We start from the raw sequence: 72,089 nt of genomic DNA, 5'->3' as shown, positions 1-72,089 counted from the left end.
GACATCACAGATATATTCAGAATATTTCATCCCAAAGCAACAGAATACACATTCTTCTCTAGTGCACATGGAACATTCTCCAGAATAGATCACATCCTCGGTCCTAAATCAGGACTCAACTGGTATCAAAAGATTGGGATCATTCCCTGCATATTTTCAGACCACAATGCTCTAAAGCTAGAACTCAACCACAAAAGGAAGTTTGGAAAGAACCCAAATACATGGAGACTAAACAGCATCCTTCTAAAGAATGAATGGGTCAACCAGGAAATTAAAGAAGAATTGAAAAAAATCATGGAAACAAATGATAATGAAAATACAACGGTTCAAAATCTGTGGGACACAACAAAGGCAGTCCTGAGAGGAAAATATATAGTGATACAAGCCTTTCTCAAGAAACAAGAAAGGTCTCAGGTACACAACCTAACCCTACACCTAAAGGAGCTGGAGAAAGAACAAGAAAGAAACCCTAAGCCCAGCAGGAGAAGAGAAATCATAAAGATCAGAGCAGAAATCAATGAAATAGAAACCAAAAAAACAATAGAACAAATCAACGAAACTAGGAGCTGGTTCTTTGAAAGAATTAATAAAATTGATAAACCCCTGGCCCAACTTATCAAAAAGGAAAGAGAAAGGACCCAAATAAATAAAAGCATGAATGAAAGAGGAGAGATCACAACTAACACCAAAGAAATACAAACTATTATAAGAACATACTATGAGCAACTCTACGCCAACAAATTTGACAATCTGGAAGAAATGGATGCATTCCTAGAAACATATAAACTACCACAACTGAACCAGGAAGAAATAGAAAGCCTGAACAGACCCATAACCAGTAAGGAGATTGAAACAGTCATTAAAAATCTCCAAGCAAACAAAAGCCCAGGGCCAGACGGCTTCCCGGGGGAATTCTACCAAACATTTAAAGAAGAACTAGTTCCTATTCTCCTGAAACTGTTCCAAAAAATAGAAATGGAAGGAAAACTTCCAAACTCATTTTATGAGGCCAGCATCACCTTGATCCCAAAACCAGACAAGGATCCCATCAAAAAAGAGAGCTATAGACCTATATCCTTGATGAACACAGATGCGAAAATACTCAACAAAATACTAGCCAATAGGATTCAACAGTACATTAAAAGGATTATTCACCACGACCAAGTGGGATTTATTCCAGGGCTGCAAGGTTGGTTCAACATCCGCAAATCAGTCAATGTGATACAACACATCAATAAAAGAAAGAACAAGAACCATATGATACTCTCAATAGATGCTGAAAAAGCATTTGACAAAGTACAGCATCCCTTCCTGATCAAAACTCTTCAAAGTGTAGGGATAGAGGGCACATACCTCAATATCATCAAAGCCATCTATGAAAAACCCACCGCAAATATCATTCTCAATGGAGAAAAACTGAAAGCTTTTCCGCTAAGGTCAGGAACACGGCAGGGATGTCCATTATCACCACTGCTATTCAACATAGTACTAGAGGTCCTAGCCTCAGCAATCAGACAACAAAAGGAAATTAAAGGCATCCAAATCGGCAAAGAAGAAGTCAAATTATCACTCTTTGCAGATGATATGATACTATATGTGGAAAACCCAAAAGACTCCACTCCAAAACTGCTAGAACTTATACAGGAATTCAGTAAAGTGTCAGGATATAAAATCAATGCACAGAAATCAGTTGCATTTCTCTACACCAACAGCAAGACAGAAGAAAGAGAAATTAAGGAGTCAATCCCATTTACAATTGCACCCAAAACCATAAGATACTTAGGAATAAACCTAACCAAAGAGGCACAGAATCTATACTCAGAAAACTATCATGTACTCATGAAAGAAATTGAGGAAGACACAAAGAAATGGAAAAATGTTCCATGCTCCTGGATTGGAAGAATAAATATTGTGAAAATGTCTATGCTACCTAAAGCAATCTACACATTTAATGCAATTCCTATCAAAGTACCATCCATCTTTTTCAAAGAAATGGAACAAATAATGCTAAAATTTATATGGAACCAGAAAAGACCTCGAATAGCCAAAGGGATATTGAAAAAGAAAGCCAACGTTGGTGGCATCACAATTCCGGACTTCAAGTTCTATTACAAAGCTGTCATCATCAAGACAGCATGGTACTGGCACAAAAACAGACACATAGATCAATGGAACAGAATAGAGAGCCCAGAAATAGACCCTCAACTCTACAGTCAACTAATCTTTGACAAAGCAGGAAAGAATGTCCAATGGAAAAAAGACAGCCTCTTCAATAAATGGTGCTGGGAAAACTGGACAGCCACATGCAGAAAAATGAAATTGGACCATTTCCTTACACCACACACAAAAATAGACTCAAAATGGATGAAGGACCTCAATGTATGAAATTAATCCATCAAAATCCTTGAGGAGAACACAGGCAGCAACCTCTTCGACCTCAGCCACAGCAACATCTTCTTAGGAACAACACCAAAGGCAAGGGAAGCAAGGGCAAAAATGAACTCTTGGGAGTTCATCAAGATCAAAAGCTTTTGCACAGCAAAGGAAACAGTTAACAAAATCAAAAGACAACTGACAGAATGGGAGAAGATATTTGCAAACGACATATCAGATAAAGGACTAGTGTCCAGAATCTATAAAGAACTTAGCAAACTCAACACCCAAAGAACAAATAATCCAATCAAGAAATGGGCAGAGGACATGAACAGACATTTCTGCAAAGAAGACATCCAGATGGCCAAAAGACACATGAAAAAGTGCTCCATATCACTCGGCATCAGGGAAATACAAATCAAAACCACAATGAGATATCACCTCACACCAGTCAGAATGGCTAAAATCAATAAGTCAGGAAATGACAGATGCTGGCGAGGATGCAGAGAAAGGGGAACCCTCCTACACTGTTGGTGGGAATGCAAGCTGGTGCAGCCACTCTGGAAAACAGCATGGAGGCTCCTCAAAGTGTTGAAAACCGAACTGCCCTATGACCCAGCAATTGCACTACTGGGTATTTACCCTAAAGATACAAACGTAGTGATCCAAAGGGGCACGTGCACCCGAATGTTTATAGCAGCAATGTCCACAATAGCCAAACTATGGAAAGAACCTAGATGTCCATCAACAGATGAATGGATCAAGAAGATGTGGTATATATACACCATGGAATATTATGCAGCCATCAAAAGAAATGAAATCTTGCCATTTGCGACAACATGGATAGAACTAGAGCGTATCATGCTTAGCGAAATAAGTCAAGCAGAGAAAGACAACTATCATATGATCTCCCTGATATGAGGAAGTGGAGATGCAACATGGGGGCTTAAGTGGGTAGGAGAAGAATAAATGAAACAAGATGGGATTGGGAGGGAGACAAACCATAAGTGACTCTTAATCTCACAAAACAAACTGAGGGTTGCTGGGGGGAGGGGGTTTGGGAGAAGGGGGTGGGATTATGGACATTGGGGAGGGTATGTGCTTTGGTGAGTGCTATAAAGTGTGTAAACCTGGTGATTCACAGACCTGTACCCCTGGGGATAAAAATATATGTTTATAAAAAATAAAAAATTTAAAAAAATAGATGAATAGATAAGGAATAACTGATATTGTAATGTGTGATGTGTAATATGTATATGTGTAATATATACATACACACACACGTAAAATATTACACAACCATTAAAAAGGATGAGATCTTACCATCTGTGACAACATGGATGGACTTCAGGGAATTATGTTAAGTGGAATAAGTCAGACCGAGAAAGACAAATACCATATGACTTCACTTATATGTGGAATCTAAAAAGCAAAACAGAGGAATAAAGAAACAAACAAAAAGCAGAATCAGACTTATAAATACAGGGAAAACTGATGGTTGTCAGAGGAAAATGGCTTGGAGGGATCAATAAAGTGGGTGAAAGGGAGTAAGAGGTTCAGGCTTCCAGTTAGGGAATGACTAAGTCATGGGAATAAAAGGCACAGCATAAGGAATATAATCAATGGTATTGTAACAGTTTTGTGTGGTTATGATGACAGAAGGTAGCTACACTTACAGTGTGGGTAGCAGGATATAGAGAGAAGTTGAATTACTATGTTGTACACCTGAAACTAATGCAACATTGTGTGTCAACCATACTTAAATAATATATATTTTTTTAATTTAAAAAGTCTTATTAGGGTACCTGGGTGGCTCAGTCGGTTGAGCATCTGACTCTAGATTTTGCTTCAGGTCACGATCTCAGGACTGTGAGATGGAGCTTTGCATTGGGCTCCACCCTAGGCGTGGAGCCTGCTTGAGATTCTCTCTCTCCCTCTCCCTCTGCCCCTCCCCGCCTTTGTATGTACTCTCTTAAAAATATTTTTTTAAAAGTCTTTTTAGAGAAACTACCTTTTAGAAAGTTATTGGCAGTTTCTAGAAATGAAACTATTATTAATTCATGTTGATAAACTCTCCAAGATAAATAAGCCTCTTAGTCAAACATTTGAAGCTTTCTGGAATGCGCTGAGAAGCTGCGATCTAGGTTAATGTTCACTGTGCTTAGAGAGGTAAATGGTACACATCGTTGTCTGTAGTTTTCAGGCAGAAGAAAAGTATTCTGAAAAACTGGAGGCTTAACGTTCTAGTGCCCCATACAAGATAAAAATCCTAGATCTGGAAAATGGGTTGGGACTATTATCATTGCCTTCTGTAGACTGTTCATGCTGCCTTCAGCCAGTAGAAGAAGAGTGGTTCTGGGGAAAGGATGGTGGTGTCAAGGCAGGGGACAGACCAGGTGGGAGCTCAGGTGTTGACGTAAATGCTAGTCTCTCTCAACTTGGCACCCAGGGAAATCAGTGCCTGGTACAGGGTAGTGACGTTGAATAGACGTGGGCTCCAGATTTCCCTCAGTCCTCAGGTCTTAGGTTAAAAACCTGCAGGGGCGCCTGGGTGGCTCAGCGGGTTAAAGCCTCTGCCTTCGGCTTGGGTCATGATCCCAGGGTCCTGGGATCGAGCCCCACATCGGGTTCTCTGCTCAGCAGGGAGCCTGCTTTCCTCTCTCTCTCTGCCTGCCTCTCTGCCTACTTGTGATCTCTGTCTGTCAAATAAATAAATAATTAATTAAACCTTTAAAAAAAAAAAAAAAACCTGCAGAGATAGCAATGGAGTAGGAGTCACATGAGTAGACCAGCTAGAACAGGTGATAATGCAAGTCCCGAGAGGTTGCGTGGCTTGTTACGCCTGCTCAGGTAGCCTGTGAGAACGTAGAGCCAAAGCTCTGGTTTCCTAACATCTCATCAAATGCTCTTTCAGTTTCCTTCCAAGTCCTTCTAGAAATTTGCATATTGGGTTAGAGCTATAATGACGCCTCTAACTGTTAGATGCGGATGTTGCAAACCTTGTCACTGAAGCATGTCTTCTTCTTCAAGGGGATGTGTGTGCATCTGGGTAGAAACTACCTGGTAGAGTGTAGCTTCAGATAAACAAATCAAGAGCTGTGCTTGACAATGTGTGGGATATGAAATATGCTTTGGTCCACTCCTGCTCTCTAGTTATGCCACTTCTATTTCTGTCTACTGACAAAAGCAGGGGATACCAAAGGAAGCTTCCTCCACATACCATACAGGAGGGTGGTTTGGAGCCTGTTCCCTTAGAATTAGGGCAGGCAAAGGTGTTCTCAGTGTTTCTTCCTGCGTTAGGAAAATGAATATCTTGAGCTTTCCCCTCTAGCAAAGACTGTCTGTTAAATACCCAAAGTACTTTCAGATTTATTGTGACAAGTGATACAGTACCATGTTCAAGGAAGAATTTTGGGATGCGTGCCTTGGAAACTTTTTTTTTTGTTGCCCATCTGTTTTGCTTGTCGCAATTCCTGTTTGTTTAAGATGTACGTGTGCCAGAAATGTGGAAAGAATGTGTGTAGCGACAAGTGCTATCGAGCCATTTTCACACTGGACTTATGGGAAGCATGTGCTGCCCATCTGTGAAGTTCTCATTTTATGCAAATTTAGAAAATATATTCTTATGTCATGTTGCCTTAATGCCCAGGGGTAAATTGGAACATACATAAGGAGGAGAGAGACAGGGAGGAAATAACCTCATGACAGGGTGGCCTTGCTATGACTAAAGGAAAGTCTGAGATGCATGGTATTTGTCAAAAAGTGGAAGGCCGAAGGGAAATTTCCTCCCCAAGAGTTTTGCATGCGGTAAAGTGGTATGTCTTTAAGAGGATTGATTTTTAATCTATGAATGAGATTATAGGAGACCCTATCTCAAGGAGCCTTGGATTGGAGAGAGAGAGAGAGAGAGAGAGAGAATGTTTATCTGTGGGTCTTTCCTTTCTTTTGGAACATTCTGTGATTATGGCCTCAGATGTACTCTGAATTCTAAAGCAGAGTATTTTTAAGGAGGATATCAGTATACTTTCAGGTCAGTAGATTTTTCTGGAAGGTTATTCTCTCTGGACCTTTAGGGCTATGATTGAAGTTCTGTTTGTTTTATGCATCAGCCTAGTCAGGAAGCCTGTAGACGAAAGTCACTGTAAGTAAATGGGGAAAGAAACCGCTCTTAGAACAGTGCCCTGCAGATAGAATGTGGATCAGAGAAGCTACCTGAAACCCTGACTTCTTGTGGGTTGTCCTGAGACAGGGATGGGTGAAGGATCTCCTGTAGTACGAGGACTGGCTGCATTAGGATCTCCACCTCAGGATGCTGGGGGGAAGGAACACTTCATTTTTCCTGTCAGCATGAATATGATTACTTTAAATTGATCAGAATCTATTCTCAGTCTTCAAAATAATAGGACAATAAAAAATTGAATAGAAACAAATTTTTTATACAACTAAGACAGTAAGGACTCTAAGAAACAGATGGGGAAGGGGTCTCAGAAAAGTAGCTAACATGATGAGTGCAGTCCGAGGCATCTGGGCTGCACTGAGCATGTGCCCTAAACCCAGAGAAGGACTGAGCAGAAGACCAGGACAGGCTTCAGGGGTGGGTGACCTGTGCGGTCACACAAAGGTCCCATCCTTGGAAGGGTCTTGAATGTGGTTTAATGCCCTGCTGTCACCATCTTGAAGTTATGAGATATTTTCAAACAGGGTGTCCCTTGTTTTCGTTTTGCACTGGGCTTTGGGCTTTGCCAAGTATAGAGCTTGTCCTTTGCAAAGTATAGAGAAGACAGAGAAACACAAGCAATTATTAGCAAAGCCAAGCAGAGTTTGAGAAGGAAAGTTGAGACTGATGACAGGTCCAACCTGATGAACAAGAGGGCCAGGTAAAGCCATGGGTCTGCCTTTCCCTCACTTTGTCCTCAGTGTCAGGCAGCCTCCCGAATGCAGTGGGGACCCGGAGGCTGAGGCCTCGTCCCTCTGTGTGGACTGGTTGTGCTCATCCTCACGTCAGGGGCTCCTCTTAGTTACTCCCAGCCTGGCCTTGAGCAACAGCTGTTTTACTTCTGGTGATTGCCTGGAACCCCTCAACACAACACTGTCTGTTAAATGTTGCCCCACTTACCTGGTGGTGGGGAGGAGGGTATAAAATGCAAGAATCCTGTTCAAGTTGTTAAGTTCGAGATGTCTATTCATAAACTAGCATGGGTTAGGGGTATAATGCAGGTGCTTGGGGCGCCTGGCTGACTCAGTCATTGAAACGTCTGCCTTTGGCTCAGGGCATGATCCCAGAGTCCTTAGACCCAGCCCCACACTGGGTTCCCTGCTCCAAGAGAAGCCTGTTCTCCCTCTCCCACTTCCCCAGCTTGTGTTCCGTTTCTTGCTGTGTCTCTCTCTGTTAAAAAAATAAATAAATAATTTTTTTTTTTTTTTTTTTTAAATGAGGGTGGTTGGTTGCTAAGTTCAGGGGTCCCATAACCAAACTTCTCCCAACCAAGTTCTAACCAGGCCCGACCCTGCTTAGCTTCTGAGATCTGACGAGATCCGGCGCATTCGGGGTGGTATGGCTGTAGACCCATAATTGAACTTCTTAGTATCCATTTCCTTTGGTACACAGTGGCCCAAATACAGCTTAAAGATTACCCCTCTTAAGGACTCAATTAAATGCTTACCCAAGGTTTTTTGGATTTCTTTTCTTCCTTCCTTCCTTCCTTTCTTTCTTTCTTTTTTTTTTTAAACTTCTCTAGGGAGGGAGAAGGCCAAGGGTCACTTTAATCTTCCAACTTCCACTTATTCTATGTTTATATAATGATAACTAGGTCACTAGGTGACAACAGTGAGTTGGGGATGGCATGAGATCGAAGTGAGTATTAAGATGCAAAGGAGCAGCTGGAGAGAGCCACACTTGGCTGAATATTTTTAATTGCCATGACCTGACTCTTTCACCAGCCCACTGAGTTTGGCTTGTGATGGACTTGCTGCCTGAGAGTGGGTCAACTAGCTCAGAGCCTGGCACATACCAGGAGCTCAATAAACATCTGTTAAATCAATGCATGCCCTCAGGGGGGAAAAAAATCTTTCTTTAAATTGAATATAGGGTAAGTTACCAAGGGTCACCCAGACCCTAGGGAGACGTAGTCATATTCAGAGCTTCTGTATCTGTAAGTGGAACTATGTTGCTATTATTGTTGATATTATCCATTATTGATTTACTTCTTGTGCCGTGCATGCTGAAGCCAGCCAGCCAGCCAGACAGACAGACACACACGCACACACACACGAAAGAACACTAGTAAAGAAGAAGAAACAGTTTTTATTTTTTTTTTTTATTTTTTTGTACTTCTCAGTAAGGGCTCACACTTAAAAATGCATCTGTAGTAAGTTTCAGGAGACTATCTGCTACCTCCCCTGTCAAGAACCTAGCTGGGTGTACCTCTATTAAATACGAAATAGAAAATGGACAGAAAAGAATAGTCCATTTTTTGTTCATGGCATAAGTAGCATATGTTGATAAAATTAAATTTGGAGTCTCTTCAGCACACAATTTCTAAAGCCAAGCTCCTATTTTGTTTGACACAACAATTTATGCCTTCAGGATGGCACTACATTCTACCCATTTAAGCCAATACCCTGGAAGTAACCCTCGATTCTCCCATTTTCTAAAATTTAGTCCATTAGCAGCAAGTCCTATTGGCTTTACTTCTAAAATATTTCAAATATGTTCACTGCTTAACTCGTGTTCATTCTCATATGCTCCGTCCAAGCTACCGTCATCACCTCTTGCCTGGACTTTTGAAAAATCTTCCTAAGTGATGCCCCCATATCCACTTTGCCCATCACCTAATCCATTTTCTATACGATGGTCACAGTGATCGTAATCATCAGTGCCTCAGTTTTCTCTTGTGTAAAATGGGAAGTGCAAGTACCTACCTGGTATAAATAAAAATAAATAAGTAAATAAATTAATTAAACAAAATTTTTCTGAAATGTATATCTGATCTTGTCATTTCAAAAGCTTCCCATTGCCTTCAGGATAAACTCAGATTTCTTAGCCTGACATGGATCCCCTTTGTGACCTATTCCCTGCCTACTCTCTCTTCCCTCACCTTTGACCACAGTTCCTTCCACTTGTCCCCGTTCCACGCACACATACCACTGTACCTCTTCCAGCTCCAGCCCTACCAAACCTCAATGCCAGTTTCTGAAAAGGCAAGGTATAGTCTCTCCATCTAGTCTTTGCAAATGTTTTTTTCATCTGCCAGAAGTGTTTTCCTCCCCTGTCTCCCCTTTCCCATCCCCCACCATATACCAGTGTACCCATTCACCTGGATAACTCCCACTCAGAATTTAGAACTTCATTGAGATAGGAAATTTCAGGTCATGTCAATTTTCCCTGAGCCCAAGAAAGCTGAGTTCATTTTGTCTTTGATGTGTTCCCCGAACAGCCTTTATATACATCTTTATCTGATATGTTCTATATACCTATATAGAGAACTATCATAGGATCTATGTTGGAGGTTGTGGTTGAGGCCAAAGAAAACAGGTCTGTATCCCATAGAAGATCTACAAGATGAACAAAATGTGCAAAGAGGTAGTTGAAAAATGGTTACCTGACTTTTCAATCCCTTCATCTATATTAAAGATTCAAAAGAGTTAAGAATTAGAAATTAGAGAAAGATTGGGGGAATATTCCTCTATAGAGGGCGTTATGCTATAAATCCAGCCTTCTCTGCATAAAGGAGGGAGGGGGAGGAAAGGAGGAAGAGCTGCCAACAGAAAAGCATATAACAAAGAAGGCACTGCACAAGTTCTAGAATCTAGACTCCAGGGTCTCTTCGTATTACTCACTGTATGACTTTGAAAAACTCACTAGGGTTTAAAAGGACAAAGTTAACTTGAATCATTTCAGTGGGACTTTCAAGCTCTAACATCCAAAATCTATAGTTTAGGTGAGAGAAATTCGTATCAACAGGTACTCTAAATCAGAGGATTAGATGAGACTGAATAAGTTACTGAATATTATTTCATTTTGGGAGAGAGAGAGCTTGAGTTACCCAGAAGAAAGAACTTTGAGAACTGCCTCTCCAGTTCTGAAATGTTGTAGCCAGATGCCAACTTGTCCTGTTATTTTGCATGGCTTTTCTATCATGAATGGCTCTTGTCCTCAAATTGTCTTTTATTGCTAGGAACCCCCTTGTAGTGAGTTGAATGATGTCCCCCGAATGATATATCCATGTCCTAATCCCCAGAACTTGTACATGTGACCTTATTTAGAAAAGGGGTCTTTTGGATGTAATTTAGTTAAGGAACTCCAGATGAGCTCATTCTGGATTATTTGGTTGGGCCCTAAATCTAGTAAGTGATCTTCTCTCAGTGATATTCTCTCAGATCTGTGAGAGAATACACTTCTGTTGTTTTCAGCCCCACTGGTTTGTGGTAATTTGTTACAGCAGACTTGGGAAACTAATATACCTTCTGTGATGTTCATCTGAGAAGAGCTTGCATTCTAGAATCATTCTTCACTACACCTCACCAAAGCTCCAACTCTCTGATGATATGGTGATATTCCAAAAGGAGCCAGCTACATGAATAGCCGTGCCATTTGATAAACCAAAGTTAATCTACATGTCTTGATAATTGTGGATAGCAGCTGCATTTCTCTAGAGAGTCTTCTGCCTGAGTGAAAATAATACAATATTTGTATAATGCTTTGTGTGTCAAAGTACTTTCAGGAATATTATCTTATATCTCCAATCTTCCCCATTGGACGAATTAGAGATATCATCATCCCCCATTTTGCATGTGAGGAAACCCAGCAGCCGCAGAACAATAGCAACAATAAGTGACTTATCAAGGACACCGAAACAGTAATACTCTAGGTAAGACTGGACCCCAAGTCTTTGGTTCAAACGATTCTAACCTTCTCATTGTCAGATAACCAGTGGAGAGAGATCCTGAAGACAGTAACATATGAAGGCTTCTCAAATCATAACAAAGAGGTAATTATCTAGGCTGGTTACTTGCAAAGCTACAAACTGCTAAATAACTAACCCTGTACCCCTATTGTGGAAGTAATTCCCTTCTCACTTAAATGGAAATTCAAATTCTTAACAATGGTCCACAGGATCTGGCCCCACCTCTTCACCACAGTCTTTCCTGGCTCAGCTCAACCCCAGCAATCCTCCCACTGCTCGGGCTCCACTATCCCTTCCAGAGTACTGCTGCCCCCTGCTGGCTAGACGGGGCCCTTTGCCTGCGCTCAACCTGAAATATCACCCTCCTCTTATCTTGATTCACTGGCTTCCTTATCACCTTTCCGGTGAGGTCCAGCTCAACCCAAGCAAATTAGAATTGAATCTTATCTCCCCTCCCCCTTCCCCACTACCCATTGTGTTTTGCCCTCCTGCTTTATTTTCCTCCGTATCCCTTGGTATTCTACTGATCCCTGAAGGACAAGTGAGACTACAAAAGATAACATTAAAAATAAGAAAGAAAGCACAGTTTTATCCATGAAAACATCGTGAACAAAGGAATGGGGGAATGAAAGTCGGGGGGTTGTCCTGGAGTCAACATAAAAGGCCAGCTGTGGCCTTTAAAGTTTCTATGTCACAGGATGTGTGCTGCCCGTGGCCAGGGCTTTGCTTCCTACCGTTAGAGAGCCAGGCAGGTGGAACATTCTGGGTCCTGCTCTGACTGCCTCCAAACCAGAGCATCAATGGTAGCCTGGGAATATCAAAACAGCATCCCTGAATGAGAAGTAAATAATGATGTGAGAAGTTTTCCTTCCTTTCTTTTTCTTTTCTTTTCTTCTTTCTTTCTTTTTTTCTTTCTTTTTTACTCTTTCTTTCTCTCTTTCTTATTTATTTACCAGGAAAAAATAAAAATGCATCTGCAAGATAATTGCAGATTTACTGCCAAATTCTTTGGGTATAAACAGGAAGTCGGTCTCGGGGACTAAGGAAGGCATTCTTTCTGTCCCAAGGGCAATGGTCACACCTGCCTGTGGCAGCTGTGGAGCATGGCATTCAGGGCTGCACCTCACCCACACCGCAGGACTCAGAGCTCGCTCCAAGAAAGCAAAGACATGTATGGGTATGGTAAGACAAAGTCAACCCTCAGTCAAAGAGGGGTGTGTGTGTGTCTCAAATGTCTGGGAAGTTCAAAACGTTATTGTTAAGACTTTGACAAAGAAGTTTAAGGCTGACAGTTAGAAATGAAAATAAATGAGTTTCTGCCATCTCTAATAAGGATTTGGAAAGAGACCATTAACTCTCCTTGACCATGTGGTCTAGGGAATGATGAGCCGAGTCCTTCTTTCTGCTCTCCTGTTCCTCCATCTTACCCAGTGAGGAAGAATCTAATCATGGCAGAGACAAAGCGCACTAGCCTTTAAAAGCAAACCACAGTCCCAAGGTGGAGTCACGTGCTCCTAGGACCACAAACGAAGACTTAATTGCAGTTGCAGTCTCTGTAGGAGGGGACTTTGAAAGCAATCGATGAGGAATTTTCTGGTTGGCACCAATGAAGTCATCTGTCACATGGGCTCCCTCCATACCCCCCTCCCCACCCCACAGAAGCTGTGGTAATTCACCTAACATGACCTCCCATCTTTTTCTCTAAGGGAAGGTGACCTTGCCTGAGGCAAGTCTTTCTTTTCTTTTCCTAATAACTTCTCGCACTACCCTTTCGCTGATAAAAACCTTCCATTTTTGTACAACTCGGAGATCCCCTCTACTTGCTAGGTGGGACGCTGCCTGATCTCATGAATTGCTTAATAAAGCCAATTAGATCTTCAGATTTACTCGATTGAATTTTGTTTTTTTAACACTAGACTCGAGTGCGACAAAGCACATGGGGCTGGCTGGCAGCCCTGCATTTTTACTTTCCAGGCAAGTGAATTAGTACAAGCCCCGAGCCACTCCTGGCCTATTTCCTCATCTCGAAATACCACTCATCTCACCTGCCTCAAAGACTTGTAGTAAGAATCCAGTTTTTACCATAAATACTGGAAAGGGTCACCGTTGAATCTGGGACATGTCAGACTACCTCAAGCTCAGGATGCAAATGTCTGCAAGTTGTTTAAATTCTGCAAGACTCCGTATTTCCCCTCTACAAAATGGGGATAATAATAGCACCGTCGTCACAGAGTTGTAAAGATTAAAAGGATCCACGAAGAGCTGCTTCGAAAATGCTGTGGCTACAACTCAGTACCTATTATAATCACCGTAACAATAGTTGTTCAATTGTTGGCTAATTAAATAATTGTTACGACTATTTAGTATAGAGTTTGGCTTGCCGTAGGTGCCCAAGGAGATAATAGTGGATAGGCTAAATTTTGCAACTAGTCAACTTCCAGCAAAAAACGCTTCTTTTTTCCCTTGAGTATTCCAGCCAGAATGAAGTGTACTCATATCGAGTCTCAGTCTTGACAGTAACGTGTCAGCTGCCAGAGTAAGGAGGAGCACGGGGCTGCTCCCGGATTCCGTTGGAGAATCAATATGTTTACTTATGTTGCGTAGGCAGTGCATTGATAAAGATCAACAGTTCTATAAATGAAAGTCCCAGAGAACCATGTAAATTTCCCTAAACATGGGGGATTTCAAGGTGCTAATCTCTAGACAGTTACTCTGTTTGATCCTTCTAGTAACTACAGATTGGCACTGTTACATATTTACATTTGAGGAAACCATATCTGAGCGCATAAAGACAAACTGGTCTGAATTCAAATTCAGGCTTGTCTGATTCCAGAATCCATATAACTATCCACTTAGCAGGATAAAGCCCTGAGCAAGACCAAGTTCCCGGAGCTTTGAAGTGCTTGTCAGGGTAGCTTTGGAAGTTAGAACAATTATGTAAATGGTGGAAGTGAAGACAAAAATGTAAATGTTTTAGGTCGGAGTCTGATGATAAATGGAGGAAGCTCCTGCATTCAGAGGTTCAGAGGAGAGAGATTCAAAGGAGAGAAGTCACGTGGGGGTGAGTGGGGATCAGGATAGGCTTTCTTGTGAGCTGGTGCTAGAAGGGATGCTGAGTTTTCCTGGGCAGAGCTAAGGGGGAAGACGGAGAGAGAGAGACAGCCCTTCAGGGAGAGGTAAACAGAACGCCCTGCCAGGAGGCAGAGAAACCTGTGTTTTCCCCAAACTGCCACTTGGTGGCTCTGTTAATAGCAAATTATTGATCTTAGCCCTCCTGGCTCCCAGGGGTTGTGAAACTCAGGGGCAAGCATGCCCAGTGCCTCAGTCAGTGATGTGTTACTATGATTTCTCCAGGTAGCTCAGGGGAAGAGGCACAAAGAAGAAAAAATGCCCTCATTAAGGGCATGCATAAGAATAGAAATAACATAGGAAAAAAATGAAACAGTTAAACAAGAAAGAAAATTGGTCTCTACAAATACACCCTTGCAAGCATGTGAACATGAACCCAGACACGTAACAAAAACACTGGAATATTTCACCGGTAACTCAGGAGTTGGCAGGGCTGGAGGCCATTTTTACTTTTAGGAATAAAAATGATGGTTACTTTGCTTGCTGCCTTCTTTTTCCTATCTGGAGATCTGTCGGGACACGAGAAAAGAAATACTGTTCCCGGTCTTCAAATTCTTCAGTCAGACACTCGCCATCTCCAATGAAACGTGGGGTCTAGTCAAGGGGGCTGATCCCAGAAACGTGGCATATTTCTCACGACCACAGGACAAAAAAAAAAAAAAAAAAAAAAAAAAGCACTGCAAAACAAGCAGCAACCCAAAAAAACAACATATTGCCATCCTGCAAAAAAATCCAAGTGTGCTGGAAAAACAACAACATATGGCTGGGTGGGGTGTGACCAAAAGGAATATAGTTATCACGTTTTGAACATTCCTTTTACAGACTTGAGTGAAAAGAAATTTTCTAGGACAGAACATGGAGTAGTCCCAATGCCTGTCTTTTTTTGAAAGCACAATTGGGGACAGTGAAAGCAAAGAAGGGTTTGTTCCAGGTGACTTACAGCTGAGAGCCAGGAATGGAATCTCACCCTTGACCCAAGAATATGCTGAAAAGAACCAAAGCAGACAGAAGAGGGAGAGATAAGGCCGGCTCACTGCTTTGTAACCAGAGGGCTGTTGAGATTAAAACAGAAAGAGGAATGGAATGTACTTGAACATGCTCATTATCAACACCAAAGCCACAATATACACTGATAATAGCTCTGGGGTGCCATCATTATGTACCTGGAATCTGGGTTTCATTTGAACAAAACAGAATCAGCTTCAAGTGCGGTGCTCTGCTGGGGATTTCTATTATATAACTGTTTCATAACTCAAGGTGAAGTCACACAGCAAGGCTAGAAGAGTACGGCGGAAACGAGTTTTCAAACTTTGGGACTTTTGCTATTTATCTAAACCTGGCCTGGGTACCCACTACTTACACAAACTGAGAGTAACTTACAACTGAGCCACTCTCTGGAGATTGGTGGTCCCCCCCATGGATCATTTGTTGTCATCAGAAAATTATACAGCACCTCCTTTGTGCCAGGCCTGGAAAGATACACAAGGGAAATTCCTGCCCCCGGTGAACTTGAAGTCTAGGCGAGAAAGAGTGTCTTGAACAGATCATTACAATGTACTACCTGTAGCCTATCTACCACAATCCCAATGTGCAAAAAAAAAAAAAAAAAAAATGCTTTCTATTTTTAAACTGACCTCACCCAGTTCTTGCCTCTCCTCTTTTGTTCTACCCCAGTTCCTGCTTGGTGGTGGAAGAAAGAAACTGCATTTGTTCATTCAAGATATACTATTATCTTTTGGGATAAACAGTATCTTTAAGGATAAATTCAGTCTGTTCTAGATAAATATCAATTCAGGGAAGTTGGGCTGCTGTAACAAAATACCACAGAGGGAGTAGTTTGCTAACAACAGAAATTTATTTCTCACAGTTCTGGAGTCTGGAAAATCCAAGATTAAGTCAGCAGCATGGTTGGATTCTGGTGAAAGCCATCTTGTTGGTTCCCTGTGCCCTCACATGGTGGGATGGGCTGGGGAGCTTTCCCACACTGCTTTTTTAAGGACTCGAATCCCATTTATGAGGGCTGCCCTCATGATCTAATTGCCCCCCAAAAGCCCCGTCTCCTAATACCATCATCTTGGATGTTAGATTTCAACATATGACTTTGGGGGGGACACCAACATTCAGACCATAGCAGAAGCAAAATATAGTGAGTTCTGGATTCCCTGACACGTACTCCTAGCCCTTCTGTATTCCTCTCCAGGGGACTGATAATTTCGAGGTGGGGAGGGGGGCAGGGATTGTGAGAGGCAGTATTCAGGTAGCATTTTGTTGTTGTTGTTGTGTTCTTTTTTTTTTTTTTTCAGGTAACATTTTGTTCCATGAGAGGAGGAATACCTGATGTCTACTTACAAGGACTCTACAAATGATGTCCTACTGGTCCCAGGATGTCTTATCCAGGATCATTGGGTGACCGCCCGTTTGGAACGACAGACATGGCTATGGCTGAAGACTCGAGTTCTGAGGTCTCCAAGACCCATCAATCTTTTCCAGTCACCAGCTCTCTTAGCATTCTAGCATTCTCCATAGTGGAGTTAGAAGTACCGGTGCTATGAAGGTGAATGAGGCTGAGTCTGTGCCCAGGCCTTCCTGGGGAGGTACCTCCTTTGGTCATTCTGAATTACCTCCTATGGGGCACCATCTTTCTCTGAACACAAAAATCCCCTAGGAGACCTGAGATTTTCCCGAGCTTCTGTAATGAAAGGAAAAGCCTGTCTTCTATGGATTTTCCCAAAACTCTATGGTTATTTTTAACTGTACACCCCCAGAGATTTCAGCACCAAAGCTAGGGAAGGATCACAGCCATCATTCATTGCCCTTCCTTCCTCCATCTCACTGGAAGGGTTTTCAGTTACAGGGCAGGAACCCCTTTTCTGTTGTATCCTGACTTAGATGCCATTTGTACTCTGTTCCCATGAGGCAACATGTTGGAAGGGTTATTACAAAGCAAACAAACAAACAAACAAAAATACCAGACTACTAAAGCAATAAAATGTATTAGGAAGGTTTTTTTTTTGTTGTTGTTGTTTTTTAAATAAGGTCTCTATAAACTGCTGTGATAGATCAGAATTTTCAAGGCAAATGCTCTAGCAATTCTGATAATATATGTTTTCCATCCTTGATTTCTGCCCCAAAGTGGCATTTACAGATAACTAGAACTGAAACATTTACTCTTACTATATAACTTTTCCTCAAGATAATTAGAAAGCACATTATCATCTCCAGGAGCCCAATGCCTTCAGTTACATAAAGATTCTGGGAATTTGAATTTTACAACTTTTGGTATTATTTAAAACATTGCAACATTTGAGACAGGAAATTTTATTCAATTAAAACTGTCACATCACAATTTCCAAAGGTATTTCCCATCATGCATACTCTTCAATATGACCCTGTCTCTCTTCATCAAGACGTGAGGTCTAATTTTCCTGTTCTTGAGTCTGGGGAAGGTTGTGATTGCTTCAACCAATGAGGTACAGGGGAAGAAACAGTATGTGACTTCTCAGACAAGGGCAGAAGAAGTCATGCATCTTCTGTATCATTCATGTTTCCTGAGTTCCATGTATGACATCCAACGACCATTAGGCTGCCATGTTATTTGGAAGTCAAGATAACAGGAGATGGGAGAGGAGGTGCTGTGGTCCACAGCCCTCGTCGGACTCATCCCAGTCTAGGTACCAGACGTGTGAGCGAGCACTCCTTCATGTAATTCTAGCCCCCACACATCAGGCCAACCCTAGCCCTTGGGTCTTTCCACCTGTGCCCCAAACCATCCTCACTGTCTCCCTATCCTAATTCTGGACCCACAAAATCAGTGAGCATTAAAAAAAATGGTTGTTTTAGGCAACCAAATTTTGAACAATATGTTAGGTAGCTTTAGTAACTGGAACAATGACTTAAATTACATGCTTGCATATTTGCATATTTTTAAAACTGTCTCAGTTGAGGACTTAGGAACCAGATTCTATTTATTGAATCTAATATCCAAATGTGAGAATGAACCACTGAATTACGTTTCATCTATTGAAGAAGGCAGGAAACACCTTCTGTTTCTGTGAAGTGCATAAATCAGAGTTTGGTGCAGGAGCATTATGTAGAATTTTGGACAGTTTGGTTTTGGGGTAACCCAAGTTAAATTTTCTACAATAAATAAAACCAGATGATACTTGGTGGGGGAAGGGAGACATAAATAGCATTTTTTTTTGGTCTCAAATATAGATCTGCAGAAATTATTAGAAATAATTCCATCTTATGAAGCTTACAATGGGGATTGCAACACTTCCAGAATAAAACTTCACTCCATTAATTTGGCCTAGAAAAGGCAGAGTAAACTGCAGGAGGCTTTGATGAATGTTTCAATTACACTGAGACCATATATGTTTTAGGGGAAAAAAATAGAAGGAAAGGCTTTATTGCAACGTGGATGGAGCTCACCCTGTAAGAAGAGAGTGGAAACTTTATATTCTGAAATCATTGATTCTAATGGAAGGGAGGGGGCTTCCCAAGTCAAGTGGGCTCTGCTCCTCCTTCTTTGCTATATTCACTGGGCATTTCTACAGACATAAACTAATGAACTATGTAGGCCAAGAAGATGTGCAGTCTTGTGGTTAGGAAATACCACTCATTCTTTGATAGATATGAGCCTTATAAGACTCCTGGGCAAACAATTTTGATCCTAACTGAACTGTTCCAAGGATCCAACCCAATTCAATTCTTAATTCCTGCTATGTGAGAGACAATAGCCATGACACCTGAGGACTCAAAAATGAAAAAGAATGCTGTAGGTAGTATAAATGAATAAATACACTAGAAAGTGATTCCTGTGCATATCTTTATGATAACATCTATTACATTGTGTTGAAATTGTCTGCATATGTGTCTGTCTCCTTAACTAGGGAAAACATTCTGTCTCACTCATCTTTCTATCCACGGAATCTAGCGTAGATTTTGGCTCAGAGAAGGCACTCAATAAGTACCCTATAAAAATAATTGAATCAGAAGTAAAATAATAGAAAAAGTGGTATTGATATAGCATAGAAATTCTGTAAGCAGAAACCTGAGACTTGCGCTAGACTCCTTCTCCCTTTCTTCCAACCCCATGTCCACCTGTCTCCAAGGCTTTGATGTTGCTCTCTTCTAAATCTCTCTAGAATCTCTACTTTTTCTTTTCTTCCCTCCACTGCTACTGCCTTAAGTAACATTGTGATCATCTTTTTCTTGGGCTGCTGTAATAATAGTCTCCTGATTTGTTCCCCACTCTCTTTCTTGCCTACTCCAATTCATTCACCATATTGCCAAGTTTCTAAAAGGTAAACCTGCTTACCTTATTTCACTGCTTAAAAACCTTCAAGATTTCTCTTTGTCTTTGGCTCCTGTCCAAACCACCTTGAATAACATACAAGACGCTCCATGATCTGACACAGAGTTACTTCTTCAGGTTCATTTCCTCCCACACACATCCAAATTCTTCTCTGGTCCTTAGTCTCCCTGATGCTTTTTAGTCTCATCAGTGTTGTTGGAAATAACATGGTTTGAACACCCTGTTCTCTTGACTGTGAATCCTCTTCCATCTTCTTCCCTAGCACTATTCTTACTATACCGGCCAAAGTTTGACATATCCTTCAGGGCCCACTCTAGCAGAGCTATAGCCTTCTTCGTACTGTCATTATACTTTTCCTTTATTACAGGGGAGAGCAGAGCTTCGAGAATAAATAGTGATCTTTAGTCTGAGGCTGCCTGGGTTGAGAGTCTACCTTCAAGACTTACCAGCAGGGTGATCCTGGCCAAATGCTTGACATCTTGGTGCCTTAATTTCTTCATCTGAAAAAAAAAAATCTTCTGGGTCTCTGATGGTGGACTTTCATGGACCCAGTGGCCTGTAGTGCCTTCTGCTAGGATTTAGGTAATAATAGTTATTACTGGAACACGAAGCGTATTGGGCTCCTATACAGGCTTTGTTTGGTACAAATGATTCTGTTGCTGTTAAAATGTTTGAAATCACTGTCTTAGCCAAGCTCCTCACTTTATGGATAGGGAAAATAATAGTTAGCAAAAAATAAATCTAGTAAAGGATAAAGGATGAATCTAGTAAAAGGCTTGTCCATTTTTGCTGTAAGCCCTTTGGAGCAGCGTCCACTTATGACAGGGAAGTTCAGGTCTTTCTACTCCATCTGTTACCTCGAGTATTCTAAGCCCTGGAAACTCGAAGAATCTGAGCCAGTAGAGTACAAGGAGGAATGCTACAGAGCTCGAGGCAAACACTTTAATGAGGCCAAGCTCATTGCTTTGTTAGAGGCATTGCTTGCCAAATGGAATTGGCTGTGTATGGAATGCTCTGGGGCAGAGCCCTGGGGAGACTATGGACAGTGCATTGCAACAAGCAGACACAATTAGGCCTCGATCCATTCTGCATGGTTTCCTTCACCAGAGAGCTGGCATTGGAGACCAGATTTCCAGGGGTGGGTCAGATGGCAGGCATGTAAGATGCAATCGTGAGGTTCAGTGCTATAGATCCACCTCACTGCTGAAGCAGAGACACAAAAACTGAAGAGTCTACTGTCCAAATGGCAGGAGAGAGCTCCCTTCGGGAAACCACACACTTATTCTTTCTAACTACTTTCCTCTGCGTGCTTGCTTGTAGTTACTTGGAGCGGGGGAAAAAAAGAAGCAGGTTGGATGCCACTAGCACTGTGGTAGTAGTGACCACCTCTGCCTCCCTCAACCTTTAATAAGTAGTAATATGTGGGCTAGCAGGTGCTCCGCTGAAAGTATTGATGAATAAAAGAAGGAAGGAAGGAGTGAATGAAAAAATATGGGCTTTGTCTGAGCCATTTGGATAACTGGCTGTTGGGGACTGAATATCTGTGTCCTCCCTAAATTCATATGTTGAACCCCTAACCCCAATGTGATGATATTTGGAGAGGAGGTCTCTAGGGGGTAATTAGGATTAGATGAGGTCATGTGGATGAGACTCCCATGATGGGTGTTTTCTTATGGCAGCTGGAGCCCACTAATACAGTGGCTATAGCTGCATTGTTTTTGTCGCTGTTGTTAAAGAAATAAAACGACTTTCACTTGCCAAGAGGGAACAGAATTATTTTGAGACTGAGATGCAGTGAAGAAATTCGCTATGCCAGCGATGTTCAAATATTGACTCTAACATTCAATACACATTACCAGCTAAAGGGTTGGGCCTTATATTAAACTTTTAGTACTAGAAAACCAAGCACCTAATGCCTTAACCAAACACTTAGGGACCAGATCTGTTTCAGAATTTGGAATTTTCGAATTTTAGAAAGATGAGGTGCATATACCTTATCTTTTCTAGTACCTTCCATGGGTTCTTAGCAGCACATCATAACCAATTATACTATTATTTCTGTAGGAAAGGATATACACAGTCATGCTAAGCGGAATAAAGACTTTGATTGCAGTGGCTCGATTCAGGTCATGTTTTGACACCAAATAATTTTGCTAAAAACTTTTGATTGTGAGAGCTTTTGAATTTAAATTAAGGGCAAGAGCTCGTGAACTTGTATTAAGAATAGCTATATTCAGTGCTTGCAGGGTGTTAGGACTCTACTAAGCACTTTACATGTATTACTTTATTTAATCTTTAAAGAAGAAAGGCAACTATGAATAGATTCATCTTATCTAGGTTGAAAACTACTCTTAGAGACCTTTATAACATGCCTTTCACCACATAGCTGGTCACCTTGTCGCTCCCGGCCCTCACTGCCTCTCACTGTCTGAACAGAGAAGTAGAGAAGGTTAGTCTGCCACGAGGTAAAGAAGATTAAAAGGATCCAGAGACAAGAGGTAGAGAATGAAGAAATATTTTTTATTTTCAGTTTCTGGTTTTAGCCCTTCCTGAGGTTTTACTTATTTTCTGGGTTGTAAAGCATCCTTGTTTTCTGAATAGACTCTTAATTTTTACCTAATCTGGCCTAAGATGGTTTCTGTTACTTGCCCATAAATAGTCCTATTTGATACCATATGTGGCAGATATTTCTTATGCCGTTTTGCTAGGGAGACCATTGAATCTCATTGAACATTGAAAAATTAAGGGACCTGACAGCAAAAACCAGCAAAATCAAAGGAAGGCCTTCTACTGATTAGTCATCAAGGTGGTTCTCACACCAAGGTTGTCTATCCAATGAGCCTTTTCCATTACATGATGTAGCCTTTTACTATGTAAGAATGGAAGTTTTCCAGATGACTAGCTGAACGTTGTATTTGGTTAAAGGTTTCATGGTGCAGCATTACAAACTTAGAAGGAATGCTTTCAATGCAGAACCAGTACATATGGAAGAATGACAGGTAGGAATGTTGAAAAGTTTCATTATACATCCAACTAAAAAAAAATTGACCAAGGTGAATGGATTGTAATTCTCAGAGTTTGAATGTGTTGCACAGAGAAACACATTTTCCCCCCTCACAGGAGGGGGAAAGAGAACAGCAAGAACAGAGCTCTTTGTCTGTGTGAACATATCCTCTGATGGCCATTAGCTCAAGGCCATTTCCATAATGAATGGTGACAATATTGCCAGTTGCTCCTGGGGTGACCATAGATCTTCTGTGGATGCTGTAGGTCTTAGCTTCTCTTTGGCAGCATAGATGTTTCTTTTATTTATCTGGGCTATCTTATGCAATATACTACCTAATTCACTACTTGAGAGCATAACATTTAGCAGGCAAGCCACAAAACACACATTTCATTGCAGCAGCTGTCCTAGAGCCAGAAGAGGTAAAGTGCGGTGCCCAATATGATCCTCTGACACAGGTAGGTTGTGGTTGTGTTTGTCTTTGAAAATGGCGGTGGGGTTTATGGTCATCCTTAGAATGGACCTTTTAGCCAAACTGACGAAGCTTTCTTTAAAGACTTTGGTTTAAAAAAAAAAAAAAAAAAAAAAAAAAAAAAGACTTTGGTTTAATTCTACACGTATTATCTTCTTAATGAAATTTGGTTACGGAGTATACTTGTGGGCAACATGGTGTATGAGAAAGAAATACATTTGTTAAAAAAGGACCCCTGGTCTAGGTGGGACTCAGGGTTCAGTCCAGACTTGGCTATGACCTAAGTCTCTGGGAGTCTGTTTCCACACCTTGAGAATGAACAGATTAGATAGACGATTTTAAAGATCCTTCTAATTTTTATGCTTGGAACTCTTTAAGTGCAAAGAATTTAGTAAGGTTGATTTTAAAAAGGCACAGAAATTAGACCAAATTAATTATTAAAATCTGGACAGAGGCAAACCGGTGATTTTCTCTGAGAATTAGTTTCCTCAGGTAGAAACTCTTGGGATCCTAATTTCAAGATTGGAGAACTATTGTGTGAATCTAATTAGAAAACAAATGTTAAAGTGCTTAGCATTTTAGGAAATTTTGCTATTGACAGATTTTTTAAATAACGCCTGGCCCTTATGACTGCCATCTAGTGGACACAATAATAATTACATGATGCGCTTTTTTTTTTCACTTGGGCTCCTGAAACCCTTCACAAATGGGATTCCAGAGTATGGTTTCATCAGTTCCCCTATGAGTAAATGCCAATCCTAACTTAAAGTACTTAATTTACATTTTTAAAGAGAAGTATCTCATTAGAGGCATTAGAAGTATTTGTTGACTTTTTAGCTAGTCAGCCTTCTTCAAGTAATAGGACAAGATTTCTTTGGGGGACATCTTTTCCCCACTGAGAATGTGCACCCAGCTAGAATGTGGATCCTGAATAGAAGGACTACCAGACTGAGAGTGGTTCTGTGTCTGCACCTGCGAAAATGGCTCTTGCAGCTTGGACCTACAAACTTACCTGTTACTTCTCATTTGTCTCATTTGACCCTCCAGTTTTCCCATTAACTTTTTAAAGCCCCATACATTGTTAATAGTCTCCATTGTAGTGTATGGTAAGCAGATTTTATTTTGTTCTTTGCACCTCAAGGGTCTTAACTTACATATTAAGAGACAGAGCATGCAAGGCAACTATGCCATTATTTGCAAGAAAACAGTGGTCCTCAGAGCTGCCGTTTAATCACTCTTCCTTATAGGCTGTGTGCCAGGCTGAATTTTTGTCCTGTACTCGTTATTTATTCAACACAACCATCCTTTGAGCTATTACTAGGAAGCCCCATTTTAAAGGTAGCACAAGTAAAGTCAAAAGAGATGGAGAAATTTGCCCAAGCACATGATGTTAATAAAAGGCAGAGCCTGGGTGAGTTTCAGTCATTTCTGGCGCCCAGCAGAAAGCATGGTGAGACTACTTTTTTCTGTCATCTCTAATGTGGACATTAGGTTTCTTTGCAGGCAGCCTGGAAATGTTAGGATCCACCAACGTAACACTGTGAGCTTAATTGAATTTATTAGCCAAAACCCTACCTGACCTTTCATTTGAATTGCTATCAAGCACTTCTTGGTCACATAGGTTTGCATGGTCCTTCCTTCTTAAAAGAGAACACAGAACACCCAGACAGAAAAGAGGAGGAAAGGGGCATTCCCCTCTGTCCCCTGACTTTCCTTTTGTCCTTGGGAGTCATTCTGATTCATACTATCCACGCCAGAACTGGCCCCCAGGGGTGACTGAAGCTAAATTTAAATGCTCAAATGGAGCACATCCACACTCCCCTTTCTTTAGTTTTCCTTACTACGTGTAAAACATGGTGAAAATTTTAAAGAAGAATTTAATTATCTACTGATAGCAAAACAAAACAAAGACCAGAAATCCCCAAGGGGCAATATGAGAAGACTGAGTCAGAAGCCTTGGAGAATTACTTGATCCTTTGCTGATTCTATTAAAACAGATCCTGTTTTACTCGCCATCCTGTCTGAGGGTCTAGGAAGAAAGTGGTAACTTTCATTTCCAGGCTTTCCCCCATTCTCATCAGAACAGAAATCATGGCCATATGGATCTTTAGGAGAAAATAGTAAATGTATCCACTTATCAAACAAATATTGAGTAAGCTATTGCAAATGCCTGAATAAGGACATGGGGACTTCAAGTCATTTCTAGAATGAGCCAGTTTTTAGGGCACATTGTTTCCCTCCACAGAGATCCCTTTCTCTTCAGTTCTCAGTGCTTCTCTGAGCATCTCCCAGCCTGGGAAAGAATGCCCGCATACCATCCCACAGGAAAGCGTCTGATTATGGAGCTTAGAATCAACAGCCCAGACTTTTCTCTAAGTGAAGCCAATTGCTTTGTAAAGGAATTGAAATCTGAGGCCATGCTCATTAGCACAGGCCTATGAGTAACTGAGCCAACTGGGCCTTCCAACATTGGTGCTCGACCCAGTGATGTGGTTCTCTTGGGGGCCTGAGAGGCCTGACCATGCATGCATCAGGCAAGCTGATCGCCTGCAGGGGGAAGGCCTGTAATGGCTGCCACCATGTTAGATCCAGGGCCATCCCGGAGAAGCAAGGAATCCTGTCTCCACTCATTCAGAGCCAGCAAGAAGTGGATGACAAACCCAGAGAGAATGCTTCACGTTGACAAGTCTCCACACCCCAAAACCTAAAATTGGCTTGACCTCCACGTACGTCTGAGCAGCAGCACTGGTGTGGTACCGATGAACGGGGAGCCCAGTTTCCATCGCTCTTGGCTAACTTGGCACAGAACCTCATAAGAGAAGGCTTGCTTTCCTCCTTCTAGTTATTAGAACGATAACCACTGAAAATAGCACTGGCAGTGAAGACAAAAATGCCTTTGCTTGTAACTTAACAAATGTTTCCTTTCCCCCCACAGTTTTATGCCCTTCAAACAATGTAATCCGCTCTTTTTGCACACGTTCTTCTAGAATGGTCTAGCGGTTAAGAGCCTCAGCGTCAACCAGATGGATCTTTTCTTAATTGCATGATGGCGAGCAAGTTACTTCAATTCCCTGAAGCCAGATTTCTCATCACTAAGTGGAAATACTGACCAACAGCTCTACCTGTAAGGTAGTTGGGAATATTTAAATAAGATTATTTATAAAATATATATATATATATATATATATATATATATATATATAGTGCTTAGCACAAAGTCTAATCTAGTAAATGCTCAGTCAATTTAAATATTACTATCACTAAGTGAACTCCCACATATACATATGCCTCGTCCAGTTTAGATGATTAACAAATGCTAGGAGAGTATTTATACACTATGGAGCTCTATGCAAATATAAGATCTGAATATTGTTAGCACTTGTCTTAGTGATGAAGCATTCAGTTCAGTCATGGTCCAGTAAGAGATGAGTCAGAAGGAAAATCAGGGCACACAGCAGATGGCTTTCCCAAGCACATGACCAGCTAGGTCTTGAAAATCAGCCTAGGCACTGGTCAGCTAAAATCCTGGGGTAGTTTTCATTTGAATTTCTATCACGTATGTTCCTCTCTTGTTGTCCTTGCTGAAAGGCATGACCTTTCTTCTTTAAAACATGGAACACGCCAAGGGAAGTGTTACGAGGAAAAAGTTCATCTCTGGTCTTTGTCTTTGACCTTGCCTTGCTCTAGAGTCATTTTCTATCATTTTCTTTCCTTCTGTCTGCATTTTAATCTGGTCCATAGGAATGGACTAGAACTCAAGTCTGGGTATGGCAAATGGCCCCTTTCTTTAGTTTCCCTTTGGACATCTGAAAGCAGATAAGCTATTCCAGAGAAACCTGACTGTAAACTGATGATTCTGGAACCCACTGACAATGAAACTGTGTGTTTCAGAATGGTGAAAGAACTTCTGGTTCTCCTTCCTGATTGTTTCCAGGTGTTGTTTTGGACACCTCTGGTTGAATACTGTATATGTTAAATAATGAGCAGCACTTCTGACAGATCTGGGGTACAGCAAAAGAGGCCAGGATTGATGAAGAGGCCTGGCTAGCTTGAGCTAAGTAATTAGGTAGTGTTAGCACATGCTTTTGATCCTGTTTCGATGTGTCTTATTTAATAAGCTCTTGAAATCCTTTTCAAGGTTGCAAATAATTTACGGCACACTAGAACTCTACTTCAGCACTTCCCAAATCATGGTTTGTGCATCTCTGGGGGTCCCTGAGACTCTGGGGTTCCCTGAGGCAAAAGCAACTGTCATTACAATGCCAAGATATTATAGGTCCCTTTTTATGGGGTTGACATTTGCACTAATTGTGCAAAAGCAATCGTGGGCAAAACTATGTGAATCGAGATAGTGGCATCTAGCAATTTTTTTATTTGCCATTGGGTTCTTCAACTCGATACACTGACAGTTAAAAAAAAAAAAGAAAGAAAATGTCAGTTTCAGTTAACAATATTATTAAAGGAGCAGAAAAAATATTAGTTTTTATTAAATCTAGATTTTTTGAGTACATGAAACACCGTTTTTACCTAAAAGAATAACTGACAAACTATGGGTATTCAGACTTAGACATTTGGCAGATAATTTCTTAAAGAACAAAGTGACTATATCACTGGACAGAAAACAGCTCACAGTCTTTGTTACCAGTGATAAAATTTGAATTTTCATTTGAAAATTTGAATCTGCACCGTGGGTGTAAAAACTTTCTAATACTTAAAGATGTTTTTGATGAGCTAGGTAATGATATCAACAAATATGACTTTTTGATATTGTATAATAAAATCTGTGAGCACTTGCAAAATTTGCATGACTCAATGAAGCAAACTCTCTAAATGACCAAAGCGTGATGTTAAAGTGATTTCTGATTCCACGTTGTAGCTTTTCAATGAGTTTTGGTACAGTTTTAAAGAATATTTAAATTATCCAAAAAGGCTATTAAAATACACCTTCCTTTCCCAACTACATTTCTGGGTGATGTATATACATTTCTGACTCCAGGCCTTTTCTGATTCCTTAAGGATCTGTTTGGCCTGTTCTTAAACTAGCGGCCATGGGGTATAGGAGCCGGTATTCTCCAGCATCCTGTCCTGCAGGTGGGCAACTCAGGGAGGTCTTCTATATGCTTCTCATAGATATTGGTGGAGGTAAAACCTCACTTTCTACAGGGCAACCTTAGTAATGCATCCTTCTCTTAGCTTTTCCTCCTGGCTTGCCCCTCCCTCACTCTTGCTTCCTGGGATCACCTCCCAAAGAAACTGCCTGCACCCAGGTCATAGTTCCAAGCTCCAAGACAACCTGTATCTAGAGGCCTGCTATGTTTAGATACTGTGCGAGTAGCCGAGGCTATATTGGCAGACAAAGCCATGTTGTAACAAGCAGGCGAATGTCTGCTATGGTTATGATGCAGATTGAGTGATTTGGGGCAGGATAATAATATAGTGAGATTTCTTCAGTTTGCAATGTATCATCCATTTCAATGAATGCATGTAATCTTTAGATGCAGGAAAAAGAAAGAAACAAACAAAAAACTTCATGTACTTTCTGCCCACAGAAGGAAATAGAATATTAACAGTGCCTCAGAAGACCCCCCTGTGCCCCTCTCTAGCATGATCAGATTTTAGTTTTCAAAAGTGTACCCTGGTGGTTGCATAACCAATGAGTGGAAGGAAGGTCAGTGGAGCAAGAAACACCCACTCAGATTTCAAGTCGTGGCTGTATCATCACTGTTCCATAAAGTTTTTCTTGATCTTCAGGTTGAAATCCTCCCTGACTAACCTTGATGAACTCGAGTTTTATGGTGGTGATTGAAATTCTTTACAGCACTTACATGACTCCGCCCTAAGAAAACACTAAGACAGGGGCGCCTGGGGGGCTCAGTGGTTTAAGCCGCTGCCTTCGGCTCAGGTCATGATCTCAGGGTCCTGGGATCGGGTCCCGCATCGGGCTCTCTGCTTGGCAGAGAGCCTGCTTCCCTCTCTCTCTCTCTGCCTGCCTCTCCATCTACTTGTGATTTCTCTCTGTCAAATAAATAAATAAAATCTTTAAAAACAAACAAACAAACAAACAAAAAACACTAAGACAGAACAATTTTATTGAGTTACAATTAATACGCTATGCAATTTACCCGTTGAAAGTGTAGAAGTTCAATGTCTTTCAGTATATTCACGGAGTTGTGCAACCATCACCATAATCCATTTCAAAGCATGTACATCACCTTAAAAAGAAGCCCCATGGACTTTAGCTATCACCCTCTCCTATCTCCCTGGCCCCATTCCCAGTCTCAACCCCAAGCAAGCACTTGTCTACTTTATGTCTCTCTATTGGTTTCCCTATTTTGGACTTTTATAAGAAGGAAATCATATCATGCATGGACTTCTGTGACTTTTGTGACTGTCTTTTTTCACTTAGTATATTAGTATACTATATTCTCAGTTGTAGATTTGCTATTTCTGAAGGATATGAAAATTTTGGAAAAATTCCGGGAAGAGGTCATCAAGGTACAGGGTATGTGTAAATAACTTTGCATGAAGAATAAATAAAGGAACTAATAATTGTTACTCTGAGGGAGAAAGGGGCTCATAACTGTCATGAAATGATAGAGAATGTATCTTGTAAAGGAAAAGGTTCTGATATTCTTTAAAGAGGACTGGAGTGAACAAACAAGAAATGACAGAGAGATAGTATTTAGTTAATCTAGTTAATACTTTATAATATATATATGATATATTTTATAATAAATAGACTATTTTACAATATATAATAGATAGCTATTCTATCCAAAATTATGTAATAAAGAGAATATCCAAAAATAAAATGGTTGGCCTGGTGATGTACTGAGCTCCTCATTCATGCATGTATGTAAGTAATCAATATCTCCTTGTCCCTATTAGGGATGCTGTATCATGGGTTCTGCCTTCATGAGGACAGAACCTCATTATTCTGAGCTCTCTTCCAGATTACAGGTCCTCTGACTCTAAATACAATTTTGTGTCCTTTGGTGTAATTTTGATAATGCAGGCTGGTTTTGTTTCCTATGTTTTTCAGGACAGGTTTTCTCTTGCAGGCCAGTTCTCTCCCCTGCCTTTCATCTTACATGCTGATTTTACATTATTCCAGCCACCTGGTCTTAAAAAGTATGTTGACTGTAACTCTTTCCCCATCTTCTTTTTTCCTTTTATCCCCAAATCCATGTGGTTGCTAAACTCTGCCAATTCTACCTCTGCAATAGGTGGTTGGTCTCTTTTCCATCCCAAATTTGGTCTTTTTTTTTTTTTTTTTTTTTTTTTTATATTTTTGTTTATTTATTTGACAAACAGAGATCACAAGCAGGCAGAGCAGCAGGCAGAGAGAGAGGGGGAAGCAGGCTCCCCACCGAGCAGAAAGCCTGATGTGGGGCTCGATCCCAGGACCCTGAGATCATGACCTGAGAAGAAGGCAGAGTCTTAACCCACTGAGCCACCCAGGCGCCCCTTAATTCGGTCTTAAGAGGATAGCCACCATACTGGTGACCCTAGTTCTAGGCTCCTTCTCTTGTTCTCCATCCTATTCACCACATGGATATATGTGGCTAAACTGTTAACTTTCCTAAATCACTGCTCTAATGAACTCCCTTTCTTTCTTTCTTTCTTTTTTTTTTAAGATTTTATTTATTTATTTGACAGACAGAGATCACAAGTAGGCAGAGAGAGAGGAGGAAGCAGGCTCCCTGCCGAGCAGAGAGCCCGATGTGGGGCTCGATCCTAGGACTCTGGGATCATGACCTGAGCCGAAGGCAGAGGCTTTAACCTACTGGGCCACCCAGGTGCCCATGAACTCCCTTTGATACTCACAGTTTTCATCAGTTCCATTGGCTGACAAAGTCTTCCTTTTAGAGCCTAGCATCCCATTGAGACCCAGTACTTACTCATGATCCAGCTAAACTGGCCACTTAGTGCACCATCTTGACAATCTCACGATGGAATGCCCTTACCTCTCATTTGTCTCCACTGTAATCTTTAATCCCTTCTTCAGTGTGTCAGTTAATGGCAATGTTTTAAAATGTCCCCACTCCTTTCCTGACTTCTCAGCTTGCTAGGATTTTTGCCTCTGAGTTCTACAATCCTTATTTATATTTTTACTACTTAGCCTTCTATTGGCAAATGCTATTCTTGTTTTCTTTCAGAGGGAGTTCCTTGAGAATAAGGACTATGATTTCATCATCCTGAGTATAATGGTTTATGTACAATAATTGATAAATATTTAGGAAACGAATCACTAAGCAAGCAAACAAATATGCAGATAATTTTAACTATGAATCACCTTTATAAAAATAGCATGAGAAGGGAGTATAGTGTGGTGGGGGTGCCTTACTTTCCATGGATGACTCCAACCATTGCTCAATTAGCTATGGAAAAGCCATTGCTCATCAGATGAATGGGACAGGAAGGTGACAATGACTCAGGATAAGCTCAGCCACAGAAACAGAAACAGAGGAACCAAACTTTTTTTTTTTTTTTTTTTTTTTAGCTGAAGACTTTTCAGGAGCCCAGTCTTATTCATGTTAGAGAAGCTCATCAAAACCTCACCAAGTTGTCTGTTGGACCATGTTATTACTTGCTCTGACTTCCCTTCTTAATAACAGCAGCAGTAACAAAAGCAATTGAAAAACGTACATGGTCAAGAACCTTGTTTTCCCTTCAGGATGGAATCAGACAACAGGAGATCAGACAACATCTTAAACTATGGGCCTTTGGTGGAAGGTGGACCCTCTAACGAAGCCTCAGGGTCTCCCAGGGCCACCGAAGATTATTACATCTGTCTTCCCACAGAAACTCCAGTTATGTGTAAATAGTAACCCTGTGCATTCAGCCTTTGTTCTTGGTAGCACTTGGTGCCAACCTGCAAGACTGTGCTGATGTGGGATTAACACTAATACAAAGTAGCAAGGTAGGGTGAGAGAAACTTCTTCAGAGAAATCTCTATGTAAATACAAACAAGTTTTCATTCAGAAGCCTAGGGCAGAAATGTCTGCAAAGGAGAAAGTCATGGGGTTTCAAATTTGGAACTTTAACCATTCTAGTTCCCGATGATGGTGATGGTGATGATGATGAAATATTTCATGTGTCAGATAAGGCTTGGGTTTCTGTCCCCCTCCACTCTTGATTTAAAAATAGAATAATACTTCATTTTATGTAATATTCCCAGAACAGTGAGAACTTTTGACAATTTGTCCTTATTTCTGTGTTTAATCTTTAGTATAAGAAGGATAGGTCCAAAACTCTGCTTACTTGTTTTAGAAATCACTATTCAATCTCACTGTGAAAATTTTCCTTTAAATATATTTGTCATGAGAACACATTAGGCATTTTTTTTCTGCCTCTTGTCCTTGATAACTTAAATTACAGTATAAATGCCATGAATATCCAGTCTTCTTTTTTTGTAGTGTCATTAATTAAAGATAATCAAAGAAGAGATTGTGTCATTCTGAGTATATTTTCTCAACCCATCTTTGTTTATCAGTTGGATTGGTCACTAGATGGCACCAGCAGCTAAGCTGGTGAATTGAAAAATCTCTTTGTTACAATCTGCACTGCCAACCCCTGGCAAGGATTGTCATTATCATCACTTTGATGTTTTTATTTTTTGAGAAAAACCAATAGGTTGAAAGATGATTTTGCTCTCTGAATTTGTTGCAATTATAGGCATATATTTTAAAACTAAACATTGCCCGATTCTAATATTCATTGCACTTAGGTATTCTCTATTGCTTTGGGGTGGTTTGAAAATGATTAGCTAACTCTCCAGCTATAAAAGACTATAATAATTGAAAACGTAGGAGACGCAAGTTGCCAAAATAATTCAAGCCTAAAGGTGTTCTTAGGTGTTGAATTTGTCGGGGAGCTCAGTCTTCCCCTTCCTCCTGGATTGATTCCTCAATCCTGGAGATTATTTGAATTTTACTTCCTCTGCAGTTCTCTGGTTGATTATGGAAGAGGAACTGAAATTGGCAGGCTGGGTTGACGTGCACATCTAAATGATAGCACTGTGTGCATACACTGTGACCCTTCTATTTCCATACAATCTTTGCTCACTGTGGACAAAAAGAATCTGATTCATCTAAGAGCCTTGGGCTAGAATTAATTACTTCTAGAAATCTATATAAGGCCAAGTTTTTACATATTTATAAGTGAGTTCCCATTTCCCCAAGAGTTCCTGTAATTGTCATCTAAGATTTCTTTCTTAGGGAACTGTGTCCACAGGTGAGATTAATCACCCATGCACTATTCATACCCTGAGAATATGGTTCACTATTATTTCCCACTAGTCTCCTTTCTGAGCACTTTCAGTTAGTCTGATATCCTTAAAATACCATACTTAATCTTTCCTACTTGCTTTTTGCCTTTGCTTGAGCTCTTCCCTCGACCTGGATACCTCCTCCCTTCTCTTCACCAAGGCAACCTTATTTCAAAGGTATTTCTCCAAGATCTACCTCTTCCATGAGACCCGCCATATCTCCTTCAAACTAATATTTTTTTTCTTTGTCTTGCATTTCATAGGATTTATATTCTGTAGTAGAACACACAAACTGCTACACTGGTCAAAAATTCAGCACATTTACCATACCTACTATTTCAACGTGTCATGCTGAGTGATGAAGACAGAGCATTGAATAAGAGAACTACCTCCATTCTCCCAAGGCTGAGGGTCTAATGAGAAAACCAGATCATAAAAGGTAATTTAAATGGAAGGGAATAGAGAGGCTAGAAATATACTCTTGTAGTCAGCTGAACTTTGACAAGGAAAAAAGGCAATACAATTAACCAGTGATGCTGGAACAACTGAACATCCATATACAAAGCCCTGAAACTATACACGGGCCTTGAACCCATCTCAAAAATCAACTCAAAATGGATCATAGATTGAATGTAAAATGCAAAAGTATAAAACTCTTAAAAGATACTATAGGAAAAAACCTAGATGATCTTGAGTATAGTGGTGCTTTTTAAAGAAATAACTCCATGAAAGAAATACAGTTAATATTTGGACTTCATTAAAATTATAAAAATTTCTGTTCTGAAAAAAAAAAAATCTGCTCTGAGAAAGACAATGTCAAGAGAGTGAGAAGACAAGCCACAGACTGGAAGAATGTGTTTGCAAAAGACACATCTGAAAAAAAAACAAAGCACCTGTTATCCAAAATATATAAGGAACTATTAAAACTCAACAATAAGAAAGCAAACAACCTGATTAAAAAATCAGCCAAAGTCCGTGACAGGCATCTCACCAAAGAAGATATACGGATGACAAGTAAACATGTGAAAAGATGCTCCATATCATATAGCATCAGGGAAATGTTAATTAAAACAATGAGATACCACTGCACATGTATTAGAATGACCAAACTTCATAACACTGCGAACACAAACTGTGGGCAAGGATGTAGAGCAACAGGAACTCTCATTTATTGTTGGTGGTAATGCAAAATGGTACAGTCACTTTGGAAGACAATTTGACAGTTTGTTATAAACTAAAATGCTTTTGCCCTAGGATCCAATAATCACACTCCTCCGTATTTACCCAAAGGAGCTGAATACTTACGTCTACACAAAAACCTTCACAAAATCGTTTATAGAAGCTTTATTCATAAATGCCGAATTTGGAAACAACCAAGATGTTCTTCAGCAGGTGAATGGGTAAATAAACTCTGGTACCTTTAGATATTGTAGTATTTAGCACAGAAAAGAAATAAGCTACAAAGCCATGAAAAGACGTGGAGAAAACTTAAAATGCATATTATTAAGTGAAAGAAGCCAGTCTGAAAAGACTTCATACTGGAGGATTCCAACTATATGACAATCTGAAAAAGGCAAAACTATGGAGACAATGAAAACATCAGTGGTTGCCAGGGGTGGGAGAATGAATAGGCAGAGCACAGAGGGTTTGTAGGGTATGAAAGTACTCTTTATATAATAATAGATGCATGTCATTCTACTTTTGTCCAAAGCCACAGAATGTACAATGCCAAGACTGAACCCTAATGGAAACTGTGGATTTGGTTGATTATGCTATGTCGATGTAGGTTTTTCCTTGGTGAAAACTGTACCCTGCTGATGAGTGATGCTGATAATGGGGGAAGCTATGCATATGTAGGGGGAGGGAATACATGGAAAATCTCTATGTCTTCCTCTCAGTTTTGCTATAAGCCTAAAACTACTCTAAAAATAATGTTTTTGTAGTAGTTTACACAAAGGGTGTGTTAGGAGAAATCAAGGCTGCCTTGGCTAATCTATCCTAGGGATTTTAAAAGGTCTCTCCGCAGAAGGCATACTTAACAGGGTCTTAAAAGAAGAGTAGAAGGTAGTCAAATGACTGGGAATAGTAAAGGGAATTCAAGGGAGTCGAAACTAGGGAGCCAGGATTGGAGCCCAGACAGTCCTCAGATCCTGCACTGTAACCATCACACTACACACTGTTAGTTCAGAGTGTTGCCTGTTGACTCAGTGAGACTTGTTACCTAAGCCTGGCTTGCAAATCACCATTGTTTCTAGGGTATACATGGTTCTTCTAATTGGCTTCCCTTGAGTATTACATCGAAGTTTTGTTCCAATGCTCAAACAAGCCTTTGTTCTAGCTCCCTGAGGAAACTGGCTTGGAATTCATTCATTCATTCATTCATTCATTCATTCAATCAATCAGTTAGTCAACAAATACAACAAATACTGCTATGATCCCATGGTCATTCTAAACAGAAAAAGTGCTTGCCTCTCATTATTTTAAAATGTAGGGAGAGAAGCAGACATCAATCACAGTAATCTCTTATATAAATATAAAGCCCCAATGTGATCATTGGTATGAGGAAAAAGCACTTCTTGTTCTCAAAGCTTCTGGCAGAAGGATTAGATGCAATATGGGGAAAGGCTGCGTAAAGAAGGGACTTCTGGGTTGACCAGGCACTGACTGGTGAATTGGTATTAACTGCTGAAAGGCAGAAGGAGCCAGAGCATCCTTGGCAGAGAAAGTAGCATTGCAAAGAGGTTATAGCTATGGAGTGAAAGAAAGCCATGGGGGCTGGTTCACTTAGAGCATATGGTCCAAGAACACTGAGGAGGAGGCAGCCTGTGCATTCAGTGCTTAGAGCTAGGTTAAAGGACAAGAGTGATAAGTAGGGAGACAGGGAGACCAGGAGGTCCATGACCAGATGTCCATTTTAAAAGTTCACCCAGTGTGGAGACCAGCTTACAATGTATGCAGAGCCCATCGAGGAAGCTCCATTAACAGTCCAGGGTAGATGATGCTAGTGTGAGATAGGGAACTAAGGGGGAAAAGAAAAGAAGAGAACAGATTTGAGATATGCCTTCTCATTAAGAGGAAATAAGAAGCATCAGAAGGAAAAGGGGGGTTGAACAATGTGGAGAGTTTTGAGGTAGCATCCAGCTTAGAACATATGAATTTTCCATTCAAAGCCAGGGAGGTTTAGACAAACCATTCCACTCTGGTAATAGAAGGCATTCATAGTGGACATTTTGTCTAAAATGTACAGACACATTATGGAATGTTCTTTTTTTAAAAAAAATTTTATTTATTTATTTGACAGAGAGAGATCACAAGTAGGCTGAGAGGCAGGCAGAGAGAGAGGAGGAAGCAGGCTCCCTGCTGAGCAGAGAGCCCGATGCGGGGCTCGATCCCAGGACCCTGGGATCATGACCTGAGCTGAAGGCAGAGGCTTAACCCACTGAGCTACCCAGGCGCCCCCATTACGGAATGTTCTTCCATGGGAATGCAACCATACCCCAGCATTTCTTATGTGGTATAGATATGTATGATGCTTAACAGAATGGAAGTCACTACAGCAATAAATTTCCCTTTGATGGAATCTTCATAGGCAAGGAGGAAAATCCAGTAAAGATTAGGTTTTGAGAATATTGTCTATCGACTTAGAACTCTGCAATCTGTAGACTAATTTAGCCACCAGGAGTCAATCAGTCTCATGTGAACTAGAATGGGAAAATGATGAATGTGTCATGGAAAAGTGAATGATTCAGGAACTAAAGACACCTGAATATAAGGTTCTAGACTCAGTGCTATCTAACAGAACTTCCTGTGAAGATGGAAATATTTTATATTTCACTATCTAATACAGTTGTCACTAGTCACATGGAACTGTGGAATAATTTAAAAATGGCTAGTGTGACTAAGAAACTAAATTTTAAAATTTTGGTTGAATTAATTTAAATTTAAATAACCACATATGGACTGTAGTAGTGTTTGGGGAAACACAGGTCTCAAACAGTAGTAGTACCTCTTCCTTCAATCACGACAACCAAAAGTGTTTTAACGCATTACTATTATGTGTCCTGGGGGTGGGGGACATGTGGTCAAATTGCCCCCAGTTGGGAATCACTGGCTTGGTTGAAGTTTCCTTTGGCACTTGTCATCTTATGACTTGTCTGGTCACCTGCTGAGTGACCCAGAATAATAAAATAAGGGTAATGGTCAAGAGGAAACAGTTCTCTGTACTTCTTACTTATGATAAAGACTGAGAGGCATAACGAATACTAAGCTGTAAAGGATATCTGGAGGCAATTTATATCACTGGGGATTTCTTTTTTCATAGAAACGGTGGAGAGAGAGCAACCGCATAGAATTCCGGCTGTTACACCAAGAGCAGGGCTGGAACTTAAAAGGCAAAAGCCCCGTCCATCGCTGAGACCCACACATGTTTTACACTCTGTCAGGTTTATTCTTTCAAGAAAAAAAGAATCCCTAGAAGTTTTATAAATCGAAACAGTATCAATTATTGTACAACATTGTATCTTATAATATAATGGGTAACTATCCCAAAGCTATAGCTGTTTAGTTCAAAATAAAGCATCGAAAAGCCATAATCGTTTTTATAATTAAAATGCTCAATGACAGGATATCAAAAGTATTGAGAAGTATTTAATATACTGTATTTTTATTTTTTTTAAGATTTTTATTTATTTATTTGACAGACAGAGATCACAAGTAGGCAGAGAGGCCTGCAGAGAGAGAGGAGGAAGCAGGCCTCCTGCTGAGCAGAGAGCCTGATGCGGGACTCGATCCCAGGACCCTGAGATCATGACCTGAGCCGAAGGCAGAGGCTTTAACTTACCGAGCCACCCAGATGCCCCTATATTTTTATTTTTTAAAATTTTTAAAAAGAATGTATTTATTTATGAGGGAGAGAGAGAGCAGAGGGATAGACGGGGGTGAGAGGGAGAAGCAGACTCCCAGCTGAGCAGGGAGCCCTATGCGGGACTTGATCCCAGGGCCCTGCGACCATGACCTGGGCTGAAGGCAGACACTTAACTGACTGAGACACCCAGGCACCCCTCTGTGTATTTTTAAAATGCGGATATATATTTAATTTTATATGTAGACATGTTTTAACTTAACAAGCTACTACTGAAAACATTGACAGCCAACAGATAGAATCATCACTCCATTATTTTCCCTCTCTCCCTCCCTGATCCTGATATTCCTTTCAAAATGTCCAGTAAGGAAAAGGCAGTTATGCAGAGCCTGGCATGGAAGCATGAGGGGAACTGAGGGCATTAAGTACCTCTGTACTTGGGTCATGGGCTACAAGGCAGAGCTTGGACAGCTGGCTGCCTAGACCACCCAGGCATGGAAGAAACCATGTTTTTGCTTGGAATTTCTTCTTTTTGAAAAGAATCACTGTTTTTGAATAAATTGACATCAAAGCTTCAACCCTGTGTCAAAAGATGTCTGAAAATAACAAGGAAATGGAAAATAATCTCTATTACCCTCACAGAGGGACATTCTATGATTTCCTTCCCTAAAAGTCTTTAAAAGCCAGACAGACAACCAGTTTTCAAGGATGGTATGAATGGAGACCTGCCTGGTGAAGGGGAAATGGTCAGGCAATCTGGGGACTCCTCTAGCTCTCTGGTTTTAAAAATTCTGTCTTCCCTGAATGAGAATGAAGAAGTATATTGGAGAGAATACCCAAGGAGCACTAAGTTCTCATCATGTGTGCTCCTAAGAAGAAACAGTAAAGATCTTTGAAACATGGACGCATAAATAAGCTATTCTGAAAATTCACATTAAATTCTTACAGACATAATAGCTGCAGGGGTACAGTGTTGGGGAAAAAATAAAGATGCTTAACGATGGTCTGATCCCATCCAAAAAAGGTGTTATTTAAAAAATAATAATTTGGGTGCCTGGCTGGCTCAGTTGGTTAAGCGACTGCCTTTAGCTCAGGTCATGATCCCAGATTCCTGGGATCGAGTCTCACATCAGGGTCCCTGCTCCATGGGGAGTCTGCCTCTTCCTCTGACTTTCTCCCCTCTCATTGCTCTCTCTCACTGTCTCTCTCTCAAATAAATAAATACAATCTTTAAAATATATATATATATATATGTAATATAATAATTTAACTCTAATCTAGTGCCCTTTTGGCAAATCCCTTCCGCTCCCTTCTTTAAATTTAGAATGTCTGAGTATAAACAGTTTTCTGGGCTTGTTACACTAAAATTTGATCTCAGACCTCCTAGTCTCACTGGTTTAGAGCACAATGAGGCCATTGTTAATGGTAAAGGTAAGAGTCACATCTTGCTCTTCCAAGAACCTTCACTCCTCTAACCCTTTCCATCCTGATTAAAGGGACTTGAAGAGTTTCCTCCACTCCACTCTCCCACCCCACTGTAAAATGAATAGCACAGAGCTCTCTGCATATGCCTTATGCGATGTATTCTTCTCTTTTTCCCTCCTGAGAGAGTGCTCCCTAATCACTGTGTGATCTTCCTTGAGTTCTAACCTGCCTTTTACAGACCTCTTCAATTTTTTATTTCTTTGACCTAAAGTTCATGAGAGATTCCAATTCCACATTGAGGGCTATGATCTCAGTTGCCCAATTTAACCCCTAAAAATACAGGATGCCCAGTTAAAGATATGTTGCAGATAAACAAAGAATAAGGTGTATAGTTTAAGTATGCCCCCAATATTCCTGGGACATAATTCACTAAGAGGTTATTTCTTCTTTATCTGAAAAAGGGCATCCTGCTTTTTATCTGGCAGTCCTAGCCCCAACACCCCAGCTGCACTCAAAGTAACCTTTGTTGTTGTTGTTTTCCCCAAGGAGCTTTCTCAGCCTGCCTTTCTCGGGCAGTACATTCCTATCAGGTGCAATATTTGTGAGTTAAGACATGGCGTTCGCTCTTACATTGTTTCCAGAGTCTTTGTCACTAGTCAACATGCTTCCCTATAAGCATACCAGTCATCTGGCATGGAAGCAGTACCCCAAACATCCTAATCCTACTTCCTTTTCAAACATCCTCACTCTTGTTTTATTTCAGTGGAACTAATGTTCTCAGGCTGGAATCATTGCTGTAGAAAGGCATTTAAATTCTAAATAGAGTCATGATTTCCTTAAAAGTAATAGCATCAAAGAACTTAATTCATTTTTTCAGAATCCTAACTGTGGGTTCTTACCTAATTCATATCTTAATATGTTGTTTTAAAATTCTCCTTTTCATTTTTATAGTGGTATAACAGCATAATGAATGTAGGATTCCCCCAAAATTATGCCTAGTGAATGACTCTATATTAGGAAAGTAGCATTGAGGTAATATACTGATTTATGAAAATTGTCTATCAGCTTAATTACTTTTAATAACTGAAAGAAAGTAAATCCTTTATTTGGGAAGAGTTTGTGTATTTTATTAGTCTGTATATTGGTTCTTCTACCTGTACAATAAAGTATGAATATCTTATAGTAGGAAGTTTTTGGATGAAGACAACAGACAGCACACACAGCTACTTTTACTCTTTCTAAACACCTGTAGTAATAGATTGAAAGGATTTTTTTTTTAATGGCATAAATCCATGAGAATGAGAAAAACAAGAGACAGTACCATAACAACGGATCAGAAAAATGGAAAGAAAAGTGCTAACTGACTCAGCAGAGCCCAGAAAGCTGAATCTTAATGTGACAGTAGAGAAAACTGGGGACCATCCTAATTTGTACCATAGAATTCACAAAAACCCATGAATGTGTCAGTTCCAGGGATCTAGAGATGAAGAAAGGAGAGGTTCACATAACAAGATGGAGAAAAAGATAAATAGGTTCCTGAAAGTTCATCCCCTCTAGCCACTGAGAAACTGCTTGTCCTGCATCTCAGCACAGGTTTGCGATTGATTCTGTGGAGCAGAGAAGGGTAGGTCGGGAAGGTCTCTGCACCAAAGATGTCAGGGCTGCGGGCCCTACCAAAAATAAAGAAATTATGGGGTCACCTGAGTGGTTCAGTTGGTTAATCGTCTGCCTTTGGCTCAGGTCATGATCCTAGGGTCCTGGGATCCAGCCTCAAATAAATAAGTAAAATCTTTAAAAACATAATAACCCCCCCCCCCCAATTCTTGGTATATTGCATACAAATGCAACCCAGCACAAACCTAACCCTTCTGCTCCCCTCAGGTGCCAGGACACTAGCAACCTTTTATCTATGCAAGAGATTGAGAAACTCTCTTCTCTGGTCCCCAGCCTAAGGAAGAGACTTAGAGCTCAAAAATCAAGAGGCTTTCCAAAAGCAGCCCACACTGATCACACTGTACCGAACCTCAAAGGCAGCACGCTCCACGTGCTCAGACAGTCCACTTTCTTAACCCCTCACCCTTAATACGGAGCAGAGCACTGCGGATGACCAGGCATTTCAGAAAAGCCCTTACGTGAAAGAGAACAAAGCAGACTCACTGAAGAGAAACAAAACAAAATAGGAGCAAGTCAGAAGAAATAAATTATTTTAGGGCAAAAAAGTGAAATGCTATTACTAGAGAAATATAAATCTACTCTATAGTAAGAGAAAACAGATAAATGGTTGCCTGAGGCTGGGGGATGGGCAAGAAATTGACTGAAATAAAAGAACAACAGAACTTTTGGAAGATGATGGAAGTGTTCTATAGTGTGGTTATGGTGGCGGCTACACTGGTGTATACATTCATTTAACAGTGTACTTAAAATGGGCACATTTAGTGTATGTAAATTATACATCAATAAAGTTGATTTTTAAAATCTCTAATATTTATAACCCACAACATCAAAATATTAATTATTGCATCCATGACACAAGAACAAGATGCTATGTAAAGGTGGAGGAGAGGCATTTAAAGGAAAAGCAAAAAACAACAAAAAGGGTACCTGGTTGGCTCAGTCGGTTAAGCGTCTGCCTTCAGCTCAGGTCGTGATCTTAGGGTCCTGGAATTGAGTCCCACCTCAAGCTCTCTGCTCAGTGAGGAATCTGTTTCTCCCTCTCTCTCCCAAATAAATAAATAAATACATCAGAAAAACAAAAACAAAAACAGAAAAAACCTTTGAAATTAAAGAGTCAACATGGAAAAATAAAGTTGAAATCTCCCAGAAAGTTGGGCGAGAAATAATGAAACAGAAAATAGGAGAGGCAAAAAATTAGATAATTTAAAGAACTTCTGGGATTTGTTATACCCCAATGGTAGGAAATCTCAGAAAGAGAAAATTAATAGGGAGGGAAATCATCAATAATTTACAAAGACATCCTAAACATGAGTTGACATTTAGGAAGGGTGTGCCAGGTCCTCAACACCATGAAATATGAATAAAATTGACCTACGGAGAGGATCATCATCATGAAATTTCAGAATGCTAGAGGATAGAAAGTTTTTCGAGAGAAAAAACCCTGAATCTTATCGAACATAAACAATATGAGATAGAAATGACCCTGAACTTCTCAACAACATTGGGAGCAAGAAAACAGTGGAGCAGTGCCTACAGAATTTTGTTGGAGCCTTAATTCCAACCTATACTCAGCGATACAATCAGCATGAGGGCAAACCATAGACATTTTCAACCATGCAAGATCTGATTAAAAACTCCCATCAATCATCTCCCAAAAAACAATTGGAGGATATGCCCCACTAAATAAGAGTGAAACCAAGAAAAGGGGTATAAAGGACACAGAAAACAGGATATCCAACTCAGGACTTGGTACAAAGACAATCACTGGGAGGATGGAGCAGAGATAACTCAGAACTCGATGTGTGCACCAGATGGGGAGGGTCAGACAGGGTGTGTGTGAAAGCCACTTGGTTACAAAGCACTCTCTTCTAGTATGAGGACTGAATGCCTAGCGAGCTTGGCCAAGATTCTTATGTAGCTCCCTTGGACCACATCCTCATGAAGTTTCTGCTCTTCCCTTCTTGCCCTACTTGTGGACCCTTACAAAAAAAGGTGCTTTAGGGACAGCTGGGTGGTTCAGTCAGTTGGGGATCTGCCGTTGGCTCAGGTCATGATCCCGGGGTCCTGAGATGAAGACCCGTGCCAGGCTTCCTGCTTCTCCCTCTCCCTCTGCCTGTAGCGCTCCCTGCTTGTGCTCACTCTGTCTCCCTGACAAATGGATAAAAAAAATCTTAAAAAAGAAAAAAAAACCACTAAAAAAAAAAGGGGGGGGTGTTTTGAACTTCTCCTCAAAGCTAGGCTCTGGTGAGCTTAGAAACATTAAGATACAGAGTCGCTTGTTTTCTCTGACCAGAGTCTTGCCTGATACCCAGATTTGGTCTGTACTTCAGCCTGGCCATGTGTCCCCACTATGGGGAGCCCTTTATTTTCCAGAACTCTGTTGTGACCTTGCTCACTGACTTCCTTAGAAGAGGTTCTTATAAACAGCCAAAAACTGAAACCAGACTCACAGACTCAGGACAGTTTCTCTTTTTCTGAAAGCTTCTTTCTAACACTGGAAATACTACCTTCTCCCTACATAGCTAGATTTACGTAATTACTCACTTTTTCAAAACTCAGCAGTTTAGGGGCATCTGGGTGGCTAGTTGGTTGAGCATTTGACTCTTGGCTTAGTCTCAGGTCATGATCTCGGGGTAATGGATCAAGCCCACGTCGGGCTCTGCACTTGACACAGAGCCTGCTTGAGATTCTTTCTCTCTTCCCCTCTGTTCCTCCTTATGTCCACGCCCCACATAAGTGAATAAATAAATAAATAAATAAATAAATAAAATCTTAAGAAAACTAAACAGTTTATTGATTAGGGATACATGTGTGAGTGGTAGAATTACTAAAATCAATCAGAAGAATGAGCAATGCAGAAGTCAGGATCATGGCTACCTTTGAGGAAAAGGGAAGAGAATGGTAAGAAAGAGGGGTGTGCAGAAGGTTTAAGGTAGGGTGGTGTTTTATTACTTAACCTAGATAATAAATACACAGTACCATAGTTTATATATTGTTTAAGTTGTGCATATGAACTATTTTGTGTATACAATGCATTTCACAATTAACAGCACATCCTATGCCAAATTTATTATGCTTTGAGAACCGAGATTAAAAACGTTCAGCTCTGACTCTCATCTTTCCGGATACCCTATGGATTTTTATAAATGTTAAAGCCTTGATTAGCAGGATCTCTAGAAATCAGGTTTTGGACATTTTATTCTACAATATATTGACTTGCAACATTCCAAAGTTGCTAAAGATTTATAATTTGATTTCAAGTGATATATATTCAGGAATACCTTTATTTTTTTCAGAGGCTGTCAGTTATTTTGTGATTATAAACAAGCAACATAGTTATTTAATTTTAATTGATCAAGCTACTATATGTTTCAGATTATAAAACCTCCACTTGTAACTCCCAATAACTTTTTTTTTCCAGAACATCTTTATCGATTGGTCGGACCCAGAAATGTCTCTAGCACTCCTCCCTAGGTGGTGGAAAGCAAAGGAGAAGAGACTGCAGAGGCTGTGGAAGAACCTCGATTACACTGATGAAATGTGAAATAGGAGAGATGTGAGACATTATTAAATGATTAGGTTGAATAACGAAGGGCTAATGTAGCCTGGAGAATTATGAGAAGCTGGAGTTCCACATCTCTGTTGAGAAATCAGGATTTATTGGTCTGGTTGCTGGACTCATTCAAATCCTATACTTGTTAAATTTGGAAAATATTTCTCATAGGACCTCAAGAATATTCCAAGCCTAGGGACTATCAATATTTCACAAAATTCTATTTTGATTAAAATGCTTTCCCAAAAGAAGTAAGCCCTTACTAAGAGAAAGTATGTAGTAGCGTGCTAACTCTAGTTCCTAATCTAGAGGATGGAGAGCCAAAGACAATGTAATATGAGGATAATCTATTCTAACGTAGGTGTTCTTTGTGGACTTCCTGCTTAAAAAGACATTAAGATATTAATTAATGAAGATATTTGAAAGCTCACCTCAAGTCCTTCATAGAATTTCTCTAATTACAGCTCATCAGGAAGATGACAAGTATTTAACTCTAAATGAAGGCTATAACCTGCCTTGGGTTTCTAATAGAGTGTAAACCCTTACTCAATGCTCACTTGTATTTAGACGGACCAAGAACTAAGCATTCTCGTTGTACCCGAATTAGAAAAACACTTCTCCAGTTAGCCTGGGACCAAAGGCTTATTTTGAAAAGAGAATATAAACAAAAAGCAAAATAAAACTCTGAGCTAATTTTCTTGCCACAATACTTACTGGCATTGAGAAGACTAAAATTAGCTACAGCTAATTTTCAAGCAAGAGGAGTGCTTTTATGCTTCTCTAGACAATTAGGTTTCATGCTTCTTTTTGTGAGCTCCTCCCAAATTTTAAGTTGCCATTGTATAAGAATGTCTAGAGTCAAAGAAATGGCTGTCTCAACAATTGAGTGCATATGGGCTACAATCTTCACACAATATTGTCAAGGGCATTTTCTGGACCCAAATATAAATCTCAGCTTCTAGTTGGATGTATTATTTGTTGAAATATTTATTCCATAGTCCTTTACTGAGGTTTCTTTTCCTCCTCCTTATGATACACTATGCCATTTGTTGATTTAAGAAACTTAATATCTTTGGTTGATATTTTTAATGTTGAGAACTCTACCTTTTTAAGTGCCTTGTACCTTGAGAAATATTTATTTAAGGTATCCAAAAAGACACAAAAAGCCAACACAATGAATGCCAATATACCTGCCATGAGGCTTAAATAAAAAACATAGTGTTTGTCCCTTTCTAAATTACATCTCCTTTCCTTCCTTCACTAAATATGACCACTCTCTAGAATTACTTTCTGTCATTCCCATAGATTTCTTCATAATTTTACTATGTATTCATAAACAATATAATATGGTTCCACAGTGTTTTCACTTTCATATAAATATTGTATATACTCTTCTGCAACTTACTTTCCACCCAATACTATGTTTTTGAGATTCATGCCGTTGATATGTGTAGCTATAGTTCATTTTCAGTATTGCATAAATACTTCACAGTGCATTTATCTGTGCTCCTGTTGGTGGACATTTGGGTAATTGCCAACTTTTCTCACACAAAAAGCTATATGAACATTCTTACAATATATTTCTTCATGCACGTGTGAGGGAGTAGAGCTTAAGCCTGAAACTGGTCACAGGCCATAATAAAACCATTATTAGAAATAGGCAAAATGTTCTCTGTAGTGGTTCTAACAATTTCTAGGCCTTCAACGATGGATTAGCAGTTCTCTTTTCTTAACATCCTTGACAACATTTTTACTGTAAGACATTACAAATTTCACCAATCTGATGGGTAGCAATGGTACCTTACTGTACACATAAGATTTTCAAAAAATACGGGGGTGCCTGCGTGGCTCAGTCAATGAGGTATGCCTGTCTTCAGCTCTGGTCAAAATCCCAGGGTCCTGGGATCCCGCCCTGCATCCGACTTCCTGCTCCGGAGAACGTGCTTCTCCTTCTCCCTCTGCCACTCCCCCTACTTGTGCGCACTCTCTCAACCTCTCTCTCTTTCTCTGCTAAATGAATAAATAAAATCTTAAAAAAATTTTTTCAAAAAATGTGGGCTTTGAGATTCTCCAAGTGATAGTAATTTTGACATATTTGTGATTGCCACACATTATCTGTAACCATGAGTTATCAATATTTCTCTGATACAGCTAAAGACTGATCCTAGAGAAACAGCAACAACAACAAAAGATAACATATTTGTTATTTTTAGAACTCTGTCTCTGTCCCCAAGTCCCAATCCTCGAGACTTGGAAGCAGGAGTAAGTGGGGGTGTTACATGGTCATCCTAGAGCATTCCAGAGCACATTAGACCACCGGGCTACGGCACTAGGCGTATTTACAATGTTGTTACTGCTTCTTTTCCACCTGTACCAGGCAAATCATTTGCCCATCTCTAGCAAGGGTTAGAAGGATGTAGATATATGCTTGCACATTAAATCAGATTTTGTCTTTGGATACTGAAAGAATAAATAGAAATAGGACTTTTTTACAATTTGCTGCAACTATGGCAACTTTAAATATAAGTACAGCTTTTATTTTCAGTGGGATGGGACATGTAGAAATATCACCTAGTCTGATTATACATGCATTCAATAAGTATTTTAGAATTAAATCCATACAAGTTTCTTGTGTTATCCCCAACCTAGTGGCAAGGAGAGATCTATCACAAACAAATAATTATGATGTCACAAATATTTACAAAGGAAATGACGTGTAAAAATAAAAGAAAAAGGAGCTCCTAGATAGACAAAGAAATGGAGAAGCGAAACACTGATGCACAAAATGATTTTAGGCCATGTTCAAGAGAAAGTTGGAGCAAAGCCAAGAACAAAATAGAAACGAAGCTTGTCCATCATGTCTAATGTTTGGTAGCTAACTAGATGCCTGCGTTCAAATCCCAATTCCACCATTTACTAGAGATATGACCTTGGACAAGTTAAGTATACTCTCCAACTCTCAGTTTCCTTACTAACAAAATAGAAAAGAAAATTATTGTATATACCTCTTGGGGTTGTTGTAAATATATATTGATACATGTAAGGGGCTTAAAGAGTTCACTGGCATTCACATAGCACTTAATAAATACTAGTTATTCTAGGGTCACTCAGTAATATTTTACAGAACAACATTTCCCTTCATCCCCAGTGTGAGGACTTACCTCTGTATTTCCTAATTTCATGAATAATCTGGAAACAAATATCACCTACGAAATCAGGAATTCGGTCACTTTCAGACTCCGTGGTTTTTTGGTATCTATTAAAGACTTTGACTTCCCCTGCATACTCGAATCAGATCTCAAGCCACATTAAACTTCTAATTTTGTTCCTTTTATAGGATGTCAGAACATTTGTCCACTGTGCCTCATGGATGCTTTAATCTCTGCTCTACTTTCTGAGTCTTTTATATCTCACTCTGCCTCTGGGAATGGCATTTTCTCTCTTTCCTTTACAATATCATTGTTAAAGCTTTGTGTCTAACTGTTCTAAAAACTTAATATCTCCACACTGGCTTCTTTGGTTTGAATGCCATGATGGGGAGGATGAAGGAGATAAATATAGAATCTCGATTTCCCTTTCATGTGGAAGTCTTGAGAGCCTCAACCTTGTGGCAGTTGCCAGCAGTCAGCTTCTTTGTAAAGCCTTCTCTGTGCTTTCATCAAACCCAGACTGTGCTGGCACGTGAGTGAACCAGCCACTGGCAGAGCTCCTGTGCAAGCTTTCTGTAATCCTCCCTACTCTGTCCTTTTCCTAGGCATGCCATTACCCTACTTGAGGGGGCTGTTGGTAAGGGAAGACAACACAAGAATACTCTAAATTGTGACATACAAAGGGAGAAAGGCTTAGGAAGAAGTGTGGTGGGAAAAGGAACGACGGAGAGTGGAAAAAGAAATCAACATTTATTTACGATTCATTCCATGGCAGGCACTGTGGTAAAAGCTTCAGACACGTGATATCACCCATTCTAGGTGGGTATACATGTATGTGTTGGGGAGAAGTTCAGTTGCAGTGTGAGGACTCTAGTGGGCTCCTTTTTGAAAAGTAAATAGATATTTTGGAGGTGGGGACACATCCTCACACATAGATATTTTGTAATATTGTTTCCAGCTGATGGTGGAAACATTTAATGAAATTCTTGGGTCCCAAAATATTTATTTCCAAATAATAATAATAATAGTAATACTGATAAATACTTGTTTTCACTTTTGATTGAACCACAAATAAATGAGAGACTGAGAATTATCTATATCCATTAACTCAGTATCAGTCTCTGGAAGAATTTGAGTCCTACAATGTGTGAAGAAGTGTGCTAGGCACGGCTGTAGGTACACATGGTTATGATCTGCATAAGTGCCAGAGTCCATTTTACTTGTCCTAAATTCTGTAGTTCTAAAGGACAGTTAAGTATGTAGTGTGGGAACTGCAGCATTGAGGGAAAAAACTTGATTTGGGCATTGATGGTAGAATATAGTAATGCAGAAAATAGAGAAGAAAGACATTCCAGGTAGACAGAAGGGGGAAAAAAATGAAGTAAGGGGAGCCTGTTTTGGAAAGGTTAGTTGGGAATCACTTGGAAAAGATGGTTCTGTATTGTAATCTATGTGTTTAAATGTATATCAAGCCTCACCAGAATTATCAAAAATAAAATAGAAAGGACCCAAATAAACCAAAGTCCAGGGCCATTCTAGGCTTCACAGGCAAATTTTCCAAACATTTAAAGAAGAATTAACATGCATTCTTCTCAAACTATTCTAAAAAAATAGAAAAGGAAAGGAAATTTTCAAATTCATTCAATGAGGCCAGCATTATCCTGATACCAAAACCAGAAAAAGACTCCACTAAAAAAAAAAAAAGAACTACAGGCCAATATCCCTGATGGACATGGATGCAAAAATTCTCAATAAAAAACTAAAAACTAAATACAACAATACAGTAAAAAAAAAAAATCATTCACCATGATCAAGTGGGGTTTAATTCTGAGTTGCAAGTGTGGTTCAGTATTTTCAAATCAATCATCATAATACACCACATTATTTTTTTTAAAAGGATAAGAACCACATGAACATTTCAATAGATGCAGAAAAAGCATTTCACAAAGTATATCCATTCATGATAAAAAAAAAAAGACCCAACAAAGTAGGTTTATGGGGGAAAAAACCTCAATATAATGAAGTCTATATATGAAAAACCAACAAGTAATATCATCCTCCATGGGAAAAAAAGAGAGCTTTCCTCTACAGTCAGGAACAGGACAGAGATGCCCACTCTCACCACTGTTATTTAACATGGTATGGAAGTCCTAGTCACAGCAGCAACAAAAAGAAATTAAAGGCATCCAAATCAGCAAGGAAAAAGTAAAACTTCCACTATTTGCAGGTGACATGATACTCTATATAGAAGACCCAAAAGACTCCACCAAAAAAAAACCCCTAGAACTGAGAGACAAATTCAGTAAAGTCGCAGGGTACAAAACCAATGTCCAGAAATCTGTTGCATTTCTGTACACCAATAATGAAACAGCAGAAAGAGAGATTAGGGAATCAATCCCACTTTCAATTGCATCAAAAGAATAAGATACTTAAGAATAAACCTAACCAAAGAGGTAAAAGACCTATACTTTAAAATTATTAAACACTAATGATAGAAATTGTAAGGGATACAAGGAAATGGAAAGACATTTCATACCCATGAATCAAAGAACAAATATTGTTAAAATGTCTATATTGTTCAAAGCAATCTACGCATTTAATGCATCCCCATTAAAATAACAACTGCATTTTCCCCCACAGAGTTAAAACAAACAGTCCTAAAATTTGTACAGAACTACAAAAGACCCTAAATAGCCAAAGCAACCTTGCAAAAACAAAGCAAAGCTAGAAGCATCCCAATTCTGAACTTCAAGTTATAGACAAAGCTGTAGTGATCAAAACAGTATGGTACTGACACAAATATGGGCACACAGATCAACAGAACAGGATAGAAAACCCAGAAATGAACCCAAACTATATGGATAATTAATCTTGGACAAAGCAGGAAAGAATATCCAGTGGAAAGAAGACAATCTCTTCAACAAATAGTGTTGGGAAATTTGGACAGCAACAGCAAAAGAAAGAAACTGGACCACTTTCTTATGCCATACACAGAAATAAATCCAAAATAGATTAAAGAGCTATATGTGAGATCTGAAACCATCAAAATTCTAGAGGAGAGCACAGGCAGTAACTCTGATGTTGGCCATAGCAACTTCTTTCTAGATATGTCTCCTGAGGCAAGGGAAACAAAAGCAAAAATGAACTATTAGGACTTCATGAAAATAAAAAGTTCCTGCACAACAGAAAAAACAATCAACAAGACTAAAAGGCAACTATGGAATGGTAGAAGATATTTGCAAATGACGCATCTGATAAAAAGTTAGTATCTAAAATATGTAAGGAAATTATAAAAACTCAATACCCCAAAAATGAATCATCCAATAAAAAATAGGCAGAAGACATAAATACTCATTTTTCCAAAGAAGATGCACAGATGACCAATGGTCATATGAAAGATGCTCAATATCACTCATTATCGGGGAAATACAAATCAAAACCACAATGAGATTTCACCTCAACACCTGTCGGAATGGCTAAAATCAACAACAGAAGAAACAGCGGGTTTTGGCAATGACGTGGAGAAAGAGGAACCCTCTTGCATCGTTGGTGGGAATGCAAACTGGTGCAGTCACTGTGTACAACAGTATGGAGGTTCGTTAAGAAGTTAAAAATAGAACTACCCTGGGATCCAGCAATTGCACTGCTAGATATTTACCTAAAGAATACAAAAATACTAATTCAAAGGGATATATGCACCCCCACGTTTGCAGTAGAATTATTTACAATAGCCAAATTATGAAAACAATGCATGTGTTCATAAACTGATGAATGGATAAAGAAGATTTGGTATATATATATATATATATATATATATATATAGTGAAATATTACTCGGCAATAAAAAAGAATGAAATCTTGCCATTTGCAATAACATGGATGGAGCTAGAGGGTGTTACACTAAACTAAAAAAGTCAGTCAGAGAAAGACAAATGCCATGATTTCATTCATATGTGGAACTTAAGAAACAAAGCAAATGAGTAAAGGGGAAAAAAGAGGAAGGCAAGCCAAGAAATAGATTCTTAACTCTGGAGAACAAACTGATCATTACCAGAGGGGAGGTAAGTGGGGGATGGGCTCAACAGGTGATGGGGATTAAGGACTGCACTTGCAATGAGTACTGGGTGCTGCATGAAAGTGTTGAATCACTGTATTGTATGCCTGAAACTAATATTACACTGTAAGTTAGCTAACTGGAATTTAAGTAAAAACTTAAAAAGTATATCAAGTCTCAGACACAGCAACTCCCATGATTAGTCTCTAAATGTGACTTTATGGTAGTGAACCCAGATACATAATTTTTTATTTGCTCTTTATGGAAAAAGTGCCCCTCTGTAGCAAAGGGCAGTGAGTTATGGGTGAAGCTGTGAGATTCCTGTGAGTAAGATTGAACTTCACTTATCCCATAAAAACTAAAGAGCATGAGAGGCACCTGGGTGGCTCAGTCGGTTAAACATCTGATTCTTGGTTTCGGCTGAGGTCATGATCTCAGGGTCTAGAGACTGAGCCCTGTGTCGGGCTCCATGCTCAGTTGGGAGTCTGTTTGAGATTCTCCCTCTCCCTCTCCCCTTGCTCTTCCTCCCCCCTCCAAAAAAATAATTTAAAAATAAATAAAAACTAAAGAGTACGAGTAGTGAAAGACAGTGGTTGGGTGTTTATTTTGCTAGCGTCTGATGGCTCTGCAATAAAATTAAAATAAGACTCCAAGTACTTACTGCCTGAATGTTTCTGAGTCTGTCTTTTTCTCCATCTCAATTTCCTATGACCCAACACTGATCCTTAAAAACAAAAACAAAAACAAAAAAAATGTATGGTCTGGTTGAAGGGCATTCTTTTTTTTTTTTTTTTAAAGATTTTTATTTATTTACTTGACAGAGAGAGATCACAAGCAGGCAGAGAGGCAGGCAGAGAGAGAGAGGAGGAAGCAGGCTCCCCGCTGAGCAGAGAGCCCGATGCGGGGCTCGATCCCAGGACCCCGAGATCACGACCCGAGCCGAAGGCAGCGGCTTAACCCACTGAGCCACCCAGGCGCCCCTTGAAGGGCATTCTTATGCTACTCATTAATATTCCTTTGGGAGAAATACTGAGAGAAATTTTTAAAGTATAAGTGTGCTCCAAGAGAACTCAATTATATTTTTGAGAAGTTCTTACAGAGGTTAGTTTCCATGTCAAACATAGTATCCAGCGCTTGAACAAAACTAAGGGTGATATCTTACCTCAAAAACACAAAAGCCAAGATGCAAGGACAGTTAAGTATAAGCTACTTGATGTGCAAGATATGCAAGCTGAGGTTCGTGTGCAGCCTGGACACCAGCCAGTGAAAAATTCCAAGTTGGTGAGGTATCGGGAGAGGAAAGAGCAGCGGGTTTTGCATCAGAAGACAACGAGCTCAGTTCTAGCCCTGCCACTGTTCTGTTCTAGGCTTCTCACCACATCTCTGAGCCACAATTTCCTATTTTGTACAATGGGAGAATGATACTTTCCTCACAGCACAGTTGTGAGGCTTGTAAGTCACATGTGTGAAAATGCTGTAGAAACTGTGAAGGGTTAGACAATTGAAGTTTAATGTCGTTGAGATTAAAAGGGACTCAGGTGAACTGTACTCAAATTAGCACTTACAGCCATCCCGGCAACTATAAAATTTCTAGCATCTTTAGCCTCCATCTGATGGACAAACTGCTGAGGGCTAAGTATTGAAACAGCAGGGTTGAAAACTGTTAATGGATTTTGCTACTTTGTAGAGTTTTTAAAATGACACTTGTTAGAGGACGTAGCTTATCAATAACTACATCGTATCATTTTTAGTTGATTTGTGAAACATACAGCAGTTACCGGTAGGAGGGATTTTCCTTCTGAGAGATGATATGCTCGTGTCCACATTGCTTAGGCCCTGGGACCACTCAGAGGGTGTCTCACAAGCATTTGTAGGTTGTCACCAGCCCTTTATGCTTTCGAGCATTGTGAAAAAGTGATGATTCCAAAAGGCAGAAACATGTAAGAATATATAGTTATCAGTCACTTGGAAGCTGGTTTCCTAGTTGTTGAATTAATTACCATGTATCGTTGAATTAAATATGTTAATGGCTTTGGAACCTTCTCCCTTAGTAGTCTCCAATCGTAGTGGAAGTAGGAAAATGAGTAGCAGGAAAGAATCTTTTGTAAGACAATAAAATATCATGGGACTATGGGTTTTTGTTGTTGCTGCTGCTGTGTAAGGGAATAATCACAAACTCATGTACAACAGGGCTTGAACAGCCTTCTGAAGAATCTGCAGCTTCACTGAGGTCCACATACTGTATGTTGTGTGAAATAATTCTAAACAATTGCTGAAAATTTTAAATAAAATACAGCTATTTCAATAAGAAACTATTGTGTACTAACCCTCTATAACAAAGGCTAGTAAAACCTTTTCCTAAACTCAAAGCACATTGTGAGAGTTTGCTATATATAGACATTTTATGATGCGTTAAATGATATAACATTTATACCATGCTTCATAATTAAATGTAAATCAAATGCTAAAGAAGGATATATACCATTCGAACAAGATTCAATTAATCTTAAATATGCTGATAATAGCCTCATTTATTAAGAACATATTCCCACTGCATTTAATAAATGCATTGTTAAAGAACATCTCCCCAGATAGATCAAAAATCATTTATTAAGTTTCATGCACATCTATCTAAATGGAAGCTAATGCACTTGGAGTCAGTGTCAGATTTCCTACTCTTTCTCAGCCTTTTGCGGCTGATACATCTCTTTGTGTGCCATCTGAATGTGGTTCAGCTTTTCTTATTCCTCAGTCGAGCCTGGATACTCTCAATGCAGTCCAAATATTCTCTCCTGAGGTGTTGCTACAGCGGCAGCTTGTAGCTGGTTTCTGTATCAGGGTGACTGATCAGAGAGAACAGGGAAAAATAAGGCCATGACTTTCGTGACATTGACTTTTGTGACTTTCGTCACTTTCATGACAGTGTCCCTGCTTGTTTGGTACCATGAAGTGTGTATGTGTATGTATACATATATACACACACGCACATATACGGTATGCTTTAGGATTATAAGTTATTTCTCATTTTGCTAACATTGGCGTTTAGGGGTGCCTATATTTTTTAGGGGGGGTTATTCCCTTCCTCAGCGATGCACATTGCCAGTTATCAAATTAACACATGAAAAATGCAGAATTGCATTATAGAATTGCAGGAACCTGGATGCCTTTCAGTGCGGTGCCACCCCCAACACCCCCCTCCCCCAACTCTCCTCTAGCAATAAACAAAGAGATGGAAAACTAGCTCAGAGCTTTGTAGTTTCTCAGAGGACTTAATTGGAGTCTTCCTGGCTATACTCTAAGCTCCACATTCTCATGAAACTAGCTTGCTGTTTCCCCTATGCTGTAACTGGAGAAAGTATATATATATATTCCCAAGTGTCCTTCCTTTCTCATTTTCAAGAAGTAAAGCCTGCCTCAAGTCATTGACTGGCTAAGGTTGGCCCTAAAAGCATTTAAGTCCCTTGCCATCTTTGATCCCAAGTGGACTTATCTGGTTGAGATGATTATGCAGCATTAGCCTATGTTCTTCTCAGGAAGCCCTGAGTAAGGCAAGGGCTAGGGCTTTTGTAGGTGGTTAACTTATTTTGAAAATAACCAGGAAATGGAGTGGAGGTGGGAACGAAATGGGCAGGAGAAAATGTCCACCAAACAGTGGACAAACAGTGTTTGTGAGTTGGTTATGATGTAGTTTTGATCCTGCTAGAACGCTGTGAAGGAGCTATGTATAAAATGGCTCCGTATTATCCATTCCAACAGTGAGGCAGCAGTGTGTGGATGGTGGGCATAGTTCCCTAGGCAAACTCAGAGGAGTACCTTGAGAGAAACTGATGACCCTCCACGGCCTATCTTAGAGCAATAATCCTGATTTCCCACAAGCAAAGTAAAAACGGAGGGCTTTTCTCAGCAGTTTGTTATACATATATTAGGTTACATCATATTCCTCTTGTTATTTATATTTACGTTATTATCAGAACTCATTGAATTCTGGAATATATCTTAGATAACTAATCCCACCCTTTCACTTTAAAAAAAAAAGATTTTATTTATTTTGAGAGAGAGAGTGAGCAGGAGGAGGGGCAGAGGCAGAGAGAGAGAGAGAGAGAGAGAGAGAGAGAACTTCAGATTCCCCACTGAGAATGGAGCCTGACATGGGGCTCGATCGCATGACCCCGAGATTATGACCTGAGCCAAAATCAAGAGTCAGTTGCTTCACCGACTGAACCACCCAGCTCCCCGCCGCCATCTTTTTACTTTTCAAATGAGAAAACAAGGAGCCAGAAAGGTAAGATAAGTACTTAAAATCACACACCAATTCAGAGAAAGAACCTTTGTTTGTAGACCAAGGGTTTCCTTGACCCCCTTTTAAGCCTTATCCACTATATCTCATGGCCTTTGAAAAGGCAAAAAGCACTTGAACACAGGTTCTGTTTCAGCCACATTAGATGGCTGAGTTCTAGGACCCTTAGAGATGGAGGTAGCCACCCACTATTTGCAAGAAGTCTTATTTTGGTAAGCATTACTGTTCACTAATTACCTGTTATCTTCAAGTTCCAGATACTTGGAAGACTTGGATTCTCTGTGTGGCCCTATGACCAGTTCTACTGATAAGATGTGAATGGAAGTGCTACCTGTCTCTTCTGGGTCAAAATGTTTTTCTGTACTTGAATTTCTAGCCTTCTCTGTCCTCATAATATTGTTGAGGAAGGTCATGCATTTGAGATGATGGCACCTTTAGATGGTGAAGCTTCTTTCAGCTGAACTTCTTGGGACACCAGTATAAGCAGAGTCCTGCTTCCAATCTGAATGGGTATGGAATATGAGCAATATACCAACCTTTGTTGTTTTAAACCAGTGAGATTTGGGGGGGGGTGTTCACTATAATAGCATAACCTAGCCCAAACTAACTAATCCATTTTGGGAACAAATAATTATTCTATAATTCTTGAATAACCCTCATTTTTTATTAATTATTGATCCTGTTCACATCCCATCTAGGTTTTCTTTAATGTGATGATAGAAAAATGTCTGTTAAATTTCCTAGCAACTTCTTTTATTTTTTTTAAAAGATTTTATTTATTTATTTGACAGAGATTCACAAGTAGGCAGAGAGGCAGGCAGAGAGCGAGTGGGGGAAGGAGGCTCCCCGCCAAGCAGAGAGCCCGATGAGGGGCTTGATCCCAGGACCCTGAGATCATGACCTGAGCCAAAGGCAGAGGCTTTAACCCACTGAGCCACCCAGGCACTGGACTTCTTTTATTTTATTATTTTATTAACAATGATTTGCCGTTCTGTGACAGTCATAAGATTTTACCTCACACATCCGCACCTACAGAGAATGGAATTAATAAAGAGCCCCTGAGCCTGTGTTCTAAAATCCACTACTGTGTTATTTAGAGACCATGTTCGCCATAGACTGCTCACAATCTCTTACTATGGTAAGGATACTAGAGCGGCATGTTCTTGAAAAACCTGCCAAACGTTCCTTAGACTACATGTTATTGTAAGACACCTGCTCTCCACCTACCCTGCCTCTCTTATGAAGATCAGACCTGCACTGCAGTCTGATAGGTCAGCCTACCTGCCCCCCTCCTATTCTCTCTCACACAAGCATTTTCCCCTAATAAACACATCACATGTTTAATTCTATCTTGGCATTTGCTTCTTTATGAGCCCAAACTTGCCTATTCTCCATTTTTTAAATTAATTATTTTTATTAACATAGAATGTATTATTTGCCCCAGGGGTACAGGTCTATAAATTGTCAGCCTTATGCATTTCACAGCACTCACCATAGCACATACCCTCCCCAACGTTCATAACCCAAACACCCTCTCCCTACTCTCTATTTTATAAGTAAGGTTTCTCCAGAACACGGAATCTTTCTGGAGCTGCTTATCCAGTGATCAGATTCACTATCTTTGAATTATTAGTTTCCTCTAATTCATAGCTAGAAAGTTCAGAGCTAGAGAGATGCTTGGAGGACTGGTCTAGAGCTTCTCAAAATGTAGACCAGTTGCATCACATCGACCTGCAGTGCTTGTTTAAATGTATCCCAGAGTACTGAAACCGAATCTCTGAGGATGGGACCTAAAAACCTAAATTCATACCAACTCCTGAGGTCGTTCTTATTGCCTAGTATGGAGAGTCACTGATCAAGTTCACATAAAACAGATCCATTGAAAGAAAGACACTCACATTACTCAACCCATTGAAAGTAAGAGTTAGTGTAAAATACAGATCTCCAGATTCCAATGTGAGCACACGAATTATTTACATGGTTATTATACCAACTACATTTTGAAGCTGGAGCATTCATGTCCTCAGAACTTTTGCCAAGTTCAGTCATCACAACTTACAGGAAAAGACCTTTAACCCCGTTGGTACACATGATACTGGTTATTGTCAAAAAATCTGACAAATATCTGACATCTTCAAAGACTTCGACAAGATAATCAGCCAACAGTTGTGAACAATAAAGTGAAGAAAGAATAATGACCATCTTTCCTGGGGCCATAAATCTAAAAACTTCATAGCTAATGACACGGATTAAAGAAGAGTTTGAAAATTACATCTGTGGGAATATTTTAAATGACAGGTATTTTGACATTTATTTTAAACATTGAAATAATGAGGTCATGAAGAAATTGGTCTGGTTATTATGACCAGTTTAATAACTAAATTAGATTTGGTATGCACTTTTAATCAATCTACTAAGACCAATCGACAATTTGGTTGGTTTGAGCTAGTTAAATTGACAAGCACTGTAGAAAAACAGCATATAAATTAAAAAGAATCTTGATAACTGAAGAATTAGCTCATTAAAAGAAAGAAAACAAACAGAAAAAGGAAAAAATGAATAGGAACAAAGCTACAGCTTATCAGAAACATGCATCAGTAGGACAAGGACCAAAGCACAGAGTTCACATGGACATATATGGGGGAAAAAAATGGGAGAAGGGAGTCAAAATCTGTGACAAACTGGAAATAAATATAATCAATAAACAAAAGACTCAAGTATGGTAAGTAAATCACAAGTAAGAGAGAAGTTAACAGTTTATCATCAACATTAGTTCAGCCTATATTAAGATTTTGCTCAACTTATCACCAAATTTGAAGGGGAATAGTAAAAGCATTTATTGTTACCAATGTGGAGGGAAGCAGATCTATAACAAAATGGTGAATATATTGGTTCTAGAAAAGTAAAATACAGATCTGCTTTTATCATGACGAAGGGCTTCAAAGGACTTAATTATAGAGAGTATCCTAGTTTATGAGAGTATAAATTTTAACACTGGACAGAGTTTCTGGAGAAGACTATAAGCTCTGTAAGGGGAGATCATATCTGTTTCATTCCCCACTGGGTCATCAACACAGAAAACAGGGCCTGGCACCTAGTAAGTGTCCAACAGTGATGAAATGAATGAAAACATGTGTTTTTATAGTTGGCAATCTAGGTTAGTTTAAGTGTCTACCATGACAAGAAAAGGTTAAAGAAAAATCGATTAAAGTCTTTTTATGGGTTTTGTGTCTATGATTGATGGGTGTGTTCAATGTGATTGGTCCAAAAACTTACTTTACTGGGTTCCATTATTCAGGTAAGAGGAAAGCAGAGAGAGGAGGGAGGATAATGTAGACAAATTTTATTCGCTAAAAGGACATTATAGATTGAGAAGATGTTAATTACTGAAGAAAGCTGTTGGAATAACAACAGCAGGACTATGGAGAATTGTCTGAAAAAACCTGGCCAATTTTTTAATGTTTCTTTATTAATAGTTCTCTTGTATCATGGGGTTTTGCTGTGTTGATTAGCTGATAGTAAGACTATTGCAAGAGAGATGTGTCTAGGCTACAGCTAAAATTGATTTTTTTCCACCACCATATTTTAAATGGTAACTGTAATCTCTCATATAGGTATTCATTATTACTAGCTTTTCTCTCCATAAATATGTAGGTATATACATACTCAGCCCAACCCTCCTTCTCCAATTCAACTAACACAACTGCCTGATGCTCGCTGGACATTTGTCAATATTTGTGTTTTCTGAATTTAAAAAATAAGTAAAAATAACCCTTCCATAGAATCAGAATCTCTTTCTTTTAAATATATCTAGGTTGTAAAAACCATCTGGTGAAAAACGTACTCACCAAGTGCTTATAGCCAACCTCTATTTGATTATCTGATATCGTCAGGACAATTAAAATGGACAACTACTGTAGCCTAGTTCTGGAAATTGAGAGAATAAAGTCAGGTCAAGATATCCCAAGAAGGGAGAAGTTCTTCTGACCTAGAAAACTGGCATTGCAGAGTCCTGGGCAAGACGATACCTCTCTCCACTTAATGTTTTCATAGCAGTTCAAACTTCGTAACCTTTGAGTAGACCTTGGCCAAAGTTCTCAGCAGTTAGCACATCAGCCTGGTGTTCACTCCTCACACTATCATTGCCTACTGGGAACTCCTGAGAAGGTTCCAATTAAGGAAACTGGCTGTCTAAATAGATTGTGACTACTACATAGAACATTGAAATCAGTCAGGAACATTTTGCGCAAAGTTGTTTTTTTTTTTTTTTAAGTTCCACTGTTTTGTACTTAAACAAATTGACAGGGGAAGATACTTTTGCCCAACATATGCTATATTATAATAATTCTATTATTTATATCACATATACAATTACATTGAAATTAATGTTTTCTTTACAATTAAAAAATGTGACCAACAATCAGAAGAGGAAAAGCAGAATTCTGCCTTTCAATCCATGGGATAAGAGTTGAACAATAAAGTATTTTGCTCATTTGATTTCTAATTTTTTTCTTTCTTTAACAGAATAAGATCAAAATTGCAACATATTCCAGTGAAGAAGCCTGAGATGATAGCTAATAATCCTTCCTAAGTAAATATCAATCCAAAATAAATATCTTCTATTGAAATATTAAAAACAAAATTGAAGTCAAACTCTTTTTTGTTCTTTCTCCACAGATCTCAAAGATCATTTTCTTCCATTCCCCCCTATTTTGCCTTGGTAGTATCTTCTGCTTCCAATACTGGGCTTTTTTTTTTTTTTTTAAATATTCTATTTATTTATTTGACAGAGAGAGAGATCACAAGTAGGCAGAGTCAGGCGGAGAGAGAAGGGGAAGCAGGCTCACCGCTGAGCAGAGAGCCCGATGCGGGGCTCGATCCCAGGACACTGAGATCATGACCTGAGCAGAAGGCAGCAGCTTAATCCACTGAGCCACCCAGGTGCCCCAATACTGGGCTTTTTTACTTTCCTGGTTATTTGGTCTTCAACGTAAATATTTTCCCTGCACTTTGCAACCACTGGTGTTCTAAAAGATAATTCCCATTTGTTGACATTCTAATTTTATTCCATCTTTAATACAGCACCATATTATCACTTCCTACTCAGTCATATTTCTATATTGTACTACTTACTTAAGAGCAGCTGATGGAAATTGCAGCGACAGCTGAGTGTGAACACTGGGGAAAAAAATACCCAGGGCGCTGATGCCTGTTCTTTCTAATCTGAAGTCTGCGATTACGGCTTTGATTTTTGTCGTCAGCAAATATTAAATTGCATACTAATTTCATCCAAGAGTGGGAGTAAAAAGGGGCACAATTATTGTTGTGGTTAATTCTTGAATAAAAGTATCAGTAATTAGTTGCTTTCATTGTAGTCATGTTTCTCATAAGTATACTGTGTAGACGAATAGTTCTCTTATGGAAGTGAATGTTTCCATGGATTCTAAATAGCCGGAAGTTAGGAGGAGTGTCTTAGTTACAATGTTACCCTTGTGCAGATACAAAATTAGAAGAGGTTAAAAATCCTTACATACAAATTTGAACAGCAGACATTGGTGCATGGGCAGCATCTCTTGCACATCTGAAAGCTTTTCTAGTTTGTTCTCTTGTATTTTTTAAAAAAGTATAGAACAAACGGTTTTTGAGTTAGAAAGAAAATGTTTTGATCTGTATTATGCATTTTATTTGCTTAAAATTTGGTTCTAAACTTATTATAATAACTATTAAGAGCATAGCAAAATTATGTCATTGCATAAACTCTCTCCTAAGTAAAATATTAATTTATTTAGAAAGAAATGTAGATTGAGCAAAAAGAAATGTAATATTTAGCTTTTTAAGAGAATGATTAGAATGAAAATATAAAAATTCTAAAAATTTTTTAAAAATTCTAAAAATTTTCTTTATTTCAATTATCGTGCTATGAATTTATAAATACATTCTTTGGAGAAGTAGTTTTCAGAAGAAAAACGTGCCTGTAGTTATATGGAATTTTACATAGTTGGCCAAATATTTAACTTAGTTTAATATTTAACCAATACTTTTTTCTATTATAGCAAGTTATAAAATCATATAATTTTTAAAATTTTAGCTTAATACTGTCAACAGCTTTATAGCTTAATATTCTTGTAAGAATTTTCATTTAAAATAGGATTAAATAAGTGATATTAGATAGCTATTTCATTCTGACACCATAAAATAAGTAGAACTTTATTTTACAAGATTTATTTAACAATCACAGAATTAATAGAAACACTTTATTACATTAGCACTGATATATTCAACAATAGTCTTCATGACAAAGATGTGTGTGTGTGTTTAGAAATAAGCTGTAATTTTGAAATTCACAACATTAAATTAATATGGCTGTACATTTAAAAAATAAGTACAAACCCTATAATACATAAAAATGAAAAAGAATTTTTGACCTTTTAAAAAATGTCCACCATTTCATTTAAGAAGAGATTGTTCCATACTAAAAAACTCAATTGTAATGCAAATATCCCTTCTTATGAGTTTGCCTATGTTGCAAACATATCAAATCACTCATACTCAGAGTGCATTCTTTTCTAAAGAAATCTTTCTAAGCCAAGTATGGATATAAATTCATTTTAAAAAATTTCAAGGATAAAGAGAATATACATATTAGGGTGAAACAAAATTTTTAACTTCTTCCTCAAATATAACTCATTTTTTATTCCCAAACTGAAAGCCTGAGAAAAATCTGGGTTAATTATCAAAACAAGAAAATGATTCTTTACCTTGGTCCTGTAACAATCTGCACTAGATACCTTTAATTAATTTTTCCCCTTTATTAGATCTTAGTTTATCTGGAGAAGCTAGGAGTCTCTCTACTCATAGATTCAGCACAAAGGATTTTAACTCAATCTGCAATTTCATATTTCCATATAAATTTAAAGAAAGTGTGAAGAAATTTAACTATAGACTGACTGAAAACTTTGGAACATTTGACTCTTCACTACCCTACAGAAATATAAGAAAATTATTCAAGGAGTCCTCAGAATCAAAGTCAGGTGGCCCCTTCAAAAGTACAATATGATGAGAGCTTTTAAATTTCACAGATTAAATGTTCCTAAGAGCTTAGTGCTTTCACTGTTGATGGCGACTCTGCCATCTGGATATTGTAGCTGGCGTCCTGCCTCTTTCTGGCAGCAGAGGGCGCTCTGGCATTGTTGACAGGGTATAAGTCCCCGGTGCACTGCGCTAGCATCTCCTTCCCAGGAAGGAAACGTACTATTTCCCTGGAGGGTTGTCATTGAGTATCTTAAAGGGTCAAGTTGTTCCTAAATTATTCCGAGAAACTTTAATTTCAGACCACTAAATGAAAGTTGTGATTGTTAAAGGGCTTCCCTGGCATACTATGCTGAAGTTCTCCAATTGCGAAGCTTAAACTCTTTTATTGGAAAAAATGCTGAGCATAGAATTTCATAGCAAATTGTCCATAGACATTAAGCCGATGATTAATTTAAGAATAAATAGAAAGTAAAATAGTCTTAAAAATCTAGAACTATTATGGATTGGTAGCCAATCTGGATTTAATCGTTGTAACCAGAACACTAAATAGTGTGTTCTCTTATTTAAATGGTATTTTACCTGTTTCATATAATGTATCTCATATCTACTTAAAAAGTAATTTTAAAACTTATTACGCTTTCTGGAGGACAAGCTTAGGTTGTCCTAAACAGGAAGGATTGGTGTGAGGGGGAGTAGATGTGTTTCTATTATGTAATATGAATTATAACCCAACTAAGGCAAAAGTATTTTGCAACCTTGGCTCTTATTGCTTCATGAGGTAACCATGTGAATGTGGGTGCAGGAGATCTGTGCAGTTGCATGAATTTGGAATGAAATAAGCTTCCATGATAACGTGTAATGCTTTAAACCCATTTCAGTTACCAGTGACTATTCCTAACTGGCACGAGAGGAATGCTTCCTAACACATTCCTTTTATGATTTGAGTAGCACCCCTTTTTTAAAGTGTGTTTTATTCATTCCCTCCTGAATTATATAAAGTGAAATATAAACAAGTCACCAATGGACATGAAAGACCTAACTCACAGAGTTCTAAAATCAGAGAATAAATAAAATCCACCCTAAGGGAAGGAAGTGAGACTATTCCCTGAGCATGTTGTGCTTCACAACTTTATTTTCAGATTCATCTGATGTATCTCCACCATCCAGGTGTAAAAGAATGAATCTGATGAAATGTATGACCCATTTGTGGTCCACTTCTATATCTGGATCAAAACTGGTCTTGCTGTCTCTATTGCCAATCTGGATTGTTTTACCTAATTTTAACATCTTTCAGGTTTGTGGATTTATAAACTAATGCAAGCAAATATGTAGCAATTTCTTTTGAGACCTCAGGCTGGCTACAAATTATTTGATTTCCTGTTTCTCCCTCTGTTTCTCTCTCCCCTCTTTGATTCATTACTTCGTTAAGATGTTTAAAGTTTTATTATTTACATTTAATGTTCTCAATACCTAAGACAATGAAATATGCTGTGAGATTTAAAGATTTATTGAATATATGAATACTGACCAATACGCCCCTCGACTCCTAAAGAGAATCTTCATTGCCTGCCATTTAGTAAGCCAACCTGCCCTTTTTCCAACTGCCAGAGCTTTGAGGAGGAGGATGCTGTAGTCAGTTTTTCCGCAGTGCGGCTTTCGGGTCTTCTGGCCTGCAGTGCCTCCCGCCGGCCAGGAAGCGCTGAGCAAGCGCCTCCCATCAGCGAGGTCTGCAAAGCTTGGAGCTCTGGACCTGCCTAGGAAGGCTGCCCTTGTTGCCTGAGGCGGCAGGGCCTGCTGGGTGGGCTCCCGCTTGGTTTCACCTAGTCAGTCCCCATCCCGTCCCTTCCTGGTAAATCTTGAGGTCCACAACTGAGTCCGTCGCGCTTCCCTTTACTGACCACACTGGCACTGCTTAGGTACGCAGCTGAGGACTTTAAGTTTGTTGTTTTAAGGAAGATGACTTAAGAAAGAAAAAAAATGGAGCCTTCATTCTTCTCATTCTCCTTGCAAGTCCCGCCCATTGCTTAGATTCGGGTTTCAGTCTAAATAAGGTGAAACTGTTTCCCAATATACGTACATTAACTGCATTAACTACAGGAAGACGGAAAAGGGCCAGTCAAGTGTGGCAACATCTAGAGTGGACTATTTTGGTAAAATATTACGTTTTGCTGTATGCGGTATTTCTCTGCTTTTAATTTTCTTTTTCTTTTTTCAAATTACCTAATATTCTGTTATTCTTTGGGATGGGGGCGGGAGGGTCCTATCGCTGTTTGGTTACATCACAGAGAGGAGAAGGCCAAGGTCAGCACCGCGGACAGCACCCGGAGCAACGGGCGCGGCCACTTTGGTGAATCCTCTCTCAGCATCTCTCCTTTGTTCCCTGCCCCTGCAGGCCAAGGCGGAACAAAGACATCTAGCAAGGCTCGCTTTCGTAGCCTGGGTTTGCTTTTGGCTCCAAGGCCGAGGTGCAGAACGACTACCTTAACAAAGTCCACTTCATTGGCTTCCAAATACATTATTTTGCCGAGTCCTTCTAAACTTTCAGGCCTGGCCTTTTTCCCTTGTCCTACTCCTTTTACTGATTTGGCCATCGTGACTACGTCGATACAAGGAAATTATCTTGGCTTTCTAAAGCCGGGCAAGGCAGACTGCATACTAGGAGGAGAATAGGAGGGGAGGGGATGGGGGACAGTGGTGGTAGTGGTGGGGGGTTCCCCGAAGGAGCTGAGACATTTGAGGTTTCTTATGCAATGTGATGAGGGCGCCATTAACATTATTATCCTCTCTGTTGTTGTGTTTCCGCCGCTTGGCCCAGAATGCAAGCATCCTACTTGATCTTTAAAGAACCTCTGCTTTCTAAACAGTTCAACTCTAGAATATGTGCACAAACGGGAACTCCTGCTCTCTTGACCGCGGAAGCTCCTGTCACTGAAGTTCTCCTAAAATCTCTTTCGGGGATGCACCTGCAGATTTCCAAGGCTTTTGGTGAAAACTATGACCATTTTACTTTGGGAATGCTAGGATGGTTCTGGAATCAGTTTGAGGGTCTTTATGCGGCAAACGATGAGTTTGTTCTACTACCTCTCAAACCCCCTTGTGATTGCCTTTTCCTTTTTCTCGTCCTGAGACGCTCTGGTGTCCTTCAAGTGCAGCCATAGGCTCCGCTCTTGGCATTCACCGCGTGCCTTAATTGTATGACATTAAATCAAGGTCCGCTGTGAACACGGAGGGCAGAGTCTGATCTTGATCCGGCAAGTAACTGACCCACTGCGAATACACCTCTTCTCCTCCTGCCCTTCCCCCTCCCCTGGGCTCTGAGTCTCTAGGACTCCCCCAGAGTCATAACTCAGAAGCCCGGCTCCTGTCTCAGCTCGCCTCCTGCCACAGCTGCCAGAGCCGCTGCTAATTAGTCTGTTCGGTGGAAGTGTAGACGATGCATGTGTCTGCGTATACATATGCATATATCTGCATGCCATTTACAGCACACCTAAAAACATACATTCGCCTATAAATCTAGTTTTCAAATGACGGCGTGGATCGAAGTTAATTACCCCTCTGGTACAGATCTAATTTCGTAATCGTGTTATTTTCCTGAAGGCAATTAACCGAGTTGGTTCGCCCTGCATCTCTTCTAAGTCACTTGTAAGGAATGGCAGATTTTAAGGACCGCGCCATTGCACGTTCTGCTGCAGAAAGCTTTGTCAATCATTTCTTGCTGTCGGGAATGAGATCTAGCACATAGACGGAAAAATAACCATGCGCGCGCGTGTGTAAGATAAACACGCAGATATGCCTAGTCTCTGTGTCCTGTGATAACGTTACCGCGGTTTCGGTTGGGAGATTTGGGGAAGAGATGAGAGTCCAAGGGCGGGCTGGGTCGTCTTTCTTTGTAATGCGGAAAAATTAACTCAACCGCACCTGCCTAGTCCCGAGAGAGCCGGGCGGCCCATCTGGTCTGGCTACAGATTTGGTGCAGAGAGAAAAGCCAGCCCGCTAAGGCTTCCCCACTGCCGGGAAGCGCAGACCTCTGGTCTGGGCCCGGCTAGGGGTTATGGCTCAGAACAGCGCAGCCGACGCGCTCTCCTCAGACTGCGGCAAGAGTCAGGAGGCTGGAGGAACCTGGGCCGGGCGGAGGGAGGGCGAGCAGGAGAGAGGAAGGGGTGAGGGGAGTTGACCTCTACGGGCGGAGCCCTCTGAGCAGCGGGCAGGAGCTGGCGGCGCAGCGGCTCTTTTCGCGGCGTCCCCTACGGCGCGGTCGGCCCAAGGGAAAGGCCCGCTCTGGCTCCGGCGTCCGAGAAAGGAAGGTTCCTCAACCACCACGGTCCCTGGGCGGCGTAGATCCCAGCTGCGGCTGGAGAGAGCGCGGAGAGCCAGTCCAGCGCAGATTCCCCAGCACGCACCCCTGAAAAACAGAATCACAGTGCAGAATTAGAGAGGGCGGCAGGAGGGGGAGGGGGACTTGGAGAGAGGGGAGCAGGAGGCGGGAGGAAACAGGCAGCGGGAGGGAGCAAGCAAGGGAGATAAGGTGATGGGGGGGACGGGACCCCAGACGGCGGGCTAGGACCTCCGTCCCCAGGCTTCAGCCACGCTCCGAGGGGCCCGCCGCGCCCGGAGCCCGGGGCGCGCAGCCCGGGGGGCGGCGCGGTGGCGGTGCGCGCAGGTCCCCGGCAGCGGAAGCCGGGAGGTGGGGGCCAGACGCTGCGGCACAGCAGCGGCCAGAGAAGAGACGTCGGGAGCTGTAACTGTCAATATGCCTGCACAGAACATCCTCCCAAGCAGTGCAGCCGATTCCGCATTCTGTGCCCCCTTTCTCCTTCCTCAACCCTTCCCTCACACCGCACTCTGCATCCGCACTCTCCAATCTCCACCCCTTCTTGGCTTAGGACCCTGCAAACTGCAAGACCCACGAGTCCCAGCAAGAAAAATCGAAAACGATCGATGAGAGAAAGAATTACATATACACATAGCCCTAGAAATCCGAAGGAAAAAGACCTGCCAGCCCTGATCAAACCTGGAGAGAACCAAAGCGTTTTCAATCGCTGTAGAGCGCCTTCGCGGAGGAAAGAGGAGGCTGAGAGGCTTCCGTGGTATAAGGTGCTTTAGGGTGGGAGGTGGGGGTGGGTGGGGGTGGGTCGGAGCGGTCCGGTCTTTCCCCCTCGCTTGCTGATCCAGAATTAGGGATTAATGGCTCGCTCCAGCCAAACAAATAAGGCATCTGCCTTCAGCACAAGAGGATTACACGGGCTGCTGACGTCACCAGTCAGACAGATGTTGGCTCCCAAAGTCCTGAGCAGCTCGCTGTGTCCTTGAAACCAAAGAGCCGCAGAAGGCGCTCAGCCCCCAAGAGCTGCGCCTGGGTACAGCAAAGGGCGAGTGTCCTGCCCTTGCCTACACCCCCTGGCGCCAACGTAGTGGCCCAAAGACAGCCCCCCTAAGATGTCGTGCCCCCAGTCTCTCTGGTCCTTCCTTACGGCCCTATCATCAATGCTCAGACTTGCTCAAGGCAAGCCAAAGTCACCATTTTCAGTTGCCTCTCCTTAAAATGGAGACAAGAGTCGACACCCCTTGGACATCTCATCTAGATCCCTAATTCTAAGCTCTTGGGCTCTTAGTCACTCACACATGTAGTTACTGGCCAAGTAACTACAAAATAAGCACCTTAGGCCGGACAGAGCCCAGGCTCCAGATGAGGGGCGGCCTTTTAATTATGTGCGCAAGCAGCAGAAGCAGGGCTTATCTGCATCTCCTCTTCTCCCCCCGCCGACATCCTGTCCCCAGGCCGAGGTTTAGGTTTAGGCTTAATCTTATCACCGATGCCATTCCGGACGACTGTATCTTTCTAAACAATGACCTGTTCTCAACCAAACTCTGTATCCCAACCAGAGCCCGTGGGCCACCACTCAGTAAGCCACGGGGACCTCACCATGGTCCTGATCACTGCATTTTCTTTGCAAATACTTTGGAGATGGTTTTCAAAAACAAATAAACAAAAAGATATGTATGTGTGTGCCTGTGTGTGTGTTTGTGTGTGTGTGTCTAAAACCTTTGTAGCATCTGATTTTAAGAATTTGTACATTCAGGTAACTGCAGTTTTAGTCTATAGCCAAGTCTAATTCCTAATTCATAAACGCTGAACTCTTTAATTTGATGTCATTTCAAAATTAAAATTTAGATATGAACTATTTTACTTTCTCAAACCTGCATATTATTTTTGCTTTATATGATTTCCCAGTCTTTTAGAAGTCACACTGAAGTCAGGTTATGAATAAGCCCAAAGAAAACAAAATTGGAAATTTAAAGGAGCAATTTTGAATGTGTTATGTAATTCACGAATGAAATGGTTTTAAGTGAAGTTCAATTTTGTAAAGAAATAAAGACAATTCAAATAATGTGTGAAACAAAATAAATTGATCTCTGACACAGAGCTTCATTGAATCAATCCTGTACCCCAAGTCAAACTGGTATGTATAAAAAAGAAATCTGTAACTTTCTTGGAAAAAAATGTTTGCTCATAACATGGCACTATTGGTTATAGACTACAATGCCTAAAGCAGAGTAGAAGATGTAACTGGACTATATCTCCATTCATATTATTCCTGTCTATCAAAGTGGCATTTAATTTTTCCAATTTGATGCATTTAGAAATTCAGTCACTGATAAAAATCAACTTAATTTGCCTTAGTGTCATTCAGGTAATGCCAGCCTAAAATAGTAAAATTTCTTTATCTTCACTTTGCTTCAAGGCCTTTTCAGAAACAGCCCACATCTTAAAGGGATGGATTTAAATTTGTTATTTACCAGTAACAAAAGGTAGACCTCATCTCATTTTAATTGGGTAAAGAACACATACTATTTGAGACAGCATATATAAATCATTCTTTTTTTTGTTTTTGAAACTTGGTAGAATAAGTTTGAAATTCCAAACTCTAAAGAAGTGTAATTCTTTCTAAAAATCAAAAACATTGTTTTGTCTGCCCACACATTTGAATATAAACTCCCATTCTGCTGTCACAAAATTTTACTAGAGTCCTTTTTGCTCAGCGATTTAATATTAGTTCGCTGTCCATGGTCTTGATCCACATGAAGGGAGATGCCAGTGGTGCATTTTCAAAAATGTAAATCACAGTGCTTCTGCACCAATTTAATGCCATAACATTTAAAGATAATGCCACGGGGGGGGGGGGGACATCTATAGGCTTTGAGTTCTCCCCCCCATTCCAGTTGTTTTCATTTTTCCATACTTGCCACCAAATTGTGAGTACAGGAAGCAGATGGGAAAAGTTTGCATTTCATTATTTTTGAGCTGAGAAAATCACCACTCTATTTAGGGGTCTGAAGAACTGTAGTAAATAGAAAATAGTATTTTTCAACCTGCATTTTTTTTTTCTCCCAAAAAGGTGAGAGACCTTCTTGTCTGGGCTTCCTTGTTCACTTTTACAAATGGTTTAACAAGTGCAGAAATTTTTACAAAATGACAAATTGAGGGGGGGAAAAAAGCCAAACAACCAACCTCTTCAACTCTATTTATAGAAAGATATAGACATATCACACACATATAGGCAACACGAAGAGCATTGAATTAAATCCCTTCACTAACACTGTATTTCTTTCTACTGAAGCGAAAAAAGCATATGCTGTAGTAGTTAAGACTACTTAGTAAATTTCTTCTGTCCAAAATAACGTTTCACCTTCGTTTCAAAAAACAAAAGACTGACCTAGCAGAGTAACATTTAACCTCCCCTGGGGCTTCCTCCAGGGGGTGAAAGAATAAAGAAAAAACTTTCCTCCTCTCTCCAAACATTTTATTGTCTTTCGACTTGTATTTTTCCCTTCAGATTATCAGGGAAAGTATTACACACACACACACACACACACACACACACACACACACAGAGGCAGATGCTTATCTTCGGAATCCCTAAAAGCCGCTGCGGATCTTTGAAGGACACCGACCTGCGCAAACCGGTCATATTTTTGTTTTGATGCAAGTATCCCAACCGCAAGCAAACAGGCTCTTGCCTAAACTGAGGTCGGTACCCACGCCAGGCCATGGGGCCGAACTTCGGCGATTCGCACTTTTCCCGGCACGAGAAGACTACTTTCCGATGAAGTATTTAGAACTTAGGAAAATCCTTGTACCGGAAGAAAATGGCCTAAACACAATAGGACTCGCCATTTTCTCCTTGCGAAGCACAAAGCGCTCGGCGCTGCCCGGCACACAAAGAAAGCGTGGGCCCGCGGACTTCTTGCACATTTTCAAGAGGCCAAAAAATACCTCTCCCAGAAGCACAATTTCTCCCGCTTGGGCGCTCTGAGACACACTCTGCCACCCTCACTCAGCCCTTGTCACAAGAAGATCCTTTATATGAGATATAGCTAAAAGACCCACCAAAGGCGCGATGCTAGCTAGCAACCAAGCCCGGCCAGACTAAGTTCCGCAAGCTGAGGGGCCCGGCCAGCGGCGGCCCTGGACTCCATTCTAGGCCGGGGGTACTCGCACCCCCTCCCTCCTCCTCAGATCTCTCCTTCCAATTCCATCCCGTCTCCCCTGCCCGTCTGGTAGTGCGGGAGCT

General features: G+C 40.2%; 2 long non-coding RNA genes across 2 annotated transcripts in view; one reads left to right on the top strand and one right to left on the bottom strand.

The window, feature by feature from the left end:
• The first annotated feature begins 23,003 nt into the window (after positions 1–23,003).
• LOC116575223 lies at positions 23,004–46,970 on the top strand. The gene is made up of 3 exons (XR_004279655.1): positions 23,004–23,187; positions 26,189–26,330; positions 44,853–46,970. It is a non-coding gene; the product is annotated as an uncharacterized LOC116575223 (long non-coding RNA).
• A 15,724-nt stretch (positions 46,971–62,694) lies between these two features.
• LOC116575337 overlaps positions 62,695–72,089 on the bottom strand; it is a 10,078-nt gene continuing 683 nt past the window's right edge. Inside the window, exon 2 of the long non-coding RNA XR_004279721.1 lies at positions 62,695–67,918. This is a non-coding gene — a long non-coding RNA (uncharacterized LOC116575337). The remainder of the gene's footprint in view (positions 67,919–72,089) is intronic.

The sequence above is a fragment of the Mustela erminea genome, chromosome 16 (genome assembly GCF_009829155.1).
Source record: "Mustela erminea isolate mMusErm1 chromosome 16, mMusErm1.Pri, whole genome shotgun sequence".
Classification (NCBI taxonomy): Eukaryota; Metazoa; Chordata; class Mammalia; order Carnivora; family Mustelidae; genus Mustela; species Mustela erminea.
This window is presented reverse-complemented; position numbering and strand designations above follow the sequence as displayed.